This window comes from Nomascus leucogenys, chromosome 4 (genome assembly GCF_006542625.1).
Source record: "Nomascus leucogenys isolate Asia chromosome 4, Asia_NLE_v1, whole genome shotgun sequence".
Lineage (NCBI taxonomy): Eukaryota > Metazoa > Chordata > Mammalia > Primates > Hylobatidae > Nomascus > Nomascus leucogenys.
Genome location: NC_044384.1, coordinates 25087054 through 25159142, shown reverse-complemented (window position 1 = coordinate 25159142; position 72089 = coordinate 25087054). Strand labels below are relative to the sequence as shown.

The 72089-nt window shown below is 37.6% G+C and overlaps 1 protein-coding gene across 1 annotated transcript; it reads left to right on the top strand.

Moving 5' to 3' along the window:
* The first annotated feature begins 47715 nt into the window (after nt 1–47715).
* Nucleotides 47716–56060, top strand: DYNAP (dynactin associated protein). The gene is made up of 3 exons (XM_003264258.1): nt 47716–47896; nt 51520–51684; nt 54382–56060. Exons 1-3 carry the CDS (start codon nt 47762–47764, stop codon nt 54712–54714), a joined length of 633 nt encoding a protein of 210 aa, XP_003264306.1. The 5' UTR covers nt 47716–47761; the 3' UTR covers nt 54715–56060.
* Nucleotides 56061–72089: the final 16029 nt, after the last annotated feature.

Here is a 72089-nt window from a genome sequence, read left to right as displayed (position 1 = left end):
GGCACTTCCATTGAGACAACAGCCACAACAGCCACTACTACCACTTCTCCTGAACCCACAATGACAACCACAGCAAGCACTGCAACTGAACAGTCTGCTACCACAACTGCAGCCACTGCCACTGAGACTACAATCACAACACCCACCACTACCACTTCTACTGAACACACAGTGACAGCCACAGCAAGCACTGCAAATGAACAGTCTGCCACCACAACTGCTGACACTTCCACTGAGGCTGCAACTACAACAGCAACCAATACCACCTCTACTGAACCCACAACCACAACAACAGCCAGCACTACAACTGAACAGTCTACCGCAACAATTGAAGGTACTTCCACTGGAGTTACAACCACAACAGATACCACTGCCACAACAACTGGGGGTATTTCCACTGCAGTTACAACCACAACAGACACCACTGCCATGTCTACTGAACCCAGCACTACAAACTCCAGCACTGCAACTAAATTGTCTCCCACTACAACTGCAGGCACTTCTACTGAGGCTGCAACCACAACAATCACCACTACCACCTCTACTGAACCCACCACCACAACAACCAGCACTGTAACTGAATAGTCTGCTACCAAAACTACAGGCACTTCCACTGAGACAATAGCCACAACAGCCACCACTACCACTTCTACTGACCCCACAATGACAACCACAGCAAGCACTGCAACTGAACAGTCTGCCACCAGAACTGCAGGCACTTTCACTGACACTTCTACCACAATAGCCACCACTGCCACCTCTTCCGAATCCAGTAGTAGAGCAACACCTGGCACTGCAACTGAATGGTCTGCCATAACAACTGCTGGCCTTTCCACTGAGACTACAATGACCACAGCCACCACTACCACCTCTACTGAACCAAGCACTACAACAGCAGCCAGCACTGCAACTGAATAGTCTGCCATAACAACTGCAGGCACTTTCTCTGAGGCTACAACCACAACAGCCACCACTACCACCTTTACTGAACCCACAACCACAACAACAGCCAGCACTGCAACTGAACAGTCTGCCACAACAAGTGCAGGCACTTCCACTGAAGCTATAACCACCACAGCCACCACTGCCATCTCTACTGACCCTAAAACCACAACAACAGCCAGCACTGCAACTGAACAGTCTGCCACAACAACTGCAGGCACTTCCACTGATACTGCTACCACAATTACCACCACTGCCACCTCTACTGAGCCCGGCACTGCAACAGCCAGCATTGAAATGGAACAGTTTGTCACAACAAGTGCAGCAACTTCTGCTGAGTCTTCAACCATATTGGCCACCACCACTGCTTCCTCAGAAGTCACCACTTCAAGCCAACCAGCCACCTAATTACCAGCACTTTTACTGAGGCTACCACCTTGGTGAGCACTACTACCTCCTCTACTTGATCTACAACACCAATAGCAACCCGTACCTCCATTGAAACAGCTGCCATAATAACATGAGGCCCTTCCGCTGTGGCTACAACTACAACAGCCACTACTCTCCCTTCTACTGTACCCATAACCACAATAGCAGCTAGCACTGAAACTAAACAGACTACCACAATGACTGTTGGTACTTCCATAGTGGGTACAACCAAAATTGCCACTGCTATTGCCCTCACTGAGTATACAACCACAATAGCAGCCATGATGCCCGCTGAACAGACTAGTACAACTGCAGGGACTTCCACTGAACCATCAATCACAATGATCCCAACTCTGCTTCTACTGAATCTTCAACCACAACTACAGCCACCAGTTCACCTGAACTGACAACCACAACTACAGCCACCAGTTCACCTGAACTGACCACCACAACAACTGCAGGCACTCCGACTCAGGCTACAACCACAAAAGTCCCCATTACTACTTCTACTGAACCCGCTACTCCAACAGCATCTACCACTTTGAACTAAACCTGGAAAACAGAAATAGCCACCATTTTTACTACGGTCATTACCATAACAATCATAGGCAGCATTTCTACTAGCCTGTAAGTATAAGAGCCAGGACAATTGCTTCAAAAGAACCAATTATCACAACAGCAGCCATTCCTTCAATTTAACCACAAACCACACAACCATATGTAGCACTTCAGCTGAATTTAACAGAACAACAACATGGACCTCATCTAATGAGTGTGTAGATGCTATTGGTATTGCTACCATTTTTTTTTTTTTTTTTTTTTGAGACAGAGTCTCACTCTGTTGCCCAGGCTGGATTGCAGTGGTGCCACCTCTGCCTCCTGAGTTCAAGCAATTCTCCTGCCTCAGCCTCCCAAGTAGCTGGGACTACAGGCATGTGCCACCACGCCTGGCTAATTTTTTGTATTTTTATTAGAGATGGGGTTTCACTGTGTTATCTAGGATGGTCTCAATCTCCTGACCTCGTGATCCACCGGCCTCAGCCTCCCAAAGTTCTGGGATTATAGGCATGAGCCACCACACCTGGCCTGCTACCATTTTAAATAAACTAATAACCACAACAGCAGCTGCTACTTTAACTGAAGTTACTATAAGGCCACCTACTGGTAGCACCTCATCTGAACGTGTCAGCATATTTGTGAGCACCATTTCTTAATCCAAACTTATCACTGTAACTTCAAGCTTTGTTCCTTCAACTGAATACATTACCACAATCACAATTATCTTTTCAATTGAAGCCACAGCCATGACAACCAGGTTCATATTAACTGAGTCTACAACCATTGTAACTTTTTACTGAATCTACTATCATAAGATTACAATAAAAGTTTCACTCATTGGTATCCACAGTGGCCAAAACTCCCACTTCAGTTACAGCTACAACTACCTAAATCATCCAACAACTTTAACTCAACCATGAATTACTCTCATATCAAATGAACCTACAAATGACTATTACTTTAACAAAATCATCAGACACTACTACCAGCACTTTAATTGAATTTACAACCCTCACAACAGCTACCTCCAACTCAGTTACTGAATCTATTCTGTTTTCTGATACAACTAAAACATCATCTTTAACCTCCACTGCCACCAACTCAACTAAATGAAAGCCAACACATACACTACTAACTCAACTGACTCTTTGATCACAACTCCCTAGCAATGTCAGCTCAATTTACAATCTCCATGAGCATCATTACCTGTTAATAGAAAATGCAATTACAGTTTCTACATAATCTGCTATCATAATACTGCCAGCTCTTCCGTGGCCCCTTCAAATGAGTCCATTCATTGCCACAGCAACCATGCCACATCAGCAAAATGTGCTACTCCCATGACATCTACTGAAATTTCACAATAGAGACCACATTTCTACTCTACATACTCCTACAATAGACAAAACTTTACTGAACCTTTTAGTACCCTATCACTGGAATCTACAAGCATTACAATTTCTATTAGCATGTTATTCATAGCCATTCACTACTTATTCATAAATGCAACACTATCGTTTTTTTCTAGTAAATTGACTAAGTCAGATTACTACTCTCAAAATTGACAAAAATGGCAACTTTCTAATGACTTATTCCTAGGGCAACTGTGGTTAGTATACCTAGAAGTTAAATCCTAACACCTACTATCCTCATTCCTATACCAGATTCTGTATCAACCATCAATACCATAGGGAATTCTATAGCCAATATCACTGCCAACATATAACTCCAAAAACGTGGGGTTATAGTGGTTACCAGAAACAACCACTTCTAAAACAAGACTTACTTATTGACCAGTTCAGCTATTACTACCATGACAATGACATCATTTTCATGCCTACACTTAGATTTAAAAATATGACTTAGCAGACCTGAACACTTAACGTGGAGTTTTCCTATTTTCTCTGAAGTTTTAGATAATACAATTTTTATACAAAGTAAGTTCAATCTATTTATTTATGTTGAAAACCTGTTCTGATTAAATAAATAAGTTACCAAATATGAATATAGTCTTTTATTATTCCAAAGATTTAGTGCTTAATACATATACTCCTTAAGTAATAGGGAAAGAACATTCTGTATGGTAAGGGTATATTAAATGTATGAAGTACCACATTTCCTCTTCAGATTGTGTGAAATTATTTCCATTTAATTATTTACTGTTTAAATTGTTTTACTATTTAAGTAAATTTATGAATGTGTTCTCACTATTTTTGGTTTTAAAAATTTATTTTCCGCTGTTTTTTCCGTAATCTTGTACAGTCATTCAATTAAAAACTTTGAGTAACCATTTACTATGTGCCTGCTATTTGCTGAAATACTGAAGAAAATTTAGGAAAAGAAAATAGCAATGCAGGCCAAGCACAGAGGCTCACATCTGTAATTCCAACATTTTGGGACCCTGAGACAGGAGGATTGCTTAAGGTCAGAAGTTCAAGACCAGCCTGGACAACAGGGAGAGACCCTGCCTCTACAAAAAGTAAAAAAAATTAGCTGGACGTGGTGGTGCACACCTGTAGTCCCAGCTACTCGGTAGGCTGAGGTGAGGGGATTGCTTGGCCCAGGAGCTCAAGGCTGCAGTAAGCTATGATCGTGCCACTGCACTCAAGCCTGGGTGACAGAGCAAGTCTCTAAAAAAAAAAAAAAATGCAGAAAACAGTAAAAAACTTACAAATTTGGGTTCTGTTATCTAGAATTCTTGGTAATTGACAGATTTAAATTAATGTTGATGATACTTGCATTCCAGTGCAGTTCTACTGGATCAAAATCATCAAGGATGGGCCAGAATTCCATATTTTTCAAAAAGTGTGTAGCCAGGGCTCATAACTACCCAATGAAGTGTTGAACTCAGGAGGACATTGTGACTTGTTACAGCTTTTGGCTGGTGTTGTTGAGATTGATACAAATTATCTAACAGTTTTTAAGCACTAAGAAAATTCAATCACTTTTTGGTGTTACTGCTATGTATAAACAAAAGATGGTGGTATACAGGCACTTCACTTGAGCACGTGGTTGGGAGTGGGAGTGAAAATGCTTTATTTACCAAAAAAAGTGTTCTCAATAAATTTAAAACAAAGATTTTGATACCCTTTATGCTACTTAGAAATCATATTTAACTGTTTTTTTAATGTCATTCCTATAAAAGTGTTTTCACCCCATTTTGCTAGCATGCTTACTGTCATTATATGCAATTAATTTAACAAAACTGTATTCAAATGCTTTAATTCTATCTTTCCTTTCTTCATTATATTTTCAATTAGTATTACTTTATTATTAAATGTATCACTGATTAAACTTTTCTCTTTCTACAAATTCTTTCACAGTAAATTTTAGTAAATATTATAGTAAAATAACTTTTATTAGTTATAACTTTTACTATTTTCTAGTTCTACATTTCTGCTGCTAATTAGGATAAGAAATGTTCCAGAGTAAATTCATTATGTAAATAAATACAAGTTTGTTTTTTTAAAAGATAGAAGATTTTCCCAGTTTAACACATTGTAGGTGCTTAATAGATATTTATTTAATGCAGTTGACCCTTGATCTCTGCTCAGTCTAAAACCTGCATATAACTTTTAACTCCTCAAAAATTTAACTACTACTAACCTACTGTTGACCAGAAGCATTTCTGATGACATAGTCAACCTACACATCTTTTGTATATGTATTACAGACTGTATTCTTACAATAAAGTAAGCTAGATAAAAGAAATTATTAAGAAAATCAGAAGGAAAAGAAAGCACATTTACTATTTATTAAGTGGAAGTAGATCATCATAGACTTCTTCCTTCTTGTCTTCATGTTGAGTAGGCTAAGGAGGAGGAAGAGGAGGGTTTGGTCTTGCTTTCTCAGTGTGGTGGAGATGTAAGAAATTTGCAGCACAGTTCAATCCCATGACGTTCAAGGGTCAACTGTGAGCACGTAAATGCATCATAGGAAGGCAATATGAGGTAAACTTTCAGAGCCAGGGACCTGGCCTCTATGTTTAACCACTATGTGTACCTGGCAGCTAGTAGATAATAAATATTTGTTCCAGAAAAGAAAATAGTGATCATTGTAAGAATTTATTACCAAACTAAGATGACTAGAATTGGAATGACACTGTTACCTCAATTTTTAATCTACTTTTGTTTATGTTAATCTATTCCTATTAGTATTCGTATTAGTTTTCTAATTTTTTTAGTTGAAGTACAACATATTAGCAGAAAATGCACAAATCATAAGACACAAAGCAATTAATTATCACCAAGTCAACACACCCATATGCAAATCAAGAAATAGAACATTATCAGCACTTCAGAAACTCTCATGTGCCATTCTCCAATCACCACTTCGTTTTTCTTCCCCACAAGGTAAACACTGTTTTGGTTTCTAACACTGTTAATTACTTTGTCTGATTATGAACATAGTAGAAATGAAATGGTATCACAGGAATTCTCTTCATCTGTCTCTTCGTCTGGCTTCTTTGACTCAACCTTTTATTTGTGAGATTCATATATGTTTTTGCTTATACCAATGGTTCCTAGTGTTAGGTACTGATCCATGTGGCTATCCAAAGGATCCTGTCTCATTTATTTAAAAGGCTATCCTTTCCCACTTCTCTGCTGTCTTACCTTGTCATAAATCACGTCTGCCTTTTGACTCCTATTATCGTGAATTTGCTTGATTAATTCTCCCTGTGTGTAACCAAGGTCCCATTCCATGACACTCCTGCCACTCCTTCAGTGACACAGATGCCCCCTTCATGCCACTCAGCAACAAAACCCAGCGTCATCTCTCATAACATCCGCTTTACCCCGTTCAGCCTCTGAGTGTCCTCCTAGAGCCATTCTGGCCCTTTTCACTTTCAAAGCAGATGCCTGCTTTGCTCTGTCCCACCTAGTGGGCTTTAGGGCTGAACAGTTCAGAAAGGGAAGGAAAAAGAAGAGAAAGAGAAAAAGTAAAAGCAAGAGCAGAAGGTTTTTATGTGGTTTGAGGTTATCTTATTTTCTCCATATGAAGTTGGCCTCAAAGTTGTCAACCTAAAGAAAGGAACTGAGGCAAAATTAAAATAAGTAGAGAGTTTATTTGGGCCAAACTTGAGGACTGCAACCTGAGAGACACAGATTTAATTTTCCCTGAATATATGCTCTAATTAGCAGCTATCAAAAATGAGTTTTTAAAGGAAAAAAAGAAAGCAGTTCCTACATTGTTCATTAAAATAACATAAGCTATTGATTGGCTATAACTTTTCTTCATGAGATATCTTTATTTAATCTTGTGAAGATACTGAGTGTAGGTCACTCTCTCATGTGATGACATTTTAGGTAATTTATCAGCTAGTCTGGAAACTATATAAGGAAGAAAAGAAAGAAAAAATGCCTTTAACAATTGTCCCTGGGCATGGATTTGATGGGGTGAGGGGTGGGTGTAGTGGGTGGTGGGGGATGGGAAGTCCTGTCCTGACTGAAGTCTCATATTCATGTTTCTCTGAACCTGATCAATTTTGTATACCTCACATAGTTCACACTGCTCTGAGCTACTCTTCTTTCTCAAACTCTTCCTGTTGATAAGAAAATTATCAATCAATTGTTCCTGCTTTGAAGAAAATCTATCTTTTACTCTGGTTGCTTTTAAGATTTTCTTTTTTGTTTTTGGTTTCTTGAAGTTCAAGTGTGATCTCCCTCTGTCATAGTTTTACTTGTATTTATTTAGTGATGAAGCTTTTATTGATTTATATTTCAATGCTCTTTAGTTTTGGGCTTAATGTTTTTTGTATTAGTTTGAAAAATATGAAATCATAATATTTTCCAACATAACTGCTGCTTATCCTCTCTCTTCCCTCTTCTGTGATGGATATATTTAAATCATGTCCATTTGGACTCATGCTATTCCCCCATTTTTTTTGTCTCTGTGTGCTTCACTCTGTATTTTTTCTGATGCATCTTCTAGTTTGCTAATCTCTCTCCTTAATTGTATCTAATTTGCTAATAAAGCCTGATATGATTTGGCTGTGTCCCCACCCAAATCTCATCTTGAACTGTAGTTCCCATGAACCCCACATGTCATGGGAGGGAGCTGGTGGGAGGTAATTGAATCATGGGGGCAGTTACCCTCATGCTGCTGTTCTCATAATAGTGAGTGAGTTCTCATGAGACCCAATGGTTTTATAAGGGGTTTTTCCCCCTTTTGCTCAGCACTTCTCCTTGCTGCCACCATGTGAAGAAAGATGTGTTTTCTTTCCCTTCCACCATGACTATAAGTTTCCCAAGGCCTCCCCAGCCCTGTGGAAACTGTGAGTCAATTAAACCTCTTTCCTTTATAAATTACCCAGTTTTGGATATTTCTTCATAGCAGCATGAGAATGGACTAACACTGTAAATTTGTACTGGTAGAGTGGGACGCTCCTGTAAAGATACCCAAAAATGTGGAAGTGACTTTGGAACTGGGTAACAGGCAGAGGTTGGAATAGTTTGGAGGGCTCACAAGAAGACAGGAAAACGTGGGAAAGATTGGAACTTCTTAGAGACTTGTTGAATGGCTTTGACTAAAATGCTGATAGTGATATGGACAATGAAGTCCAAGCTGAGGTGGTCTCAGATGGAGATGAGGAACTTGTTGGGAACTGGAGTAAAGGTCACTCTTGCTATGCAAAGAGACTGGTGGCATTTTGCCCCTGCCCTGGTGTCTGTGGAACTTTGAACTTAAGAGAGATGATTTAGGGTATCTGGCAGAAGAAATTTCTGTGTAGCAAAGCATTCAAGAGGAAGCAGAGCTTAAAAGTTTGAAAAATTTGCACCCTGGCAATGTGATAGAAAAGAAAACCGCATTTTCTGGGGAGAAATTCAAGCAAGCTGCAGAAATTAACATAAGTAAGGGGGAGCCAAATGCTAATCACAAAGACAATGGGGGAAAATGTCTTCAGGGCATGACAGAGACCTTCACAGCAGCCCTTGATGTTAAACCATAGGCCTGGAGGCCTAGGAGGAAAATGTGGTTTCCTGGGTGGGCCCCCCTGCTCTATGCAGCTTTGGGACATGGTGCCCTGTATCCCAGTTGCTTCAGCTCCAGCCACAGCTAAAAGGGGCCAATGTACAGCTCAGGCCATTGCTTCAGAGGTGCAAGCCCCAAGCCTTGGTGGCTTACATATGGTCTTGGGCCTGCAGGTGCACAGAAGTCAAGAATTGAAGTTTGGGAATCTCCGCTTAGATTTTAGAGGATGTATGGAAATGCCTGGATGTCTAGGCAGAAGTTTGCTGCAGAGGCTGAGCCCTGATGGAGAACCCCTGCTAGGGCAGTGCAGAAGGGAAATGTGGGGTTGGAGCCCTCATACTGAGTCCCCACTGGGGCACTGCCTAGTGGACCTGTGAGAAGACAGTCACAGTCCTCCAGACCCCAGAATGGTAGATCTGGCAACAGCTTGCCTTGCACGCCTGGAAAAGCCACAGACACTCAATGACAGTCCGTGAAGGAAGCTAGGAGGGGGGCTATACCTTGCAAAGCCACAGGGGTGGAGCTGCCCAAGGCCATGGGGGTGTAACCTGGATGTGAGACATGGAGTCAAAGGAGATCATTCTGGAGCTTTAAGATTTGATGCCCCACTAGATTTTGGACTTGCATGAGGCATGTAGTGCCTTCATTCATGTAGGCAGTAACTAACTTGCTTTTGATTTTACAGGCTCATAGGTGGAAGGGACTTTCCTTGTCTCTGATGAGATTTTGGATTTGGACTTTTGGGTTAATGATGGAATGAGTTAAGAATTTGCGGGACTGTTGGGAAGGCATGATTTTGTTTTTAAGTGTGAGGACTTGAGATTTGGGAGGAGCTGGGGTGGAATAATATGGTTTGGCTGTGTTCCCACCCAAACCTCATCTTGAACTGTAGTTCTCATAATCCCCACATGTTGTGGGAAGGACCCAGTGGGAGGTAATTGAATCATAGTGTGGTTACCTACATGCTGTTCTTCTCATGATAGTGAGTTCTTACAAGATCTGATGGTTTTATAAGGGTTTTTTCCCCATTTTGCTAGGCATTTCTCCTTGCTACCACCATGTTGCTTCCCCTTCCACCATGATTGTAAGTTTCCTGAGGCCTCCCCAGTCCTGCAGAACTGTGAGTCCATTAAACTTCTTTCCTTTATAAATTACCTAGTCTTGGTATTTCTTCAGAGCAGTGTGATAATAGACTAATACAAAGCTGTAAACCAAAAGTATCGGAGGTGAGGCTCATTCAGTTTAGGAAGTTTATTTTTGTCAAGGTTAAGAACATGCTCATGACATAGCCTGTGGAGGTCCTGATGACATGTGCCCAAGGTGGTCGAGGTATAGCATGGTTTCATACATTTTAGGGAGACATGAGACATCCATCAATACATATAAGAAGTACATTGGTTCAGTCTGGAAAGGATAGACAACTCGAAGCAGGGGCTTCCAGGTCACAGGTAGATTTTCTGATTGGGAATTAGTTGAAAGAATTATTAGTAATAGAAAGGAATGTCTGGGTTATGATAAGGGGTTGTGGAGACCAAGTATTTATCAGGCAGATAAAGCCACCAGGTAGTAGGCTTCAGAGAGAATACATTGCAAATGTTTCTTATCACACTTAAAGAGTCTGTTCTATCAGTAATTCCAAAAGGGAAGAGGGTATAATGAGGCATGTCCAGCTCCCTGGTTCCCATCATGGCCTGAACTAGTTTTTCAGATTAACTTTGGAATAACCTTGGCTGAGAAGAGGGTCCATTCAGATGTTGTGGGGCTTAGAATTTTATTTTTGGTTTACATTCTCCCCCTTCTGTCCAGGATTTGCCAGAATCAATGCCACCAAACTTTTACTTTGTCTCACAGTGTTAACAGGGTGGCATGTCTGCCTGCCATAGGCCCATCCTGTTCGTCAGTGGGACTCCCAAAGGCCAAGGGACTTAGAGCCAAAAGACTTATAGCCAATGAAATTTTTTAGGCCAGATAGGAATGGATGTGGACAGGCATTCATTACCCCTTAAAAATTTTAAAGTAGTATAAAATCCAACAAACAAAAGCCAACTGCAAGGTTAGAAAGTTGACTTTATCTATCTTTAACTTCTATGCATTGAGCTACTGTAATCTTGGTTTTGGTTACAGACTTATAGGAATTAGCTATAGAAAACATAATTATTATTGGCCAGGCACGGTAGCTCATGCCTGTAATCCCAGCACTTTGGGAGGCTGAGGGGGGTTGATCATGAGGTCAAGGGATCGAGAATATCCTGGCCAACATGGTAAAACCCTGTTTCTACTAAAAATACAAAAACTAGCTGGGCATGGTGGTATGTGCCTGTAGGCCCAGCTACTTGGGAGGCTGAGGCAGGAGAATCACTTGAACCTGGGAGGCAGAGGTTGCAGTGAGCTGAGATTATGCCACTGCACTCCAGCCTGACAACAGCAAGGCTCTGTCTTGAAAAAAAAAAAAGAAAAAGAAAACATAATCATTATTAAAACCTTTTACCCTAAGAAATTTAGAGGCTTTTGTTGTGCCACAGTGCTTTTTGTGGTCTTTTAGTAATTTTGTTGTAAGATGGCTGATAAAATTTAAAAATATATATATATGCATAAATTTCATACCTAGGAGTATTATACCCAGAAGGCTTTGTCATGAGGTATCATTATATCCTCTTGGTAATAATTTTCTTTCAATTATATGGGAAAGAGAAAAATTCTTTATGGTTGGGGTGGATGAAAAGGTGCCATGCACATAATAACACAGGAGGCAAAGCCCATTATTTTGCCAGCTGTTTAGACATCTGTGTAGCTCATCCTTGATTTGGAGGATCTGAATTAATTCCAGCCCTCAAAACTGGCCCTTACAATCTCATGGACCCACCTCTTCCAGGATAGTCCTGGGCCTGGGTGCTTGTATACTTTTAGCAGCAGTGCATTTGCAGTGAAAAATAGATTGGGCTCAGTGGGATTCTAAATGAGGAAAATTTACAGGCTTTGCCAAATCATCTCTAGTCTTTAGAATATCATAATTCTAGTTTTCTCAGACTAAGTAAAATTATGGGAGATAAACAATATTAATAATTGGACAATTAAAAGATAATACATGTGTCAGAACAGAAAAAGGAATCTATTCCATTAGAGCTCCAACTAAAAATGTGAAGAAAATTATAACCTGATGCTGTGCTCTTTAGATGATTATTGTAGCCAAGAAACAATTCATTTTTCAATCTGCACTCAAAAGTCAGGGCTAGAATCTAGTAATATGTGGTACAGTTTTCCTTTGAAACAATTTCCTTTTTTAGCCCTCATTTTCTACTAAAGAGAAATAATAAGACCAATTTGTGTGCAAAATAAGTTTTAGGCTTATTATACTTGGCTTGATTATTTGCATAAAGTGCAACAAGAATTGATTGGCCATATAGGCTCTTTTCAAGTTGGCTTTGCTGGAACTTTACCTGAAAATGTGTTAGTCCAGTCAAACCCTTGGTAAAATAACCAGCGTCTCCAATTGTGACTTGTTTCAAAAGAAGGGATTCTTACTAAACTTATGCAAATAACTATATTGTCATAAAATCAAAATATTTATGAATAGCTTTTGGATTTTGGAATTTAGAGTATGATCCATCATCTAAATTCCACTGGTTACTTTTGCTTTTAGTAACTGAATACAGCCCTGCTGCAACTCCATACCATGGGTGACCACATGGCCACCCAGTAGTCAAAGGTTTCTTATTTCCTGCACTTTTATTTCTCTTTATTCATTAGTTTTATTTATATTTTTTATTTTATTTTGAAGCAACCCTTAGTCTATAAATGAGAAAAATTACATTTTCTTTAGCAAAAACTACATATTCTTATTTTTATAAACTTACCAAAAACACATTTTTTATTTCCTACTGTTCTATTAGCAATCCTAATTCCCATAGGAAAACCTAGTATTACTTAATTTAACATAGCATGACTTTAAGAAGATTTTAAACTACTGGAGAAAATTGAGATTTAATTTAACAAATTAATCTTACCAAAGATTACTAGTCATATGAACTAAAAAGCATCTGAGCTAGATTCTGTTAGTCTGAGAAGCACTTACTTTTGTTTTTCAAGCCAATTGATCAGAGCTTTTTCATATAATGGGTAGTGAAATATCACTTCCACATGACATATATAAATATATAGATATAACAAACACACAGACAGAAGCAGATCCTATAAGAGTTTTCATTTGCCATTTGCCAGTTTTGAAAAATTTTCCCTTACTTTAGACTATTAATTAAAAAAAATTACACAGCAGCCAACAAAAGTTAGAGAGAGTTACCATCCCAGGCCTAAAACGGAGAAAGAGCTGAAGCAGCAGGGTACAGCAGGAGTTGAACTTCTGGGGTATCAGTCTGAAGAATTTTAAAAAGAAAGAGACAATAGATTTTAAAAATTAAAAGCTTCTTGCAATTTCACTGAGTAAATCAAATTATAAGAAAATATAGTTCTAACCAATTCTTTAGTTTTGTATTAGTGTTCTTTTAATATCAGTCCAATTTTTAGAAAGACTATTTGTTATAATTTCCTTTAACTATGACCAACTTAATCACATAACATTTTTATAAATTCCTTCTTTCAATGAACCTTATTATGACTTACACAGACTATTTGTGATGTGCTTGGACTTTCTGTTTTGTTCTAAACATCTCTCTTAAACAACCAGTCATTTTATTTTAGGTCAAAATTTACTATGTGATTCTTTCTCATAACCTTTCTTACCAAAAATATATCTTTATATCTACAACCTTCTTTATATCTCTTACTTCCTGTTTCCTTTTACCTTGCTTTATAAATAACCTCTGAATTAGACAAAAACACATTTTTTTTAGATAGTTGTTTTCATATGATTTCTTAAACTGGAAATGACCCAGACATTGAATAAATATCTGCTATTTAATTTGATATAAGTTTAGATTCTAAATTATATGACAATTTTACTTATATGCATTTATTACATTACATTTACTTGATTAACTTATTATTTTTTTAATAGTTTACCTACATTATTGATGAAAACTGTGATAGTCATCATTTAAATTTTTTTCCTTGTTAACCATTTTTTATATCCTGTGAATTTTAGATGTTTACCTAAATAAGAACCTTAAGTTAAATATATAAGTATTTTACCAGTAACTCAGGATTTAGATGTTTTTATTAAACCAACTATATTAAATATCATATTTATCAAACATTTCACAATCAAAGATCATTCTGTTTTGTGCTGGGTTGTTTTATAGCCCTTATGGCAAATTTTGATAACTTAGAGTATTTGGCAGGGATAAGTATGAACCACTTGATCAATAAGTAGAAACAAAAATGCTGACAGTTCTTAAGACATTTCTAATATTACTTTACCAATACTTTTAAAACCAGCTTATTTATTAAATATTTTACTTAAGTCACATGAACTTGAAAAGCATTTGGGCTTATTATTTAGTTTTATGAGTATTCTTTAAGACAATTTGGTACCTTGTGGCCAAATCACATAACAAAATACATGTACATGTGTACATGTATGTACACATTAAACACTCACATACATGCTCATACAAACTAAGATCCTATAGCTTTTACTTTAGAGCTCTAGGCATGGGATACTAATACAAACTCACTGGTTTACAAAAACAATAACAAAAATTAAAAGTTGCATTCAAATACTAGGTTTTATCTCAGTAGAAAAGTAACAGCAGATTTAAAGCAGGCAGAAAAAAAATAAAGAAATAGACAACTTAGAAACTCTTTAGCTACAGGTCAGCTTCTGGGCTCTGAATTTTTCCTTGATGTAATTTATCCATCAGTTTAAAATGTGCACAAAATGACCATAATATGCAACCAGCTGGAGTACTAGAGAAACTGGCATGCCCTCAACCTTTTCCATTTTGCACAAATACTTGCAAGTAGAAGCACCATAAAACCAATGAGGTGCCCAACAAGGGGTCCTTCTTGTCTTTCCTCATTCTGAGATGGTTTGTTTCCCACATTTTTTTCTTAAAAGGAGAAACTGAGCTGTAGCCTAGGGTTTAGTGTAGTGGAGAGAAGTGTGCTGATTGAGTAGAACTCCACAGCGTGTCACTATTGAGTCATTCCTTCCCTTTTTCTCTCTCTGAAGGGCTAGCACCTTTAAGAGGTTCAAAGTATAGAGTGACCAGCTCTTATATGTGCTTCCTGGACAAGCCTTTTTAATTTTGCTGGAGTTTCCCTGTAGGGCCACTGCACTTTGCAGGGAGGTCAACTCCCTAGACAATCCCACTCGGGCCCACTTGGTCACCCAGGGGCACCTTTTGGCTGGGAGGAGCAAAAGGCCCTTTCTCTTTAGAGCTGAGGAACTCAGTTTCTCATGTATCTACAAGAATGACAGTTCAGTTCCTCACACAAATGTACAGACATACCAATCGAGATTAATTTTGAGAGACAAGGCAATGGAGAAGACCCTTTAGAATGCACCACCAAACTAGACAGGATTTTCAACAACAACTTCTTAGGAGGGAAAAAACCCAGCTAAGACCACTTTCTGTAAACTGTCCTCAGCCACCCCTAATGTTGTAGTTCTTGTCCTCCTTTACACACACCAAGGTCAAATCTTCTCACAATACAAGGTAGCCTCTGATACCCCCACAAAGCCAAAGAGGTCAGTTAATGCAATACAAGAAAGCAGGGCTGTAGACCTAAGAAGAATCTGCCCATGACTCTTGAAACTCCACAAAGAAAACAGAACATGCCCCAAAGGGGTGAGCAGCACCTTTATTCTGAGTTCTTTTTTTTTTTTTTTTTTTTTTTTTTTGAGATGGAGTCTCACTCATTCGCCCAGGCTAGAGTGCAGTAGTGCAATCTTGGCTCACTGCAAGCTCTGCCTCCTCGGTTCACGCTATTCTCCTGCCTCAGCTTCCTACTTAGCTGGGACTACAGGCACCCACTACCACACCTGGCTAATTTTTTGTATTTTTAGTAGAGACGGGGTTTCACTGTGTTAGCCATGATGGTCTCAATCTCCTGACCTTGTGATCCGCCTGCCTCGGCCTCCCAAAGTGTTGGGATTACATGTGTGAGCCAGCACGCCCAGCCTATTCTGAGTTCTTTAAGGAACCTGAGTCATTAGAAGCCTTCTCTAGATTTTTTTTTTTCACTTGATACTGAAGATGGCCAAGAGTGAAGGAGGAATAGGGTAGAAGAAAAGTAAATGAAAGAACAATTTTTTTAAAGAAAGGAAGTGAACAGAGAAACCAACTGGATGTTTTTGTTTTTTAGTTGCAAGGAATTTGAGCCGATTCAAAGGCCTTGTCTCCATAATTTGGAATTCCTAATCAGATTTGACCAAGTTGGCTAGAGCTGGTCAAATCCAAAGGAAGACCAGAACAACAGCAAACAAAACAAAACAAAACAAAAAAACAAACAATGATTACTGAGTGCTCTAATGGTAAGGAGAAATTAAGACCAGTTGGTTGTCAATTTTAGCTTTTAGTTATTTAGGAGAATTTTCAAGACAAAATCCCAACTCAGTTACTTACCCAGGAATGGGGCCCAGGTTCAAGACTGCTATCTACCATCCTAGCAGCAGGGGGGAAAAACCCTTCAAATTCACCTTCCCTATTGGAAGTGAGCTGAAACTCCAGAAAGCAGTTGCCTCCTCTCTATTGCCATGGAAGCAGGAACAAGCGCCTTCCTTGTTGGAAGTGAGTAAAACTCCAGAAAAGGAGCTGTACAGCTAAATAAACTTTAACTCTCAACCAGATTTTGGGAGATTGGGGATTCTATGGAGAAGGGAGCTCCCAGGCTCCAGAAAATTGTCTTATTGGTTTGAGCAATAAAGATAGCTCAAGCTGGTGCCAGGCATTGACAGGAGATTTGTCAAAGGTCAGAGGCACCTCTACTCAGAATACCTTTAAGGTTGCCAATTTGTAAACAAAAAGTATCTGAGACAGGTCTCAACAGTTTAGAAAGTTTATTTTGCCAAGATTAAGGATGAGCTTGTGACACAGCCTCAGGAGGTCCTGATGACATGTGCCCAAGGTGATGAGGGTAGAGCTTGGTTTTATACATTTTAGAGAGACATGAGACATCCATCAATATACGTAAGATGTATACTGGTTTGGTCCAGAAGGGCTGGACAACTCAAAGCAGGGGCTTCCAGGTCACAGGTAGATTGAAGGATTTTCTAATTGGCAATTGGTTGAAAGAATTATTATGAATAACAAGGTCTGGGGCCTGTAAATCCCAGCTACTCAGGAGGCTGAGGCAGGAGAATCCTTGCACCCAGGAGCAGAGGTTGCAGTGAGCCAAGATCGCACAGCCTGGGCAACAGAGCAAGACACCGTTTCAAAAGAAAAATAAAAAAAGGAATGCCTGGGTTGTGATAAGGGATTGTGGAGACCAAGAATTTATCATGTAGATAAAGCCTCCAGGTAGTAGGCTTCAGAGAGTAAATGTTTCTTATGACTTAAAGAGTCTCTTCTCAGTCATTCCAAAAAGGAGGAGGTTATAGTGAGGCATGTCTAGCTGCTCCCCTTCCCATCATGGCCTGAACTAGTTTTTCAGATTAACTCTGGGATGCCCTTGCCAGGAGGAGAGGTCTATTCAGATGGTTGGGCAGCTTAAAATTTTATTTTTGGTTTGCAAAGCCATCCATTCAATTCTTAATATTATTTTATTTTCAGTTTTATAATTTAAAATTTTTAAATAGTTTTATGTTTCTGCCAAATTCACCTCCTTATCTTTAATTTCCTGAACATGTTAATCATAAAGATTTTTAAGTCATATCTGAAATTCCAGTAACTTTATTCCTGTGTGTCTGTTTTTTTTGTATATTTTCTTTCTCTTGTTTTTCATACAAATGTTATTTTCTTACATGCCTAGTAATTTTTGCCCAATATTTTTTCATGAAAAATTTATAGAAATAATTTGAGAATCTTAGAAGGATTCTCTTTCTCCAGAAATGATCTACATCTGCTTCTGGCAGGCAGCTGGGCTGGAGGTGGATCACCTTAATTCAATGAGGTGTGGAAATGACTCAAACTTGAGGTTTCCTGCCTGTGAGGGTCAGTTTGTTTCCAATTCATCTCTACCCTAGTCAGAGACAGTTCTTTGGATCCCAAATAAATACCTGTAATGTTTATGAAGACCCATCCTTTTGCATGCAGAATTTAGAATAGAAGCTCTGTGAGGACAGGAATCTTTGCTATTTTATTCGTTGCTCAAAATTCTGGTCAGGACCTGGAAGATATAGGCATCCAATAAATATTTCTTGAATTAATAAATTGATAAATGAACAAGATACAAATTACAGTAACTAGGGTATATAAATTCCTATAACAAACTGATGAAATTAAAAATCTGACAATACCTAATTTTTAGCAAGTAGGTATAAAACTGAGACCATCCCTACAAGAATGTACACAGGTAGTTTTAGAGCTCAATTTGGCAAAACATGGCAATTGAAGATACATATACACTTGAATCTAGCAAATCCATTCTTAGATATATAGTTTAGAAACATTTACATTCTGTTCAATGTAAAATTCTTTCTGTCTGTTTGTATATTTGAAATATTTATTTTTTAAGACAGCATGGTTGGGACATAGTAAGTAAGTATATAAATGAGTGAACAATGAAGCTTGACAGGAGAGCAGAGGTTACCCCCCCTTAAGGTCTTACAGGTCATTCTAAGTTTTAGTGATTTCCCCTCTGAAGAGGAAATGCCATTGAGGTGTTCTGAGCAGGATAGTGGCATATTTGCTTTGATTTTAGATCAACAATGTGGATGCTGTGTGGAAAAGGGATTGGGGGATTGTAAAAGTGGAAATAGGGAGGACAGTTGGGGGAGTTTGCAATGGATTTGGTAGGAAGGGAGGGTGGGTTGGGTGAAAAGACTCAACATAGTGCCTAACATGCGGTGAGTGATCAATACCTTGAATATTACTCTTATTGCTCAGACAATCCAGGGATATACAGTCATTTGTCCTTTAATGAGAATGGAACCCCAACCCTCAATATTTTATTCACATGCAATGACCATGCTGTTTTCTTGAAGTTATGTCTTATCTCTGCTAGATTCAAAATCAATGTTCTCATCATCTGCTTTCTCACTTTGTAGATTGATATCATTTCTCTACATTTTCACAGCAGCCTCTCTGTATACCTGGCCCTATCTTTATAATTTCCTTCAATCTTATAGCTCCTCTGCATTGTCTTAGCTGCTCTTGCCTTCTCCAATGCCCTTCTTCCTCCCTTTTTCTAACCTGTGTACATCATAACCTTTAAGATCTGATTATCTTCTCCATGCTGTGACCGGCTTCTTTGCTCAGAGATTATTTTCTTTCCTTTCTTACATGTTGAAAATCATCACTCCAAATATGTTTATTTCCAGCTCCATCCCTTGGGCCCTGCCTGAGCCTCTCTCAGGTCCTCATGGCTAAATCCACCAAACCCCCTCACCTGTAACCTCTATCTTGCCCCAGCGTCTGCCCTAGTCCCAGGCAGATCTGGGTCAAATAAAACAATTATATTAGTGCTACTGCCCCTTATCTTCTGCTGTTGGGCAGGGGTGCTTCATACTCATCTTCTGCTACCTTCAACTCAGATTAGGTGGCAAATCCCATACTCTGACCACTGTGACAGCACAGTCCTACCCTGACATTCTGCTCAAAACTTTCCTTGCTGTTGCGCTGAGTGGGGGCTGAATGTCCCAATGCTGATTCCTGCAGTCCCACTGTGATTGTAGGGTTAGAGCTGTCCCCAGCTCCCACAGGACCTCAGATTGGACAACTCCATCATGGCCCTGCAGCTTTTAATCCCTTTTCTGTGAGCTAGTTTGCAGCCTCTGATAATTAGAGGATCCCTTTTGTGTTGTTGATGAATATCTGGTTGATTCCCACTCATTTCCCAATAGTGCTTACAGCCATACTTTGTTCTTTTCAGGCCTCACCCCTGGAGACTAGGTCTTTTGCATAAACTTTACCTCCAAAGGCTAAAGACCTGCTGACTCCTACAGACCTTGACTAAGACTGCAAGACCTGCAGAGTTCTTGATGGATTGATTCTTATACTCAGTGAGAGGATGGGCTTCTCCAATGGGGATGCCTTAGTGCTGATCATCTGTTTATATCTGGGTTGGAGATTGGAGTGTTTGCATGGTTAGGAAGCCTGGCATCCTCAATTAGATTTGCTAAGCCATTGCTACTACTTACAGCTTGGACTCCTGCAACTCCTGCCCCATGGATATTCTATTTCCAGCCCTCAGCACTAACTCTGTTTTGCTGCCCTGTCTTGTGTTAATAACATCTAGGCATCCCTGATGCATTTGAAGATAAGTCACCAGTATTTTTATTTTTTTCATTGTTTTTGTTTGGTTCCTTTGAATGATTCACTTCTAAATATCTTTCATTTCTAATTCGCTTTTCCCATCTCCCCTCAATATACTTTTCAAATATCAACTTTATTGAGAAATAATTCACATATCATAAAATTTGCCATTTTACAATGTACACTTTTTCTTCTCCTATTATTCTTAACAAAGGTGTACAATAATTATAGAACTACCTTAATTAAATTATTGTTGGGTAAGTGAGGTAACCTCAGATTCACACACTAAACTTAGCTTGTGAGTCACTGAGTGTTTCTTTAAGAGTTGATGTCTCATCAACACATGGGGATAATAATCTTTCCTTCTTAGAGGGGTTATAATAATTAAATTATGAACAGAGAGGTGCACCTACTTGTTAAGCACACATCTTTTTACAGTGAATTTATTCATTCTGAATGAAGGAGTAGAAGACAATATTCTATTGATAAAAACACAACATTTTTAATCTAACGTAATGTGGAATTAGACAAATTACTCATATGGGTCAAAACATATTTTTCAGCTGCTTGTTTCCATTTTGAGTGGTACTAATTATTATTATTACAATTGTAATAGTCCTGGCAAGCGTGGAAAATGCTGCCCAGGTGTTAACACTCATTCAGGAGGCTGCAGTGACATTTTGTAACAACAGATGGTGCTATTCATTTCCTTACCTCTTCCCCATTAAAAATAACTGACTTAGGTAAAAGTCAAATCATAATTTTTTTTGTAAGAAGTTTTTTTTTTTTTTAATTTGAGTAATGAGGGGCATGTTTGTGGTGCTAAAATAAGAACTGCCATTTAGAAGAATTTTAAAAATTTCAACTTTTATTTTAGATACAGTAGATACACGAGCAGGTTTGTTACACAGGAATGTGGCATGATGCTGAGGTTTGGAGTATGGATCCTGTCACCCAGATAGTGGGCATAGTACCTGATAAGTACTTTTGAAACCCACAGCCCCTCCCTCTACCATACAGTAGTCCATTGTTTCCATATTTATGTTCGTGTGTGCTTAATGTTAGCTCCCACTTATAGGTGAGAAAATGCAGCATTTGGTTTTCTGTTCCTGCATTAATTTCGCTTAAGATGATGGTCTCTAGCTCCATCCGTGTTGCAGCAATCGACATGATTTCATTCTTTTTATGGCAGCATAATACTCCATGGTGTATATGTACCACATTTTCTTTATCCAGTCTATCAGTGATGGACACCTGGGTTGATTCCATATCTTTGCTATTGTGAATCATGCAGTGGTGAACATATGAGTGCATGTGTAGAAGAATAATTTGATTTATTTTGTGTATCTCTCTACAAAACAGAACTCGGGGCAATAAGTTAAAGTTACTGAGAAGACTTTGACTCAACATAGAGAAGAATGATCTAGTAGTGTAGGTCAACTCAAGAGAAAATATTGCACCCTAGAAAATGAATGAGCTCCTGGTCATTGTAAGTTGACATAGAGTCTGGAAGATAGAGTTCACTTTTGTTCATTGGAGTTTGATCATATTTCTAGGTCCTTGTATCTAAAATATAATTGCATACATTTTTAAAAAGCAAACTATTATCCATAATAAAATACAACTAATTTGAGAGGCTGAGGCAGGCAGATCGCTTGAGCTCAGGAGTTTGAGACCCGCCTGGGCAACATGGCAAAACCCTGTCTTTACAAAAAGTACAAAAAATTAGTCGAGCATGGTGGTGTGTGCCTGTAGTCCCAGCTACAGGAGGCTGAGGTGGGAGGACTGCTTGAATCCAGGAGGCTGAGGCTGCAGTGAGTGTGATAATGCCAACTGTACTCCAGCCTGGGCGACAGAGTAAGACCCTGCCTTAAAAAAAAATACAACTACTGTTACTTAAAAGAACTTTCACATTTGTAACCAAAAGTCAATTATTATATGTATTACCAACTGCATTAAGACTAGAATGTAAGCTCCAATAACACAAGTACTTAATCTGTTTTATTTATTGCTTTGTAGATCATTATTTCCCAGAAAAACCTGACTTGTATTACGTTTTCAATAAACATTTTCTGAACGAATGAAGAAAAGACACTATCATTAAAAATGCATTTGGCATTTTTAATCAATCATTCAAAACATTTTTCAGCTGCTTGTTTCCATTTTGAGTAGTATTATTACAAGATACCATCTAATTTATTTTTCATTAATTTTAATCTGTTGAAAGGACATTCTGTCACTGGTATTAGAAGTTGAGTAAAATAAAGAACCACTCTTATTCTTTATGATAATTACATAAGGGAATGTGTAAAATTTTCTTTTTTTAACTTCTACATTTAGTGATTTTATGCAAAGCACTCACTGAATTAATACCAATCTGAGAAGATTTTTGAAATTTTTTTGTACCTCTGTGTATTTTTATAATGACTTTTCATACATTAATTGAATAATACTGGAAATATAGTTATCACTGATTGCACTATATTTTAAAACCTCTTGTCTGGCTTCTTAGTTACTATGCCAATCAAACAGTTAAAAAGGGAACTAAGATAATCTCTTTGCCTGAATATTGTCAAAAATCAGAGAACTGGAGCTGTCATATTGGTCTCAGCCAATGAATGAACTAAGTTGCTTTAATTATCATTAGGCCATAGTGATATTTCAGCCAAGGAGTTTGTGTGTGTGTGTGTTAATCAAAATAGAAAACAAATTGACATAGCATTAATAGATGAACCTAAAAGAGACCACCAAGTTTCTTTGGCTAAAGAATGGCCAAATATCAAAGCACTTTCACTACTTTACTAATAAGTGTTTCCAAATTCTTTTGGCAGAAAAAAAAAAGAAAAACCAGAGTGGAAGTATATGACTGTGAAGATGGTGGGATACGCAACTGCAAGTGGCATCATTTTTACAATCTAAGGTGCAAAAAAATCTAAGGTGCACTTTTGCCCCTGGTATTGGGAAAAGTGACAATCCTGGATTTACCCATACATTCTTTGCACATCATATTAATCCGGGTATTCTATTCTGAATAATATACTAATACCTGCATAAGAAATATTCTTTGACAATGTAGAGATCAGATGAATTTCGCAGTAACGTATTTTCTTTGGTACTTCGTAATTGAGTCTTGCGACTGTGTAATCAATTAGGCATTTTGAAAGTGGAACGTGCCAGTTATTGTACAAGCATCAGAAATAATTTATTCATCTGTAGGCTATCAAAATAAGGTATAAATACAAAAGAATGCTTGCAAAATTTTATCTATGCTGTGGTTATTGTGCCCCAGGGCCAAATTAAGATAGTATCTCCTCCCTCCGTAATATGTTAGTGTACTACTAAAGATGTAATTCAGCTGTTATAAAAGTCTACAGTGCTGCAGTAATTCTTCTTTATGAAGGTTTTAGAGGTTCAAGCTTTTTTCACTTTGCTACTCTGTGATTCATAGGATGTTGCCTTGATCTCTTGAGTTGACTTACACTATTAGATTATTCTTCTCTATGTTGAGTCAAAGTCAACCCATGAAGAGTAAGTAAGCTGATTATCATACAATGCATTAACCGTCCTGTTTCAGGAGTGACACATCATAAAGGATGGCGTCCTTCCTTCCCAGCCCTCTCCTGCTCTGATTATAGCCTCTGTCCTCTGTTTGGCCAAACTCAAATTTCTTCATCTCTCCTAATCCTGTCACACTCATAACAGTGCCTTATTATTTTTTATAGATGAACAATCTGATTTATTATACACAGAGACATATCACTTCTTTATTCCCTATAACAGAGCATGAAGGCCTTGAGGCGAGATAGAGACCACACAATGCATGTTGATCAATTGCAAAATACTTGATATTTCTTAGCTTTGCCTTGAGCTTGGACTCTGGTATTCTGTCAGAGCATTGAGTTACTAATACAGAACGCATCTTTGCCTGGGGGGTTTTAAATGGTGGTCTTAGTTGCAGGCATTCCAGGATTAGCAGGAGAAAATTGGATGATAGAACTTTCTAAACAGTTATTATGGAAAGTCTCTGCACCACTTTTGGTCTCAGTAATTTTATTTCTAAAATAACTGTCAGGGTTACTTTTGGTAAGCAATTGGTTTTCTTTTAGCTCTGATCATCTATGACCCCTTGTTTCTATACCTAATAGAAGCTCTGTTGTGGTATATCTTCATAGGATGCACCTATGCTTGAAATATGGGGATATTTAATAAATATGCATCATAATATGATGATAACAGATGATAGGTGATCTTGCCTCATAATATTAATAAAGTATGTGAAATAATAAAAGCTAGTGACCTGACTGGATTTAATTACTTTGAGAGATAATTTTATTTAAAGACTATATTTATTCATTAAATAAAATGAAAATTTTGATTTATTCAGTACAAGTCTTATTCTAAATATTGATCTTCCACTAATAATTTTATTACATGTCACAAGACGGTTTAAAATTTTTAGAATAATTTTGCTTTAAAAATTCAATACAGCAGCTTCGTTTTCTTCCCATTTGTTCCATTGTTTTGTCCCTGTAGACACTCCAGAGTCCAAACAACCATGAAGCTCATAGTTCAGCATGTCAGTTTCTACTGATGTCACCAGTAGGGCTTGCACCAATATCAATGCTGTCTGCATCAGTCCAGGAACCCCTGAACCGTCAGAACTCCCAGAAAGACTATTCCAGCAGGGCCAGATAATGTTTATGATAATATTGCTTGTTTCTCCAGTAATACTTCTGTGGCAGTACTCCTGGCTCAGTATTTATTGAATGGGTTTATGTATATAATAATATAGGTATTATACATTAAGAATTATATATATATAGAGAGAGTGTATATTTCTATAGAATGATGTGTGTGTATGTATATATACATATGTATACACATATATATGTGTGTATGCATATACGTGTGCATGTGTATATTATCTAATATCCAATATATATATACACACATATATATCCCATATATATATGGAATGGGCAGGTAAACTAAGCTCAAGTAGCAAGATAGAGGTGTCAATGTGCTCCAAGACTCTAAAGGCCCTGCTCTGTAGGAACCTGCCTCTTGCTGCAATCCCAATCCAGCCTCTGAGTCAGCCTGACTGTCCTTTCTTTACCCCTCTGGGCTCTGACTTCTTTTTTTAAAAAAACTTTTTATTATGGGAAATTTAAGAAGTGCAGAAAAGTAGAGCAAATAGTATAAAATAACCTCGTATTTATATCGTTCAGCTTCAACAAGTATCAACATTTTCCCAAATGTGTTTCATTTATCCTTTTTCATTCACTTTAGGTCCTTTGACTCGCAGGTAACTCAGCATACTTCTCTATCTGATAAGGACATTTTAAATAACATCACCACTTTTCTGCTACCATACTTATAAAAATTAACAGTAACTCCTTATTATTACCTAACTGCCAATCTATGTTTGAATTGTCCCTATTATCCCCAAAATTATAATTTTTGGTTTTAATGAGGATCTAAATAAAGTCTACACATTTCTTTGATTGTTATATATCTGAATCTCTTTTAGTCTAATATAGTTTTTCCTCCTCCACCCCCTCCGTTTTTTTCAGATGACATTGATTTGTTGAAGAAACTAGGTCATTTCCATGTAGAATGTCCCACATTCAGGATTGGGTTGGTTGTTTCTTCCTGATACTTTTTGACTTGTTACTTTATCCTCTGTATTTCCTGCAAGCCACAGGCAAGAAAAATATATAGGTGATGCATTCTACATTTTACTGCACAGAAAGTCTGTTTTTTCCACTTACTGTGACGCTAAGTCTGTAGATTCATGTGGTTTCAGGCTGATAGCACTATCATAAAGTTCCTTAACTCTTCCACGTAATAGCTTTAGTATCTATTGATAATCTTTACCTAGATTCACTCTTGTTTTCCCATTAGGGGTTGGAAACTGGTGATTTTCTGATTATATATTTCCCTTTACAATTATTAGAGTTCTTTGTCAAAGATGAACCATCTATTTTATTACCTTGAAACGCAATCCTTAAAGAAAGGACTGCAGAAATATTTCAGTATTTCATTTTATTTGTTAATTTTCAAGGAATGAGCTTCTGGTGCCGTAGCAACCTCCAGTGGTGAACCGTAAGGTTTGATTTTTAAGAGTCAATGTTATAATTCCTTTTTTCATGGTTTAATTTTTCCTTCTGGCCAGTTAGGAGCCCCTTCAAGTTGACTCTTGTGTCTTATTGACAAAATCCCATTAATCTTTGACAGATCTCTTGCTGAAGGAAGGAATGTCCTAGGAATATCATCTTGTACTTTGCACACCTCAGACCTATAATTAGCTCCAAGGACCACAAACTTTCTTTTGTCCTCCTGATTCTAATCTTAGTGGTTTTCTTTTTGTTTCTGTTTTGCTTGGTTTTTGGAGACAAAGTCTCGCTCCGTCCCCAGGCTGGAGTGCAGTGGTGTGATCTCAGCTCACTCTGCCTCCTGGGTTCAAGCAATTCTCATGCCTCAGCCTCCCGAGTAGCTGGGACAACATGTGCTTGCCATCATGCCCGGCTAATTTTTGTGTTTTTAGTCGAGATGGGGTTTTCTCTTGTTGGTCAGGCTGGTCTTGTATTCTTGACCTCAAGTGAGCCGCCCATCTTGGCCTCCCAAAGTACTGGAATTACAGGTGTGGTAATCTTAGTGTTTTTAACCTTGACTTAGAAACCTTACTTTGTTTCCCTGTGTTTTTCACTTTGGTTTGTTGCCCAGACTCAGATCTCCCACATTTCTGAACTCCTGCCATGTTGCTATATTTACTTCACCTCATAGCATGACCCTAAGCCCTGAACCCGGCAGAAAATTGCCATTGCTTTGTGGGTGAGATGTTTGGCAGCTCGGTTGGGTTATCCTGGCTTTGAATCCACCCCTCCTCTTTTTCCTGCCATTATAGAGCATCTTCTAGAGGGTCTTGGTCCTGGTCCTTGATACAACTTTAGCAGAGCTGAGGCAATATGGATGTTGGAGTGAGCTTAAAGAGAAGTAAGAGGATGTGTCTCCTTGTCTGCAAAAGTGAAGTAAAACATTTCGATTTTCAAGCTGAAAGTTATCTTAGCTACCATTTAATCCAACCTCTTCATTTAATAACTGGAAATACACCTTCAGGAAAGTTGAATATTTTGCTAGAATTTATACAACTAGTTAGTGGCTGAGATGAACTAGTATCAGGCAAACTTAGAAACTTTTACTAAATATCATGGTTTTGAGACTTAAGAATGCTTGATTTTTAAAAAAGCCTGTTCTTTTCCCATTATCATGCTATCTATCCACTTAATAATAACAAAAAAGATTTGTTGCCATGTCATGATAATCATCAGTACCAACATAATCACAAGCATTTTATAGCATGTGCTAAATCCCGGAGAGTGAGATAAGAACTTTACACATTTATCTCATTTAAGCTGCACAGCAACCCCATGTGCCAGGTTATATTATTATCCTTATTTTACAGATGAAGACTATGAAAAGCAGAATTGAAGTAACTTGCTCAAGGCAACATTGTAAGTGGCAGAGCCAGGTTGGAAGCCAAGATTTTTGTGGCTTCAGACTCTATGCCTTCCAACCACCATGTATTCAACCTCTCACTTGAACAGCTCTTTATAGTTCACAAAGTTATTTCACCCACATGAATCTTTATGCCAGTATTATGTGTCTACTAGCACTCCTGTTACTAATTTTACAGATGAGGACATAGGCTCAAAGAGGATAAGCAATTTTCCAAGGGAAAATAGCTAGTAGCTTGCAGAAGCTAGACTCTCCTAAGATCTGTCTGAAAATTGTCATGCTGACAACTCCTAATACGAGCTGAAGATTAGCAGATGAATATGTTTTGTCTAATAATTTAAAAGTAAGCCACTGGAAGATTCCTAGGGAGTCTACTTAATGGAACAATTTTGAGTTTTAATAGGCTCAGAAAGGAGAAAATTTTTATCAGGAGAATTTAGGCGATTCCTTATTGACAATATAAAGTCAACAACCTACCTGTGTACTGATCTTTGAGGATTTTGGTTTTTTAGCAAGATTTTCTTTACAAGATTTAGACATAAGAATAAGAAAGGATGAGAGTTGTATGCAAGTTTCTTTACTCCAGTGGTAGGAAAAGCTTAAGACCAATCATTGCTCAGGATGAAATGTAGAAATTTAACTTAGTATTTATTATGAAAAAATAAATAATAGTGACATTTACATACTTTTGCTGAGGCAAATTACAAGTAAGTGGCAAATTATAAATAACAAGCACAAATTAAAATTATAAAGAAGCGACAATGACCTTCATTTTTCTTGAAATGTTTGATTTCATTTTTACTATTTTTATTTAAATTGTTTTTAGGTGACACAAAATATGACTAGTCTTTGTGGAAAATCTTTCTTATTTGTCTCTTAGCTTGTGTAATAACAGCAGCAATTGGAGCACTCATTGTGTGCCTGGTCAATAAATATGAGGACAACACTGCCTCCATTATTATCCATGTACCCCTAGATGATGGGGAACCTAGAATAATCATTGGATTATTCTGGAACAACCACATTGCCTATCTCTTAATCTACAGTTACCACCACAACAGAACTAACTACAGCAATTGTATGTACAACTACCACAACAGACAATTCTAAAATTTCAACTGAATTTATGACCATAAGGTCCTCTACCACCATGTCACCTGAACCTGCAGCCAACACAATTTCAACCGAACCTGCAAACATAACCCCAGTAACCTTCACTTCAACGGAAGCTATTACCATAATGGAAACAATCATCAGCATTTCAATGAAATCTTCTACTATAATGGATAGTACCACCACTCCAACAGAATCTATCACTTCAATTGAGCATAATAGCACCACAACAGTTATGGCCATGTCTACAGAAGTTATACCTAATGTTACTCCAGCAGACCTTACAACAATAACCGCTTCAATGGAACATACAACTCCTGAACCTACAACCATCAACACAAACAAACAAACACACAAAACACCTGCAACAACACAAGGACTTCCTCACGGCAAAGAAACTTTTATTACTACTTTTAATTATCCCATTGTTTCATCCCCCACTATCTCTTCTACTCCTGAGTTTATATCTATGCCTAGCTGATTCTTTAACCAACAGGAATATTTCATTGGAAGTTTATCATCTTTTGAAGGGCAAAAGGACAACCATTTGGTCCATCATCAACCTTCCATCACTATAATGAGATAAAACCCACATTGTCTTCTGCATTCATTAGACCATTTCACTAGAACTGAAATTTTAATTTAAAATGTTTGTCAGTTTTCTTAAAGTTTCTGATTATGTAATTTGCCTAGAAAATGAGCCTAGTTTGCTATCTAAAAAGCCTTATCTAAGAAAAGTATGATGAAATCTCATAATAAAATCACTTTGATATCTGTTGGTAATATTAATACATTTATAGGGTGAACTTTCAATATAGGAACGTGTTAAATAAACATAAATAGAATATTTCCAATTATTGTATTTTTTCCTATGTATGCAACACAAAAAGGTAGTTATTTTCTCCTAAGATTGTCTTTTTGCATGTTATATTGAATTGATGGCTACTGCTAATGCTACTAACATTATTGTGTAAAGAGCTTTTTCTATTTTTAAATGGAAGCATTAAATACTGAAGAAGTAAAGAAAGAAAATAACAGTGCAGGATAAGTAATATGATTATTAATATGGACTTTTATTGTTTAGAATTTCTGCCAACCGATGAGGTTAAAATGAATACTTACAATGGCCAGGCTTCTCTAGAAGCCTGTGGAACCAATGAGGTGGGCCAGGAATATATTTTATAAATCCGTAGATATTAAAGAGTTGTTAAGAAAAATTAGTTGTTGAGACATACTGTAAAAAATTTTAGCCTACAAAGAATGGATTCCTATTAAACATGATTTCATTCCGGCAGGGGTTAAGGAGGAATATTTTGCTTACCATGTAGTAAAAAAGTATGTATGATTAAGGAAAAATTTTTAAATAAATATTGTAAGATCAACCACGCTAGTTTAAAATATTTTTAAAAATTCTTCCATGCCACTTCAACAGGATATTGTTTTCAATATTTTAGTCTATTTTCCATAGTTATACATACTTAAAGGTGACATAATCCATTTGGATACGTTAATCTAGATTGTAATCATGCAAATTACAATTCTCTTCGAGTCATTTAATTAAACAACACAAACATACACAAGTTTACTTTAAAAAATGATAGTAAGATTTTTCTCAGCTTGACATGTAATAGGTGCTTAATAAATATCCATTACATGAATATCTACCTGCCCACATATATAAATAGATAAATGTTAATTGACTTGTATATTAGTTTTCTATTACTGCTGAAACAAATTACGAAAAACATAGGGGCTTAACTCAACACAAATTTATTATTTTTAAAATAAAACAGAGATAATGAAAGTTATTATCTCTGGAGGACAGTCCATTTCCTTGCCTTATCCTGCTTCTAGGGCATGTCAAATGCCCCCCGGGGTGGGAACTTCCCACATATAGTTTGAAACTGCATGTATGCATCTTCTATTTATTTAATACCTGGGTGGTATTCCATTGTGAGTATGCCATTTTGAGAACCATTCACTCTTTTAGAGGCTTTAGACTATGTCATTTTACTTCCGCTTCTTCCAGTAGAATTCCCTAAACGAAAGGCAGGGAAAAAAATTGAGTAGTTTTTGAAAGATCCTGTGTTTTTCAACATACAGGGTATAATATAACGTCCTAGCAATGCAGGGATGTCACTTGTTTGTTTATTATTGAAAATTTACAGATTAGCATGATGCATGGAAAGTCAATAATTTTTAATGAATCAATTATTTTTAAAAGTTATTTCTTTATATATATATATTTATTATTATACTTTAAGTTGTAGGGTACATGTGCACAACGTGCAGGTTTGTTACATATGTATACATGTGCCATGGTGGTGTGCTGCACCCATTAACTCATCATTTAACATTAGGTATATCTCCTAATGCTATCCCTCCCCCCACGCCACAACAGGCCCCCATGTGTGATGTTCCCCTTCCTGTGTCCAAGTGTTCTCATTGTTCAATTCCCACCTATGAGTGAGAACACGCGGTGTTTGGTTTTTTGTCCTTGCGATAGTTTGCTGAGAAGGGTGGTTTCCAGCTTCATCCATGTCCCTACAAAGGACATGAACTCATCATGTTTTATGGCTGCATAGTATTCCATGGTGTATATGTGCCACATTTTCTTAATCCAGTCTATCATTGTTGGACTTTTGGGTTAGTTCCAAGTCTTTGCTCTTGTGAGTAGTGCCGCAATAAACATATGTGTGCATGTGTCTTTATAGCAGCATGATTTATATTCCTTTGGGTATATACCCAGTAATGGGATGGCTGGGTCAAATGGTATTTCTAGTTCTAGATCCCTGAGGAATCGCCACACTGTCTTCCACAATGGTTGAACTAGTTTACAGTCCCACCAACAGTGCAAAAGTGTTCCTATTTCTCCACATCCTCTCCAGCACCTGTTGTTCCCTGACTTTTTAATGATCGCCATTCTAACTGGTTTGAGATAATATCTCATTGTGGTTTTGATTTGCATTTCTCTGATGGCCAGCGATGATGAGCATTTTTTCATGTGTCTGTTGGCTGCATAAATGTCTTCTTTTGAGAAGAGTCTGTTCATATCCTTCGCCCACTTCTTGATGGGGTTGTTTTTTTCTTGTAAATTTGTTTGAGCTCTTTGTAGATTCTGGATATTAGCCCTTTGTCAGATGAGTAGATTGCAAAAATTTTCTCCCATTCTGTAGGTTGCATGTTCACTCTGATGGTAGTTTCTTTTGCTGTGCAGAAGCTCTTTAGTTTAATTAGATCCCATTTGTCAATTTTGGCTTTTGTTGCCATTGCTTTTGATGTGTTAGATGTGAAGTTCTTGCCCATGCCTATGTCCTGAATGGTATTGCCTAGGTTTTTTTCTAGGGTTTTTATGGTTTTAGGTCTAACATTTAAGTCTTTAATCCATCTTGAATTAATTTTTGTATAAGGTGTAAGGAAGGGATCTAGTTTCAGCTGTCTACATATGGATAGCCAGTTTTCCCAGCACCATTTATTAAACAGGGAATCGTTTCCCCATTTCTTGTTTTTGTCAAGTTTGTCAAAGATCAGATAGTTGTAGATGTGTGGTATTATTTCTGAGAGCTCCGTTCTGTTCCATTGATCTATATCTCTGTTTTGGTACCAGTACCATGCTGTTTTGGTTACTGTAGCCTTGTAGTATAGTTTGAAGTCAGGTAGCGTGATGCCTCCAGCTTTGTTCTTTCGGCTTAGGATTGACTTGGCGATGTGGGCTCTTTTTTGGTTCCATATGAACTTTAGTTTTTTTCCAATTCTGTGAAGAAAGTCATTGGTAGCTTGATGGGGATGGCATTGAATCTATAAATTACCTTGGGCACTATGACCATTTTCATGATATTGATTTTTCCTACCCATGAGCATGGAATGTTCTTCCATTTGTTTGTGTCCTCTTTTATTTCATTGAGCAGTGGTTTGTAGTTCTCCTTGAAGAGGTCCTTCACATCTCTTGTAAGTTGGATTCCTAGGTATTTTATTCTCTTTGAAGCAATTGTGAATGGGTGTTCACTCATGATTTGGCTCTCTGTTTGTCTGTTATTGATGTATAAGAATGCTTGTGATTTTTGCACATTGATTTTGTATCCTGAGACTTTGCTAAAGTTGCTTATCAGCTTAAGGAGATTTTGGGCTGAGACAATGGGGTTTTCTAGATATACAATCATGTCATCTGCAAACAGGGACAATTTGACTTCCTCTTTTCCTAATTGAATACCTTTTATTTCTTTCTCCTGCCTGATTGCCCTGGCCAGAACTTCCAACACTATGTTGAATAGGAGTGGTGAGAGAGGGCATCCCTGTCTTGTGCCAGTTTTCAAAGGGAATGCTTCCAGTTTTTGCCCATTCAGTATGATATTGGCTGTGTGTTTGTCATAAATAGCTCTTATTATTTTTAGATACATCCCATCAATACCTAATTTATCGAGAGTTTTTAGCATTGAAGAGTTTTAGCATGCTGAATTTTGTCGAAGGCCTGTTCTGTATCTATTGAGATAATCATGTGGTTTTTGTCTTTGGTTCTGTTTATATGTTGGATTACGTTTATTGATTTGTATATGTTGAACCAGCCTTGCATCCCAGGGATGAAGCCCACTTGATCATGGTGGATAAGCTTTTTGATGTGCTGCTGGATTCGGTTAGCCAGTATTTTATTGATGATTTTTTTATCGATGTTCATCAGGGATATTGGTCTAAAATTCTCTTTTTTTGTTGTGTGTCTACCAGGCTTTGGTATCAGGAAGATGCTGGCCTCATAAAATGAGTTAGGGAGGATTCCCTCTTTTTCTATTGATTGGAATAGTTTCAGAAGGAATGGTATCAGCTCCTCCTTGTACCTCTGGTAGAAATCGGCTGTGAATCCATATGATCCTGGACTTTTTTTGGTTGGTAAGCTATTAATTATTGCCTCAATTTCAGAGCCTGTTATTGGTCTATTCAGAGATTCAACTTCTTTCTGGTTTAGTCTTGGGAGGGTGTATGTGTCAAGGAATTTATCCATTTCTTCTAGATTTTCAAGTTTGTTTGCGTAGAGGTGTTTATAGTATTCTCTGATGGTAGTTTGTATTTCTGTGGGATCGGTGATGATATCCCCTTTATCATTTTTTATTGCGTCTATTTGATTCTTCTCTCTTTTCTTCCTTATTAGTCTTGCTAGCGGTCTATCAGTTTTGTTGATCTTTTCAAAAAACCAGCTCCTGGATTCACTGACTTTTTGAAGGGATTTTTGTGTCTATATCTCCTTCAGTTCTGCTCTGATCTTAGTTATTTCTTGCCTTCTGCTAGCTTTTGAATGTGTTTGCTCTTGTTTCTCTAGTTCTTTTAATTGTGATGTTTGGGTGTCTATTTTAGATCTTTCCTGCTTTCTCTTGTGGGCATTTAGTGCTATAAATTTCCCTCTACACGCTGCTTTAAATGTGTCCCAAAGATTCTGGTATGTTGTGCCTTTGTTCTCGTTGGTTTCAAAGAACATCTTTATTTCTGCCTTCATTTTGTTATGTACCCAGTAGTCATTCAGGAGCAGGTTGTTCAGTTTCCATGTAGTTGAGCAGTTTTGAGTGAGTTTCTTAATCCTGAGTTCTAGTTTGATTGCACTGTGGTCTGAGAGACAGTTTGTTGTAATTTCTGTTGTTTTACACTTGCTGAGGAGAGCTTTACTTCCAACTATGTGGTCAATTTTGGAATAGGTGTGGTGTGGTGCTGAAAAGAATGTATACTCTGTGAAACCCCATCTCTACTAAAAATAGAAAAATTAGCCGTGTGCAGTAGCAGGTGCCTGTAGTCCCAGCTACTTGGGAGGCTGAGGCAGAAGAATCGCTTGAACCCAGGAGGTTGTAGTGAGCTGAGATCAGGCCACTGCATTCCAGCCTGGGCAACAGAGCCAGACTCCGTCTCAAAAAAAGGAAAGAAAGTGTTACCCAAGGGAATTTCATCTTGCTAAATACTAGGGCTGTGGCACTGAAAATTTCAGAGTATTGGGGACAGACTGAGTCAAGGCAAGCTGCTCAGGAGCCCTGGATACCTCCCTCAGAGGAGGTATCAGTCCTGGAGAGGGAGAATGGTCATCCTAGGCTTGAAAGAAGGCAACTGGAAACCTCACCTACTTCAGAATCCTCTCATGGACTGGCCCTGAACTTTAGAGGAATGATGTCTGTGGGATGATAGCAAGAGCAGGAAAGGAAATATTACATATTACCACAGTTTCCTTCTGCTAGACAGGATGCTGAGAAAGAAGCAATAATACCTCTTAGAGGCAGGATTGGTTTTCGTGTTACTTATTGCAGTTAATGAATATTTTACTTCTGACTGTTAAGGTGGGTCTTCTGTTACTTCTGATATTTAATGTTTCATTTAATCAACACATGCACAGATGCATCATAGTGAATTTGCCATCAGCCAGCTAAAATATTAGTCAAGGTTTCAAATATAAAGAGCAATCACTGATCAAAAGGCAAATTAGTTTTGAAGTTAAACTTGTGATACTGGCAGCTCAAGAATGGAGAGGAAACATGGGGAATACATGGTAAATATTGGCCCCTCCAGAAACCAGTCCATGAGTAACTGTTGTTCCATTTGGATATTGTGTTTATGTGAATCTTTTGCCTGGTTTTAAGAGAAAACTCTATGGCTTTTAATAGAAGTAATGCTTACACATTCTTCACAAAAAAGAATGCATAATTTTAATGGTTCAGGAAAAGGCAATTTTATTTATTTATTTATTTATTTTTATTATTATTATTTTTTTGAGACAAGAGTCTTGCTTTGTCATCCAGGCTGGAGTGCAGTGGCATGATCTTGGCTCACTGCAACCTCTGCCTCCTGGGTTCATGCCATTCTCCTGCCTCAGCCTCCTGAGCAGCTGGGACTACAGGCATGCACCACCATGCCCGGCTAATTTTTTGTATTTTTAGTAGAGACGGGGTTTCACTGTGCTAGCCAGGATGGTCTTGATCTCCTGACCTCGTGATCTGCCCACCTTGGCCTCGCAAAGTGCTAGGATTACAGGTGTGAGCCATTGCGCCGGGCCAGAAAAGGCAGTTTATTAACTTCTCAACTATTCTCTAAAAATCAGACATTTTGTATTACTCTATGGTACTAAAGGAATAGTTTAAAATGTATTCTATGTATTTATTAAACTAAAATGTTAGTATTGTCTGGAATATAATTTAATGAGTTAAAATAATAATATGCAGTTAAAACCATGCAATGCTGGCTTCAGCTACTTTAGAAAGTATTTTTTAAGTTTGATGTCTAGGTTTTGGTATGGAATTCTCGGATTTTTGAGATTAATTCTAGAACTTCCAAAACTCAAATAATTCTGATATCTTTGAAAACCAAAAATTAATCTTATATATGCTTTACAAGTCCAATACATAGGTCAAGAAAATCTGGTTTATATATAGAGAGCATCATGTTTTCCATACCCAGGAGCCAAACTCTTGCCTTGATAACGGAAACAAATGTGGATATGTAGTTTGAAATGGACAGTTTAAAGAACAATTTTAAAGTGAGTGGAGAAGCATTTTTCTTCATCCAGGAGATATACCAAAGCAGAAAGTCATGTTGCTCAATAAGTATATTTGTTGAATGGTTGAACATCAAGAAAAATACTTCTGTCTCAAAAGTAGGAGATTTCCCCCTTATTTGTTTTAGTTTATGTGACCCTCAAAGATAGTCTCCAGATCTTTCTGAATCCTCACTTCTCTGATGGAATTTTCATTATTTGAAAGTACTCCAGTTAAATAAAAAAGTAGTTGCCTTTGCTAAGGCATTAATTGATCATGTTGACCTTTTCTTGGGTTAGTAGTAAATTTAGATATGTTTGAGATCCTATAAAAACAGTACTATACAGTACTCTAGAAATTTTACTTCCATCTGGATATTTTGATGTAATGAGGTCAATTTTGACCAATGAAATAAAATATCACTTGAAAGTTAGATTCAAAAAGTCAAGTTAGGTATTTCTTTCTTCTTGGAGAAATAGTACATCTTACCTCATAACTTTTCAGTAAATATACCAAATGCATGTCAGCTGCACTGAATGATATTATTGACTATTTTTGACCAGCTGATTAAACATTAGCCTCAGCTCTCTACCTATTCAAATTTTAAAATTTAGAGTCAGAACAGAGCCAGAGTAAAATGGCAGTAAAAGTTATGACTTCGGCTGCAATATTTGTGACAAATAACAAAATACTCCTTCAGCAGCACTGTTTTTTCACCACTGATAGACACCACCTGTCATGGTCTACAATGAATACTTCAAGTGAACCTTCTGCTTACCAGCACTTTAGCTAAAATGTAGCTATCACGATGTCTACTGAATCTGCCACTATTATCGTGTCAAATTAAGCTGCAACTACCACTTCAACTGAACCTTCAATTTTTACAGCTACCACTATTTCAATTGAATGTACACCAACAACAGAAACCAGCACATCGCCTGAGACAGCACAACCTCTATCCTCCCTTCCAGTGAATCTACTAATGAAAGTGCTAACATCACCATTCTCACAGAAACTACAATGTGGTGGCCTCCTATAAGGCAATCAAACTATTAAGTACTTTGATTAAATTATCTTTGACGATTTCCATAGCTACTCATAAGATAAATTTGAATCTGCAAATGCTATCACAGGTGATTTGTTTAGCTAACAGAAATACTTCAGCAGAGCCTGAAGCAATGGCCAAAAATAACAATTTAGCCCATTTCCAAGCACCAGCGCCATGACATCAAATCCACTTCATTTGTCTTTTATACTTAACAGATCTCCATTTTATTAGAATTATTTTATTTTGTAATAATTTAACAATTTTTCTAAAATTTCAGATCATGTAATTTCCCTAGAAAAAAAAATCTAGGGACCACCCTCCAAGTAATTTGATAAAACCTCACAAGGAAATCTTTATTAACATGGTTGGTATTCATTACCAACGTTGTTTTTGTTTTTATAAAATTAAATAGTTCATCAGTGGAAATGCAGTTTCTTACTGTTCAGAATATTTCATTTAGTATGACAATTTTCTATGTATTGAATCAGTATATTATGTATGTTTTAAGTACCACATTTTGTTTCCTTATGTGTAAAATTATTTTATTTATATAAGTTTTCTTCAGATTATTTTACTGTTTAGCACCACAGTTGTTAGAACCATTTGCTATTCTTTATGTAACCTTATAGTCACTGTCAGACATTTACTATATGTCTATCTCTCAAAATACTGAAGGAGATGCAGAAGAAATAACGATGCAAGATAATCACTAAAATAATTAACGTGAACACGCTTTGTTTACATTTCCTGGATATCAAGGTTTTAATTGATTTTGATATTGCTTGGGTCTTCCCCAAGCCTATAACCAGCAGGAGTGCGGCAGGAACGTATGTTTATAAACACCTTCACAGCTGATTCTAATGCATAGGCAGGTTTAACAGTCATGGTCCAATCAGTAAACCAACGAAAGCATTCTGACATGCTCTATCTTACTGGTGGGTTTTGTGAAGCTGATACAAACTATACGATCTTATTTTAAATCATAAAAAGAAAAAATCAATTTTTAAGATAAGAGAAATATGAAAAAATTAATACTAATCTTAATCCAATCTATGAAGAATTATATATAAATACTGTCAGGTATACAATCACATGGGAAGAAATGTTTCACTTAGATAAAGGAAAAACTTATTTTCAAGCAAAAATTGAAAAAATATATTTCAATGTCTATTAAGCTAGTAAGAATTAATTTTTAACAGTTCTTCCACTTAGCCCCACAAGAATATTTTTAAAAAGTTCTGCCAGCAATTTTAATAAAAGATTAAAGTTGTACTGAAATCTTTTAACTTATATTTTATTAGCATAAATTGCTGTTTCTTTCTTACTAATACAAATGCAGTTGAAATGATCCAGCCAGGTGCGATGGCTCACACCTGTAATCCCAGCACTTTGGGAGGCTGAGGTGGGAGGATCACGAGGTCAGGAGATTGAGACCATCCTGGATAACACAGTGAAACCCCATCTCTACTAAAAATACAAAAAGTTAGCCAAGCGTGGTGGCGGGCACCTGTAGTCCCAGCGACTCAGGAGGCTGAGGCAGGAGAATGGCGTGAACTCGGGAGGTGGAGGTTGTAGTGAGTGGAGATCGTGTCACTGCACTCCAGCCTGGATGACAGAGCAAGACTCCATCTCAAAAAAAAAGGAAAAAGAAATGATCCAAGTCATTTCTATCTGTAGTGTTATTGTATACAGATATTTGTGACTGTATTTTTCTATTTAAAAAGAAATATGTTTTCTAATTTGTAATTTCTAAGTCAGAAATAAAAATATTCTAGAAACAAATTCAATTTTAGATTTTATAACAATAGTAACTTTCCCCCAGACTTACACTTAGTCAGTGGTCAATATGTATTTGTTTAATAAATGGCTGAGTGAATATTTCAGACCCTGGCACATCCAATCAATAAAATAATTAGCCAATTAGTCAATTAATCATCAACTCTTTATTCAAAAAAAGGCTTTGAGCCTCTACCGTGTACTAACCCGTCTACTTGGCACATGTCCTGTTCTTCAAAAATGCTGTTGTCCCTCTCCTTCCTCTCTTAGAATTCCATCTGTGCTCCAGGACTTGGATCAATCCTGCCTCCTCCACCAAGCGCTGCTTATCTCTCTTTTGAGCTATTTCTTCTTTGACCTCGTATATCTTTTATTTTCCACCACATTCATTTTACTCTTAAGCTACCCTAGCTTTCATTATTCATGCTTTCCAGAGTCTTATCTTCCTACTGACATAATCATTGTTTTGGCAGTGACCTATATATTTTTTAACGTTTTTACGAAAATTTCCAGTTCACAAACAAGTACTTATTATCCAGCTTCAACAACCATCAACGCTTTTTAATACACGTTTCACTGATCATCCTATACCAAGTCAGATAACAGATATGCAATCTAAGATTCTCATCTTTGAGGGTCAATTTTTTGGAATCACTCTTTTTTTCTGGGCACACCTTAGGAAAACAGAAACTGGTTTAGGTAATGTAAGCAGAAAGGAATATAGTTATCAGATGCTGAATATAGTATCAGGAGTAAAATAAGGAAGACTATCTGTAGGTTTTCTCTGACCTGCTGGGTGGTCAGAGGGCTGCAGAAAACTCCTTCCAGGCCACATTTTCCTGCAGCTCCCAAACCACAGACTGAAAGGTAGAGTGCAGCCTGTCACCATAAAAGCTACCTATTTATTATCTGTTGAAGCTTGTGTATGTCAGGCGCCCCCACTGCTGGGGTAAGAAGGGTTGGCATTTCCCTTTGACTTTATAAATCTCATGGGAATACATCTCATTGGCAGAGCCTAGGTGTTCTGGGAATGTAGTTCCAGAATTTCAGCTCTTGGTGTAACAAGAGTACAGAGAAGGAACTAAGAATGAATGTTAACTGCCAATCAAAATGTCTACCACATCTTCTAGAGGAAGAAAATCACTTACATATTCATAGTTAACTGAGCAAAAGCCCATACATTACAATTATTGACAGAGTTATGGTAACATGCTTAAACTCAATAATAACAAGTAAAATAACAATAAAGTTACACACTCTTTACCTACTTAATTAGTACTATATTTAAATATTATTTTACTCAGCACTGCTAATCATGTGTTTGAACATGTGCTGTCAATATTTTTAGCAAATCAAAAATTTTTCAGCAGCTTGGAAATCAGTTTGTATTAAGGGTGATAAAATATCCTTTGACTGTAATCCCACCTTCTGGGAACTGATCGCTTGAAAATAGCTTGGAATACAGATAATAATACCTTCCAGTATTTACATACAAGGCAGAAAAAAGAGTAAACAAAAATCACCACAACAAACTTTTGTTGTGCAACTCAAAAACAAAAGAAAGACTAAAAACTCCAACTTACATATAAGTAGGGTGAAAGAAAAAGTGAAAAAAACAGAATATTTTATACCATACACATGAGCAAGTTTAAAAATTTGACAATACTAAGTATTAGTATTTATGAAAAATGGGAATATTTTTATGGGAGTGAATATTCATATGACTTTGGAAACTATTGGAAATATATGGTAAAAATAAAATACACACCTGATGATACAGAAATTTCACTTTTAATTATATATTTAGAAATATTTAATATTAATAATTAATATAAATATTTAATAAATATGCCCAAGAAGGAATATTCAAGGCATATTTTAGAGTATTCATAGCCTCATTGTTCATTATGCTAATAAAAGGGAACCCAACTCAACTTCCATTATTAGGACAATAGGTTAATAATTGAATGAAATACTATAAAACATGAAAATGAATAAAATAGAGTTAGAAGTGTCCATGTAATTGAGTTGTATAAATATAATCTGGGCAACTCCACACCTGCAGTGTGAAAAAATACAGTATAATAGGATTCATACAAATTTTAAAACATGTAAACTATACTATATATTTTTGGAATATATTAAAACATTAAAACATCCATGGGAAATATAAACACCAATTAAGGAGAGTTGTGATACCTGGTAGGAAGACAGAGAAGGGCAGGAGGGGACTGTGCTCAGGCCCAGGGACAGAGTAGCTCTCACTGCATGTAAAACAGTGTTATCACTTAAGCTGGGCAATGGGAATATGGCTATTTAGCAATGGGAATGTGGCTATTTATACCTTTTTGTGTAGTTGCAATATTTCTTAATGCATTTTTTAAAAATGGTGTGGCTGGGGCGTGGTATGTGATGTGTAAAATAGTGCAGGATGGGGATTCAGAGGCAGGCAGAGGCCAGAAAGTTCACAGACACGTGGGCCATGAGAAGACTTTGACCTGGCGCAATGGATGCCATTTAGGGGTTTTGAGCAGGATGGTGATATAAACAGGCTAACATTTTGGAAACAGTATTCTGGCTACCTTGAGAGGAATGAATCAAAGAGGGGCAAACATGGAAGTGGGAGGACCATCATATGTGGCCCTCCTCAGGTGTGAGGGTGCAATCCTTATTTCTATTTCAACATCCAGTGCCCAACAAGGGACATAAAAGGCAGTTAACAGTGTGACTAGATTGTATTAAAATCTAAATTAATTTAGGGATATTTATAAGATTTTCTTTTTTTTAACTAACACTAGGGCCATAAAACTAGTTATTCTACATCTAATTTTCATGCTCCAAAGACTATTGTATTGTTCATTTTTCAATTCATATTTTAAAATTCACATCCTGACATTTCTTTCCTCTTTGCCTATGCAATCTAGTTAATACCGATTTTCGTTCTAGCTTTTACTCTACCTGCAGACCACTCTTCCTACTTTCCCCCAGTGCCTTGCCTCTTTCTACCACTTCATGGTGGTCTTTGCTTCTCTCTTCTACAATTTCTCCTTCCTTCTCTCTGTCCATCCAGGTGCACTGAGGACCTTTAAGATTTGGATGTGAACTTGCCTCTTCCAAACTCTCACCAGCTTCATCCCTCAAAGATCACTTCCTTTGCTTTCCTAATATTTTGAACACTGTCCCAGTGGTTAATTCTCACTTCCTCTCACTATCCTGCCTACCTGCCGCTCCTCACCAGCTCCTCAGAGCTGAATTCATCACAGCCTTCTTCAGTCCTGCTTAGTTCCCATCATTGTTCCATATCCAAACCTGACTCAGGTATGAGTTCTAGGAGCTGCTCCAGCTTCATGAGCTCTCGTCTTTTACCACCCCATTCTCCATCCACACTGAGGTGGATGAAAGGAGACAAGTCCTAACTTTGCTCTCTGAGACTGCTGGGTTTGCACTGCCCACTGTACACCGAGCCTGGCTACTGCAGCCCTGAACAGGGCTATGATGTTCCATCGCTGAGCCCTTGCACCCCACTCTGATCCTAGGTTGAGTTGACCCCAATCTCGGGTCCAGATCTGATAACCCAGTTATGGTTCCGGACCTTATAAATCCCAGTTTCTCTATTTGCCCCATCTTTTAAACCTGACATTTCCTGAGATTTTCATTCTGAGCTCTGATTCTAATGAGCAGTCTATCTGCCGCAATTTTTTCATGAGGCCTGGATCCCTGCCTTAATCTTTTTGTGTTCATCCCTGAAAACTGTAGTCCCACTGATGAATAAACCTCAGCTCCAAATCTGGGGCCTTGATGTTCTCAAAAATAAGGCCCATACAGCTGATTGCCGATCCTCATACTCTGTGAACGTCCTAACATTTGTCTCATGCTTGGACAGAACTTGGAGAGTCAGCAAGGGTGATGAGACATGTCTCCATCCTGGGAGTTGCTAAATTCTGTGTTATTTAAAAACCGGAATTTCAGCCATCTCTGTTTTCATGGGCTAGTCTAATTCCAGGTGGCAGCACCACCCTGGCCATGCTTCCAGTAAATATCCATACCTCCCTGATGAATCTTGATACATGTCATCAGAATCTCTAAAGGTGCCACAGTTGTATGATCTTGACAATGAATTCAAGCTCTAAGTTGTCTTTCACCTTTTCTCCCTATCCTTCTTAGGGCTCAGTGTGGTACACACTAGACACTAATAAATGGCCACAGACCAGAAACGAATGGGTATCTTGAGAGCCACACACTCTAATCTTAACTTGAGTTTGTAAAAGGTCACTGAAAGCATACATGTCTCATCAGAAAAGTGGGGATACTACTAATTAATTCTTGTAGATATTACAAGGATTAGCTTTGAGCAATGTGGTACACCAATTGGAAGGGACATAAACGTTTCTATAATGTCAGTAATACTATGGTAAAATCAAATCTATGTCAGAGATTGCCTAAGGGTAGCACCATTTCCTGCGATCTGGCAATTAAAGCTATTCTTTTCTTCTTTTTTCAAATAGACTTTATTTTTTAGAGTAGTTTTAGATTCACATCAAAATTGAGTAAAAGGTACAGAGGGGAAAAATATGTTTTGATGGTCCCTGCCACATGCATAGCCTACCCCATCATCAACATTTCCCATCAGAATGGTATATTTTTTCACAATTGATGAAGCTATATTTTCTTCTCATTCACAGTTTTAAAATGGCAGTCAAGAGAGTCAGTTTACTAATTCAAGTCTTTTATGAAATAGTTTTTCAGAATGATGAGAATAAGGAGGGACGTAACTGTCTTTAAAAAATTGTAAAATTTTACACAAATGAGTATGATAGCGCACAACTGGAGTTCCTGCTACTTAGGATGCTGAGGTGGGAGGGTTGCTTGATTCCAGGAGTTCATGTCCAGCATGGGCAACACAGTGAGGTCCTGGCTATAAAAAAAATGTAAAGTTTCTACAAACCCATCATACCTCATGTGAAAAGCTTGAGTTAGATATGTTTCATAATTCAAAATTTTTAAAATTTTATGAAATATGATACGTATATTGCATATTACACAACACGTATTAGTAGCCTGCAACACACATTAATATTTTTGTAATTGAACATATAAATAACCATGCTAAGTTTATTAAAGACCCAAAGTATTCTTGTTTATATTAATTTTTACTGCCAAATAAATTTATGCCAAACATACAAATTAATTTTCAGTTTGCAAAGCCTTTTGGATTTCTGAAATTGTGTATCAGGGATTGTAGATCCATCTTCTGAAGAAAAAATTGTTTTATTTTAGGTCTCTCCAGATAGGAGGACCAGGGTGTAAGTCAGCTAGAGAGACAAGGAAAATTTTGGATCTATAGGAGAAAGAACTTTCAAAGAGCAAAGGTCACTCAAAAATTGGATACCAACTTCTAGGTAAGTCATGAATTCGTAGTCACTGTGCTCAAACACAGGTGAATTATACAGCTGCCTTTTATTCTGTAGAAGTTGTTACATATTTATGATTATGGTCCTTTATCTAATTCCAACATACAAAAAGCTAAAAGAGAGCATTGTCTTTGATTGAACAAAAATAGTAACACTTTAAACAAATTTGAAAGTTAAAAGTCAAGCTTTCGATAAATAAAGAATAGACTGTAAGCAGATGTCTTGTCTGCCTTGGTTCCTGCTAATTTGATATCTAGTTTTCAGACATGCCCGTGATACATTAGGCACTCAATAAACAGTTGGGAATAATTTTTTTTTCTTGAGACGGAGTCTTGCTCTGTCACCCAAGCTGGAGCGTGATGGTAGATCTCGGCTCACTGCAACCTCTGACTCCTGGATTCAAGCGATTCTTCCACCCCAGCCTCCTGAGTAGCTGAGATTACAGGCATCTGTCATCATGCTCGGCTAATTTTTGTATTTTTGTAGAGACAGGGTTTCATTATGTTGGCCAGGCTGATCTTGAACTCCTGACCTCAGGTGATTCGCCCACCTCAGCCTCCCAAAATGCTGGGATTACAGGCGTGAGCCACCGCGCCCAGCCTTCAGTTGGGAATAAATTAATGGAAGACTGTGCTTTGTCGATATAACCATATTTAAAAGTTATAAGTAAACTTTATATTTGGAATTGGAAAATTCAATGATATAAATCAAAACATGTTTTCCTCCTGAAGTTTCTATTTTGAATAGGACTAATTTTTCTAATCCAATTGTATTGCTTAAATACTTTGTCATTACTTTTGATTCAGTAAAGGAATACTTGGTATAAGTATTGGCTCAGCTTTGTAAAACATACAATAAAGAACATGCTAATTGTGTTGTGAAAAAAATATATGAATTTACAGAATGTTTCGGTTTTTATTCTTCCTTTTAATGATTGGTTCAAATTTCTTTGGTAATTTTGACAGGTCAGTTTGGAAATGTATTGTTCAGTTTCTCTCTTTTTCACAAGGATCTTTCATGCTTTTTGGGTTGCATGTCAGCATTTTACTTAGGCTTTGAAATTCTGTGTCTGACAAAAAGATGAAATATGATAATCCCTTTCCCTAAAATGTCTAAGATCACATGGCCGAAGCTGTCATGTTGCCTCTCAGTTTATCAATAGACCAAAGAAATAATAATCAGAGCATATCAAAATTTCAGGTAAGAAAATTTTTGAGTAAGATGATTTTAAAAAATCAACTTTGACCTAGGCGTTGAGACAACAGCCAATTCACTTCTTTATTGGATGACTGAAAAACAGCTGCCTCCTCTTGCCGCCTTAGAGTGGAAAAAATGGCCAGTTATCAGAGTTCTCTCAACCACATGTCAGCCAGCAAGACTTTCAGATTTCTTTTTGGTTATAAATCCTGCTCAGAACAAAGATCCTTTATTGGCGACTCTGACAAGGTAATGAGAGGTATCCATGCTGTCTGTCATTCTAACAATCCAGGTGTGCTCTGCTTTTTCTGTTAAGGTTTAGATTGAGGCATTCAAAGAATTGTTCATAATACATGGTGAAGAAATATTCTTTGCAAAATAAAAATCTGACTTTCACGTGGTATATTTAGCTATAGAACAATGTGTTGTCTCATTTTTATGTTACTATTTCTTTTGATTTTAAATTTTAAAATTTTCTCCCAAATTTTGTGACTGAGTCATGTAACTGCTTGGCTGGTTAGAGATTGGGAGGGTGAGACTCCAGTGACAAGAATAATCTTCCACTCTTTATGCCATTGATGTAATGTGTAAATGCCATCAATAGTAATGGAGTTTCACTTCCATTGTGGCTATGTGGCTTTACTGCAAAATGAAATGTTTTTGCAGAATAAAGTTATAGTAATATTTTAAATAATATACAATTAAATATATATTATTGGTTTAATTATATTCTTCTGATTTTCAAATGAATCAAAAAGTCATTCAAAAGTCATTTTTAATATTATTGACACCTTCAACCCATGTTGGTCCCTTGTACCCCATGGCTGTTTGCTTTGCTTCAAGAAGAGTAAATCTTTGTTTTTGTTTTTGTTTCACTTTTTAAATTGTGGTGTGGTAAAATACACATAACACGAAGTTCATTATCTTAATCATTTTAAGTATACAGTTAAGAGTATTAAATACATTCACAATATTCTGCAACCATCACTGCTACCCACTTCCAGATCTCTTTTTATCATCCCAAACTGAAATTGTGTATTCATTAAACAATAACTCCCCATGTCCCCCTCCTCCCAGCCCCTGGCAACCAACATTCTACTTTCTGTCTCTATGATTTTGACTATTCTAGGTATGTTATATAAGTGAAATTTACAGTATTTCTCTTTTTTGTGATGACTTATTTCACTTAGCACAATGTCCTCAAGGTTCATCCATGTGTAGCAAATCATCATATTTTAAACTCCTCTTTAGAACAACTTTTTTTCCCAGCTCTTCAATTCCTTGACAGCTTTCCGTGTTCTTTATATTCTACAGCACAAGGGTAAAACTTACAAGCTGAAGGTATTGAATACATTTATAAGAGAAATTTCAAAGATTAAACTTTAAAAATATTCAGAATCCAAAAGTGTCATATACAAAGAGAATAGGAATGTTTTTTTTTTTTATTATGGAACTTTCTGCACTACAAACATAACTGGCACACTTTTGAAACTCAATATTCTCACTTGTTGACATTATTTTCTAGGAAATTGATTCTAATAGTTTTTAATGAGTGTGAATTGCTTGAGCAACTGACCAAAGAGACTTCCAGACACCAACGCAGGGACTGAAAAGGTGAAGTGTCCCTAAGGTCATGGGTACCTAAGAGATGGTGCCAACAAGGGGAGAGAGGCTTTTGTGCTTGAGTAGAAAGCAAGCAATGGTAAATTTCTATCTCAGAACGTTTTTCTGGGGTTGGTCCTAAAATAAAAGGTGAGTTCCTGAATGATGGGACTAAAGAGGAGAGACAGAAGAATAATGTAAGGTTTTCAGAGGGAGTAGTCACAATACCTTTCAGAGGAAGTATTGGTTTTCTTGCGTCTTTCTGCAGTTAACATTTCATTTCCTCCTCTAAGGTGGATCCTGTTTTAGTGAATAATTAGTATTTAGTTTAATCCATGCTTGTACTGATGCATCATAGTTGATTTCCACCAGTGTTTTAATTGTTTCATGGTTGCAGATATAAAGAGCAATGAACAAATTGAAAAATATTCTTGGAGAGAAGCTTGTGATATTGGCAGCTCAAGAATGGACAGAAAGCATGGAAAATACGTATTGAATGTTGAGCACTCTGAAAACCAGCCGGTGAGTGTCCTTGCTCCATCTTGATAGTTTGCCTATATTACAGTTTCATTTTCAGCATTTAAAAGCAGTTTAATCTCTTTATTACTATCTAGCCAAGATCATAATTTTGCATTCTTCTCCAAAATAAAGAGCAACCCTGTATCAATTTTTGTGCTGTAACTTTCATGTTTTATTTTGCTATGTTATATATTTAGATATTAATTTAAATATGTATAGCTATAAAGTATGAGAAATGTTTCTATGGCCATAGGATATACAAATAGATCCACTTAACTTTCTATATTCACCTTCATGTAAACATAAACTCCAATGATGTCAGTGTTTATTTATTAAGTTCTATTTTTACAATTGGATGCTTAGAATTTTTAGACCTGTCAGAACTCAGATTTCTTAATATGCTGAAAAACCAGATATTAATTCTAGATATTAATATTCCTAAGAAAGAAAACCTCCAAAAATACCTGCTCTGTGTCAAAATATGACTATTTTGTCTGCTTTTTTTTAAAAAAAATATTTTTATACCAAAAACCAAGCCTTCAGTGTATAGTTATCATAATCATATATCTGTATCATATACAGATTTTATGTATCTATTTATATCCAACCAAATAATCTTTGACTTCAGAAAAGAGGAAGGACATGTAATGAAAATTAAAATAGTGAGTTAAAATTCACTGCCTGAAGAATGAATGAAACACGTATGAAGAAATAGCTTGCTTTTGTCATATGGAACTGTGGTAATCAGCCTGTGTAACTCATGAGATAAACCAAAGAAGAAAGTCCCGTTTCTCAGTAAGTGTTAATACAAGAATCCTATAGAGGATTTCTGGTTCACCAAAAGAACCAAGATCTTCAGTCCCTGGGTTGGTGTCTGGAAGTCTGCTTGGTCAGTTGCTCGGGCAACACTGTAATCGGATCTTCAAGATGTCCAAATACTCAGATGGAAAAAAAAAAAATTATACTTGGCCAGGTACGTATCATCTTGATAGTTTTTCTAGATAATAACAAATGTAAACATGTTTACAAATATTAGCTTACATTTTTTTTTTTTTACAGCATATATCTGGATAGCTGACTAAATATTTTACTTTATTATATTATTCAGGCATAGATATAACAATATTTTTCTCTTCAAATTCAATAATGGAATTTAAAAAGTATTTGAAGATTATAAACACACAGGAAATAAATTTTGGTGTCCTTGTTTTTCTGTTAGGGATCTAAGAAATCTCAAGTTAATCCTTATAAAGTTAGGGTAAAAAACTTATAGAATGTACTTTAGTAAGTACAACTAATGCATTTCAGTTGCCTGCGGCCATTATTAGCTAATGCTGATTATGCTAATGCTGGTTAAACATTATTTACAGCTCTTCAACTCTTCCAGTTTTGAATAGAGACTCCACCTATACTATGAGTCAGAGCAACCTGACACAGTAAAATTATTACTTAGGCTGCAAACTGGGCCTAGATCACAGGTTCCCCATTCTTAGTGTAGACCCATCCATCACCTTCCTCTCTGAAAGGGCCGGGATTCTAACAGGGCCAGAAAATTGTGGGAAACTGCCCCGCTGAGTAAGTTTCACTTTGTTTGCAAAGTACATTAAAATGTTCAGGTTCACCAGCCACAAGCAAATTGGATGTAATGAAAACAACAGGATCAGCACCTAGTTAAATAAGCAAGGGTATTAACAAAGATAAATTCAACTTCTTCAAATTTGTATAATGTATAGTAGGTAGAATTTTGTTTATTCATATTTGATAAGCATGGGACTGATATCTATTTCGTTTATATTATACTTACAGAAAAAATTAACTTAGCTAATTGTCTACTGCCAGGAGTATCCCATCTTAACTATATTTAATGACAATTTTATATTTTTGTATTTTTAATAATAATTCCTAATGGGTCAAAGATTATGTATCATTCTGGTTTGACAGTTTTCATGGAACTCACTGGTTGGTTGGCCAGTAATTTCTATAACTATTAGTAATGGGTTATTAAATCAACACAAAGACAACTAGTGGCAGTAGCGGTGGTAATTAAAATACTATTACTAATAACAAGAATGATAGTTAACACCTATTCAGTGGGGGGTATTATGTGCCAGACATTGCTCCAAGCATTTGGCGGTTATTTACTCAGTGATCATATGACCAAATCTGTAAGTGGGTAATTTTAGTATTCTCCTTTTGAAGCTGATAGGAGTGGCCAAAGATAACCTTGATTCACAGCTAGAAAGTAAACATTATCATCCTGTGAGATGAAGAGCCTTAGATCATTCTACAGTATGTTTGATATGTAACAAAACTTTTGGCTGGGTACAGCAGCTCATGCTTACAATGCCAGCACCTTGGGAGGGCAGAGCCAGAGGATTGCTTGAGCCCAGGGGATCTAGACCAGCCTGGGCAACATATGGAGACCCCATCGCTACAAAAAATAACATCAAAAATAATTAGATGAGCACGAAGGCATACGCCTGTAGTCATGGCTACTCGGAAGGCTGAGATGAGAGGACTGCTTGAGCCTTGGGAGGCTGAGGTTTCAGTGAACCATGATTGTGTCTCTTCACTACAGCCTGGGTTACAGAGACAGAGCCCATCTCAATAAAACAAAACAAAACAAAACAAAACAAAACAAAACAAAAAACTTTTCCACAAGATCCATAAATTCCTGAATCTACTCCTCTCTCATGTTCACTTTATCTTATCCTTCCCCTCTTTTAACACACCCCTTCCCTAAAGTCTTTCCCTGCCAACTCAGTCGTTTTCTATCCTTATTTACCTCTTCTTCTGAATAATTTACAATTATTGCATTTATTTGTTAATTATACACTAACCTGTTTTGCCTCCCTGTTAGCAAATAGACTCCTTGAGAGTAGAGACCTATATTGTTGTGGACTGTTTTTACATTGCTCTATGCCCAAGAGGGACCCAGCAAAAACATACTGCAAATTCGACAAATGATTTGTCTTCTGTGTCACTGTCATAGGCTTGCAAGTTCCATTGGATAGAGAATGGTATGAATTATGTAAAGCAGTCACTTTGTGTAAGAATTTTTCACTAGTATCATGTAGTATAGTATATACTACATTACTATATTAGCATAGCATGGCATAGCATAACAATATACTATTCCTAGTATAGTGTAGTGGGGTACCTGGGCCTTAACACCGGAAGGTCCGAGCTCCCATGCTAGCTGTTGTGTCATGATGACAAATCATTGCAACTCTTTTCACTTCAATATTTTCATTTCCAAAATGACCTGAACAGGTCGTAGCCAGTAAGATGCAAGGACTTCAGCTCACCATCCTCTTCCTTATAGAGGCTTCTTAATATATGCTGCACATACAGCAGCTTGCAACAAAAGGATATTCAATCCATTTATGTAATATCATGAGGAAGAGGATACACATTCCTGAACTAGAACTTCAGTAACTTACCAAAATTAGTTAAAGTATGATATATAATAATCTGTCTAGATTTTTTTATCTTCAGAGGTTAAGAAAACATTTATTCCTTTTAAAAGTCATACTCTTAGGTATGTTTGATAGAAAAATTTTATTTTAGCAACTCAACATCATAGTTTCCTAGGCTTCCTCCTCACTTCCACTCTGCCTTTGTAGCCAATCACACGTCCAAATGACCAAGAGGCTCACAGTTCCATATGCTGGTGTCGACCTTCAAATGATATAACCAGTGATGTCTCTCCCAATTTAACTGGGGTCTGCGTGAACCCAGGAGTCCTTGCACATTCGAGATGTCTACAGTCAGAATCCTGTAACACACAGGTAATGTTTAGCACAGGAGCTTTTATTCAGGTTGGGATGTGCTCTATATGGGCATGTACTTTGCCTATTCTTTCCTAAGAAATGTACTTAATTACTTAATTCATTTATATTTGTGTTAAGCATTTGCTGTATTCTCAGTATAGGTACAAGTCACTGTGAGGCAATTCACAAGAAAATAAATATTTGCTAGTCTCTGTTTTCCAAGAGCTAATATTCTAATCGGGGACTCAAACATCCATAATAGATAGAGAACATACATGAAAATCAAAGGAATAAGTGTAAGGTGCAAATGCAAGGTTAGGGAAGGGCAGATGAATAAGAATGTTGGCAATATTAGGGTTTAATTCACCATTAGACTCTGATGGGAGACTGTCGTATTTAAAGTTTCACGTGTCCTATTCTTTGGCGATTACCTTATTTTCTTACTCTGTGCAGCCTCCGAACCTGTGTGTGGCACTTTCTTTAGCTCCCTGGGTTCTGGCCTCTGGTGTATATGACCTTAACACAGAAACCTTACTGTTCTCTGGAGCATCTCCACCAGCTTTGGAGACCAGACTCAGCAGTCCTTGGTTCCTGACCTCATGTCCTGTAGGCAGAATGAACTTTACCTCATGACTGTATCTTTAAGTCTTCAGCCCTTGTATAGAAATTTAACATTGACTATATATTACCAATATGGCTTGGCAGTTTGGTTTGGTTCCCCAGACTCTGGAATTCCTTCCTTTTGCTGCTTAGTCTTGCTATAGAGACTCAGTAGAGAGCCTCTGAGCCTTGTTTCTTGATCCTGGACAAAACAATATGAACTTTATACTGTTTCTGGGACAATCTGAAAGAATAAGTAAGCTCAGTAGGATGGAGTTAGAAAATGTTTCTTCTTGTTTGCAGAGGTAAAGTAATCCATATCAATCATGGAATTGAAGGAGGTCTTCAATAACATTGAGTCTGCTTGCTCTTTTTTTATTTTTATTTTTTGTTTTTTGAGGCAGGGTCTCACTCTGTCACCTAGGCTGGAGCGCAGTGGCACAATCACGTCTCACTGCAGCCTCAATCTTCTGGGCTTAAACAATCCTCCCATCTCAGCCTGCTTAAGTAGCTAGGACCACATGCATATGCCATCATGCCTGGCTAATTTTTGTATTTTTTGTAGAGTTGAGGTCTTGCCATGTACCTCAGGCTGGTCTCAACCTCTTGGGCTCAAGGGATCCACCCGCTTCAGCCTCCCCAAATGCTAGGATTACAAGCATGAACCTCCATGCCCAGCCTCTGCTGGTTCTTAAACTTGACTGCATATTAGAATCACCTGGGGACTGTTTAAGAAAAAATCAAGTGCCTGAGCCCCACCCCAGACTAATTAAATCAGAAACTCTGGGGGGTGGGGCCCATACAACAATAGTTTTTAAAAGCTACCCAGATGAATCTAATGTACAACTAGTGATGAGAATGACTGATCTAGTCCCATTAAATCATTTAATAATTAAGGAAAATATGGCTCAGGAAAGTTTAGAGAGTTGCTAGAACTCACACGGTTTTTGCCAGAAGGGGCCAAAGCAGGAGGAGAACTTAGTTTCCCTTTGTCTGATCATGTGCATTTTATTTCACTAAAGGGCTCTTTTTAAGTTTGTGTGATGCAGTATTATAGACTCCTCTCCCAGATGTACATAAGTCTTTTTGCCACTTTCTTTTCTTGAACCTCCTTTTCAGTGCCTCCCATCAAGGAAAGAGGACATTATTTGTCCTAGGGCTAACTTGGTCTTAGTGGCCCTCATTTCCCTGGCCTTGGTGACCACTGCCCTCATTCTTTCGCTGCTGTCTTGTGTCATCAGGCTTTTCATGAAACTGTAGTCTTCCAACAAATACCATGGCACATATTTTGTAATATTTCAGACTACTGTATTCTGTCTGAAAGGTATGAGTTTTGTATTCTATTCCTTGAAGATCTTGCTTTCATCCAGGTAATACTGAAATAATCTGTTGGACTCCAAAGCCCTTGTTTCTAAATTCTATATTATACTGCATCCAAAACAAAAATATTATTTTTGAAAACTAATGACTTTATGTATGTTATTTTTAATCTTCTCAACAACAATATGAGATGTTGTTCCTGCATTTAAAAAAAGGTAGGGGTGAGAGAGGAAAGAATAAGAGGAATACAGAGGATTTTTTAGGGCAGTGAGACTGCTCTGCATGATACTATAATGGTAAATACATGTCATCATATAGTTGTCCAAACCCATAGAGTATACACCACCAAGAGTGAACCCTAAAGTAATCTGATAATGGTATATCATTGTAGGTTCATTAATTGTAACAAATCTTCTACTCTGATGGGAGAAGTTGACAATTGGTGAGGCTGAACATCTGTGAGGACAGGAGGGATGTGGGAAATCCCTGTATTTCCTGCTTAGTTTTGCTGTCAACCTAAAACTGCTCTAAAAATAAAGTCTGTTAAAAAGAAAAAAGACAAATGGAAAATAGAATAAGAGAAGATGAGATTTTGCAGATTTGTCTTTCTTCTAATGTCAGGGACAGCAGACAATTATTTCCACCTGCATGAAAACATGGACTTCAAGCCTAACTTTCAGAGACACATAGTGACTCAAACGATGTTAACTTAATAAGTTATAAGTAATATAAAAGAGATGATAAATTACGAGCATTTTTGTTTTTCATTGCTGATATTTTTATATACATGCTTAGGTAAAAGAATATTGCCGCAATGACTGGTCTATGTGGAAAGTCTTCCTGGCTTGTCTCTTAGCCTGTGTGATAATGACAGCAATTGGAGTACTTACAATATGCTTGGTGAATAACAAAGGATCTGCCAATTCCTCCATTGTTATCCAGCTATCCACAAACAATGGAGAGTGTGTGACTGTCAAACCTGGAACACCCTCTCCTGCTTGTCCCCCTACAGTGACCACCACTTCAACTGTACCTGAAAGTACAACCACTGAAAGTACAACTTCAACATCTACAACTGCCACCACTTCCACAGAACCTATAACTGTTGCAACTACCAATCAATTATAATTTGAACAGCCATGGCCATCACTTCAACTGAAACTTCAACCTCTACCACTTCAACTCAGTTTGCAACTATAACAGCTACTCCTATCACTTCAAGTGGAATCATGGCTGCAGTCACTTTAACAGACTCTATAACCGTTACAACTTCAACAATATCAAGTCCTACTTCAACTTCAACTTACTTGACAACTCAAATAATCACCACTTCGACCATCTCTTTGACTGAATCAACAACTACATTCCCTTCAACTGAATCTGCAACCACTTCCACTTAACCTATAACTACTGTAACTTCTACTTAGCCTACAGTAACAATGCTCATCACTCTTTTCCAACAATGTATAATCTCCACCTATTCATCTGAGGACTAACCTCTGATTTTTTATCTTGTCCAAATTCCTTTCTAAGGGATGTGTGGAGTCATGCCCTACAAACCATAAATTCTCATCAGATGGGTTTTATTTAACCCTGTATATTGTGACTTACTTTCTAATCTGACTCTGGCATAACAAGGGAAAAAAATCAAAATGTTTTACCCCAAAATATATTTCCTTGCCATACCTTGAAATTGTCCTGCAAAGTCTCTTGTGGAGAAACTCCACATTCTATAGAGAATATCCTTCCCCTTTTGTTTTCCTTCCTTTCTTTCCAGATCCAGGAGATAATCAACTAAGAGCCAGGCACCCTTTTAGGTCTGATAAGAAACACTTTACAACCTGCTCTCTCTGAAGTCTGCTTTCTGAGAGATTCCTCTGCACAATAAAACTTGGTCTCCACAATCCTTTATCTTAACCTGAGCATTCCTTTCCATTGATCTCAGGTCTTCAGATAAACTAAACCAATTGTCAACCAGAACATGTTTAAATTTACCTATAGCCTGGAAGCCCCCACTTAGAGTTGTCCTGCCTTTCTGAACCAAGCCAATGTATTTCTTAAATGTATTTGATTGATGTCTCATGCCTCCCTAAAAATATATAAAATCAAACTGTACCCCAGCCACCTTGGACACATGTTCTCAGGACCTCCTGAGGGCTGTGTCATGAGCCATGGTCACTCATATTTGGCTCAGAATAAATCTCTTAAAATATTTTACAGAGTTTGACTCTTTTTGTCAACACATCCAAACTTGCAACCACAAATGCCACCATTACCACTTAAAACTTGATAGAACTAGCATCAGTCATCAAAATGACCTGTTCTACATTAAATTAACTTTTAGTTATCACCAGTAATATTAGCCTACAACTACTCCCCACACTGGCTCTTCCCCAAAGTTGAAATTGTACAATATGTGAGTCTAGTTCTAGCTAACATAACATTATTGCCTACATTAAAAGCTTCTTCAAAGCAAAGGGAATGAAATGAAAAGGCAGCCTGCAGAATAGGAGAAAGTATTTGTAAATTGTATATCTAGTAAGTGGTTAATATCTAAAATATATCAGGCATTCACATAACTCAATAGCAAAAAGACAAATAACCTGATTTAAAAATGGGCTAAAGATTGGAATATACATTTTCCCAAAGAGGACATACAAATGGCCAACAAGTATATGAAAAGGTGGTCAACAGCACTAACCATGAGGGAATTTAGAGTTAAAACTACAGTGAGATATCACCTCACAGCTGTTAGTTTGACTATTATCAAAAAGTAAAGAGATAACAAATGTTATTGCAGATGTGGAGAATAAGGGACCCTTGTACACTGTTGATGAGAATGTGAATTAATAAAGCCATCATGGACAATAGTATGGAGGTTCCTCAAAAAATTAAAAACAGAACTACCATATGATCCAACAATCCCACTGCTGGGCATAAAATCAGTGGCTTGAAGAGATATCTGCACTTCCATGTTCACTTCAGTATTATTCACAATAGTCAAGATATGGGACCAATCTAAGCTTCCATCAGTGAATGAATGGATAAAGAACATGTGACATATATATATATATATAAAATATTTGTCTATATTCAGACTTTTGAAGGCTGAATAGTATTCCATTGTGTGTGTGTGTGTGTGTGTGTGTGTACACACACCATAAATTACAGCAATCAAGAATGTTATATTGGTAAATGGAAAGAAGCATAGATCAATGGACTAGAATAGAGAATCTAGAAAGAGATCTACAAACTTATGGTCAATTCAACTTTGACAAATATCCAAAGGCAATTCAGTGGGAAAAGAATAGTTTCTTCAATAGTTGGTGCTGAAATATTGGGCAATCTTATATACATACATATATATGTACATATGTGTGTATATATATATACACACACAATTTATATATATATCTATATATACACAATTTATCATATGTATGACACATGTATACTATATATGTATGCACAATAGAATACTATTCAGCTTTTAAAAAGAAGGAAAGCCTGACATTTGCAACAACATGAATTAACTTGGAGTCTATTACACTAAGTAACATAGACCAGACACAGAAAGACAAATATTGCTTGATATCACTTACATGTGGAATCTAAAATAGTCAAACTTAGAGAAAGAGAGAGTAGGAAGGTGGTTGCCAGTGGATGGGGGATAGAGAAAACAGGCAGATACAGGTCAAAGGGTACAAACCATCAGTTATAAGATGAATAAGTTCTGGAGGTCTAATGTACAGTATGGTATCTATAGTTAATAATAATGTATTGCATACTTGAAAATTGCTAAGGTAATAGATCTCAAGTGTTCCCAATGCAAACACAAGAAAAACGATAATTGTGTCAGGTGAAAAAATATGTTAATTAGCTCAATTGTGGGAATCATTACAAAGGTATACTTATATGAAAACACCATGTTGTATTCCTGGGAATTGCTGTGTTTATGAAAAAAAAAAAAACACGTTTTCCACCTTAAGTATATAAAATATACAAATTTTTCATCGATCATACCTCAATCTTTAAAAAATAAATTAATATCAAAAAAGAAATATATTAATATATCAGTAAGTATAATAAATAAAAAGAGATTATATTCTCCATCAATAAAAATAAAAAATAAGAGAATCCATAGACTCTTCAAAATAGCTTCTACAATTAACAAGTTGAGAAAAGGTGTAGGATATAAAGTCAATAGACAAAAATCAATTATATTTCTATATACTATTAGAGTTGCTAGTACCATTTACAATAGCACAAAACATGATATGCATAGATATAAATCTAACTGAATATGTGCAAGAGCTATCTGCTGAAAACTACAAAGTACTTTTGAAAGAAATCAGAGAAGACCTAAATAGAGAAATATACTGTGTTAATGGATTGGAAGAGTCAATGTTAAGATGTTCAGATTTCTCCATATTGGTCTAGAGTTTCAATGTAATCCCAATCAAAATATCAGGAATATTTTCTGTGAAATCAAGAAACTGGTTTTAAACTTTATGTGGAAAGGGGAAGGAACTAGAATAGCTAAAACAATTCTGAAAAAGAAAAGCTGAAAGAATCACAGTAATGATTTTAAGACTTACCATAAATTACAGCAATCAAGAGTGTTATATTGGTAAATGGAAAGAAGCACAGATCAATGGACCAGAGTAGAGAATCTAGAAAGAGATCTACAAACATATGGTCAATTCAACTTTGACAAATGTCCAAAGGCAATTCAGTGGGAAAAGAATAGTCTTCAATAGTTGGTGCTGAACAATTGGGCAATTTTATACACATACACATATATGTACAACTGTCTAATTTTTCAGTGTATGTAAATATGCATATGTCTTTTAAAAAGATCCTTGACTCATACTTCCCACACTTTCAAAAAGTAACTCAAGATAGATAAAGACCTAAATGTAAAACCTAGGACTAAGAAATTTCTATAAGAACACATAAGATAAAATCTTTTTGGTCTTTGGTTTGGCAAACATTTCTTGTATTTGATAACAAAAGCACAATTCATAAAAGAAAATATTATAAATTGACTCCACCAAAATTAGTAACTTTTCCTCCTCAAAAAACACTCTCAGCAAAATGAAAATCTGACCTGCAAATTGGGAAAAATATTTACAAAATATCTGACACTGGACTTACAGCTAGAATATATGCAGAATTCATACCAATCAACAAAAAGACAACCTATTAAAATAAGCAAATGATTTGAACAGACAATTCATCAAAGAAAATATATGCATGGCAAGTAACTACACAAAATGATGCTCATCATTATTAGTCATTAAAACCACAGTGAGACATACTGCACTATTATAATAGTTAAAAAAAAAAAAAAACCAAAATAAGAAACCTTGACAGCAAAAAGTGCTGAACAGCAAGTGCTAGCAAGGAGCAGAGCAGAGTAGCTGGAACTGATGAACATTGCTGGTGGGAAGGAAGGAAAGCATGAAAACAGGGAGGAAGGAAAGAAGGAAGAAGGTTGGTTCATTGGTTGGAGTAACCTTACTAGCAGGGTTTAAAGGGACCTTACTGGAATCTACTTAAGAAAGCCATGGTAACGTCCCCTGATGGCAGCATCTGTGAGGCTCTTGAAGGTAGGAAGAGAATCTGAGTAACCTTAGCTGCAGATAAAGGGTTAATGAAGGGGCAGAAGCATTTGACCTTGTCAGCCTCTGGGGTAAGGAAAAGACTCCTGGATATGTTGAGATTGCTGGTAGTGCTAAGGACATTAGTAGAGTTTAATAGGGTCTTCAGCTACAGAGGGGCTGGAGTGAAGTTGAATACAGCACCCACCCCAAAATTGTACATGTCCCTCATACAGTGGAGACCATATGGGTATAGGCCACCAGCAAAGGGTGGAGCTGTGTGGAATCACAGGTAAACCTCTTTTGCCTTTGTTATCCTTCTTCCCTGCTCCCAACTGGAGGGAGCTAGAGTTTATAAGAGAGAAGGGGAAGAGGTGACTCAGATAAAAGATTCCCACACCCACTATGATCTGTGTGCTACCCTTGGTACATCCTCAGTATCTTAGAGATACTGGAGAAAATAATATGGACCCAGATGGAGAAAGGAGGGAGATGAGTAGTGAATTGAATTTGAGATTAAAGGATTTTTTTGTTTTTATTTTTATTTTAGTTGGTCAAGATTGGGGCCTAAATGCCAAAATAAGACTGTTAATAACAAAAGAAAGAAAAATTATAGACTGGCTAAAGTGTCATTAAGCACTATGTCACCCATTGGCAAGGAGGGACTCAACATTGTATAGTTTTGATAAAATATATACCTAATTCATGCGTAAATTATATAAGCTTAGATTCCCCAATACATGGTTAGCTACACTAGTGGATATTTTTAGCTATTAGAATAATCTATGTTAATCACAAAAGCTACGTACATTGAAAATCCCATTAGCTGAAACTTTAATTTCAGAAATTGGGTTAACCCATAATTAAATTTATAAAATATATTGATTTTACCTCTTTTTAAAAACTCATTTGAGACAGGGTCTCATTCTGTCACCCAGGCTGGAATGCAGTGGCACCTTTGTGGCTCACTGCAGTCTTGACTTCCTGTGCTCAAGTGGTCCTCTCACCTCAGCCTCCTGAGTAGCTGGGATCAGAGGCATGTGCCAACATGCCCAGCTAATTTTTTTGTATTTTTTGTAGAGATGGGGTCTCACCATGTTGCTCAGGCTGGTCTTAAACTCCTGGGCTCAAGCAGTCTACCTCCTTCAGCCTCCCAAAGTGCTGGGATTACAGACGTGAGCCCCTGCACCCGCTCTTCCTTTTTATTTATTTTTTAATAATCTTCTTTTTTTAAATTTTATTTTTTTGTTTCAAAAGGTTTTTGGGGAACAGGTGGTGTTTGGTTACACTAAAAGTTTTCTTTTTCTTTTCTTAAATATTTATGGAATTCCTGCTGTGTGCCAGATACTGTTCTTTATTTAAATTTTTTTTTTTCCATAGGTTATTGGGGAACAGGTGGTATCAAAAAGATAATCCACCATAATCAAGTGGGTTTCGTACAGGGATGCAGGGATGGTTTAACATACGCAAGTCAATAAACGTGATACACCACATAAACAGAATTAAAAACCACATGATCATCTCAATAGATGCAGAAAAAGCATTTGAGAAAATCCAGCATGCATTTATGATTAAAACTCTCAGCAAAATCGGCATACAAGGGACATACCTCAATATAATAAAAGCCATCTATGACAAACTCACAGTCAATGTAATACTGAATGGGAAAAAGTTGAAAGCATTCCCTCTGAGAACTGGAACAAGACAAGGATGCCCACTCTCACCACTCCTCTTCAACATAGGACCGGAAGTCCTAGGCAGAGCAATCAGACAAGAGAAAGAAATAAAGAGCATCCAAATCAGTAAAGAGGAAGTCAAACTGTCGCTGTTTGCTGATGATATGATCATTTACCTAGAAAACCCTAAAGACTCTTCCAGAAAGCTCCTAGAACTGATAAAAGAATTCAGCAAAGTGTCCAGATACAAAATTAATGTCACAAATCAGTAGCTCTTCTATACACCAGCAGCAACCAAGCTGAGAATTAAATCAAGAACTCAACCCCTTTTACAATAGATGCAAAAAAATAAAATAAAATTCTTGGGAATGTACCTAACCACAAAGGTGAAAGACTTCTACAAGGAAAACTAGCAAACACTGCTTTTTTATTTCTTAAAATAATTTCTTTCTCTCAGTCTTAAGCATGAGCTCCTTCTCTTTCCTCTTGCCCTTTCAACCATTCTCCCTACACCAGCTAGAGGGAGCTTTCAAAATTACAAATTCTATTTTGCTACTTGCATGCTTAAATGAATCCCGTGGTTTCAAATAGCCTTCAGAATGAGACCCAGTGTGCTCCAGGTGATCTGCCTCCTTCTTTCCTTTCCATCTGTCCTTGCTGCTAACGAGCTCTCGAGCTCTCGAGCTCTTGAAAGATCCATCAGTCTCTTCACAGGCTGCCAGCTCTTCCTGGAGCAATCACTCCTTTTCTTTCACCTGGCTTGCTCCTTATGAAGGCTTTAAGACTCAGTTTAGCTGCTGAATCCTACAGAAAGCCTTTCCTGTTATCGCCAATTGGGTTAGGTGGTTTGGCACCCCCTTTGCCAGGTCTCTCCCACAGATCCTGGCCGAGCGATGGATGAAAGGAGTACTCAGACACAGGTATGCAGTGTTAAGAGCCACTAAGGGACTGCGGGTACTAGGGTCCAAAGGGAGAGCAGCAGACTTGATAAGCTAGCGCTACTTGGTTTTATTTAGTACAGACATAATGCTGAAAGCCTGGAGCAAACACAAACTGTGAGTAATTAAGTATTTTCTCCCTTACAGGGAGCAGTCATGCGTGGATGGCCAAAGGTGGGTTTCTGGACGACATGTGTAAACAACCCTGTTTAGATAAATTCCCCTATACTTCCTTATACCCATTTCTCACCCTCTGCCCCAGGGTAAGAGAATAGCTGCCTTCAGCTTATTCTCCCCTGAAGCTTTGCAGAGCCTTCTGACCTTTCAAAAAGCGTGCTTCTTTCCCTATAGCTTCTTCCACCACTCTGACAGATCCCTCACATCTCCCCTTTTTCTGTTTTTTGCATCAGTTCTTGTTGATTGAAGAGTACATATATGTGCAGCAACAGGTTTGTCAGGTGTAGCGGCTACAGCTCGTTTTCCAGCTTTGCATCCTAGAATTAGTAAATAACATGAGACAAAAATGAGTATAATCAGTAATATTCTTTTCCAATCAAAGAGTAGCCCCCAGGAGTGGAGGTCTATCCAGAAGAGGTGTTTTTGCACATTGTTTTATAGGACTGTAACTGAGGAACCCTACTGGGGGTATGTTAATCCCTCCTAGCTAAACAGTCACGTTGTTAGAGGCTGGAAAGGGGGTGTTTACCCAAGTAACAGGGCGGAAGAAAGGTGGATCTAGAAGATGGGCCTAATAGAGAGTAGCAGGTACAGGTAGCAGGCAAAATGATAGAATTGAAAAAGGTTAATAAAGCATAGCAAGGAACAAATTATCTGGAGTGAATGGTGTCTATGTGCAGAGCAGGATTCGCTCAGCCTCCTGAGTTGTCTTCTTCAGCATAACGTCCGGGGCCTGTGTCGTCCGAGGAAGCTGCCTCATCCGGGGCTGCAGGTCCTGCAGGGTCATTTCCTTTATTTTTGGTACCGGGTTAGGTCCTAGCCACGCCATGGTGTGGTTTGATGCATTGTGCTGGAATCTAAAGAGGACCTGAGTGGGTGTGAATACAAGCATATCCTCTTCCCCACGTTAACAAATCATTTGGACTGCACCATACATTACTATTTACATATTTCCAGAAAACTTCAGGTTTTATGTTTTGAGGGGCTTTTACAAAATGCTTTTCTATGGCTGATTGAAATTTGTCATTTAAATTTAAGAAATTAAGGGTAAATAAGTCTTGTGCCAGTAGTGTTGCAGGGTCCTCGCTCATATTCCCCTTTTTTTGTTTTCTGAGGGTATTCTTAAGGGTGGAGTGGGCATGTTCTACTATGGCCTGTCCTTGGGGGTTGTACAGGATACCCGTGGAATGTTGGACATTCCATGTGTGATAAAATTGTTGAAATTGTGAGGTGATATAAACCGGGCCATTATCAGTTTTAATTTTTGTGGGCTGCCCCATAAACGCAAAAGTTAAGATATTTAATGATATATCAGGCGGACTCTCCAGGAAGAGCATGAGTGCTAATTAGGTGGGAACAGGTATCAATGGATACATGTACATATCTTAGTTTTCCAGATTCAGGGACGTGTGTAACATCTGTTTGCCATAACTAATTAGGTTCTAGTCCTCTAGGGTTAACACCTGTTGAAGGAGGGGGATGTGCGGGTGAGCTGGCAATCTGGGCATTGTAAAATAATTTGTTTAGCTAGTCTTTGGGTAGTTGAAATTGTTTAGATAAATTACTCCAATTTTGGTGGAAAAATTGATGTGATTGGGTGGCTTGGTCAAGCAGTGATATCATAACCTGCAGGTCTGCTTGATCATTGCCATAAGCCAGTGGGCTGGGCAGTGAGCTGCAGGCCCGAATGTGTGTAATAAAAATAGGATGTGTACGTTGATCTAGCAATTGCTGAATTTGAAGAAAAAGTGCACACAGGGTGGGCTCAAGAGTGGACTTAATGAGGGCCATCTCAACGTTATGTAATAAACAGAGTAAGCAGAGTCACTAACAATATTGATAGGCTGAGTGGAAAAGGTTTCTAGGGCCAATATTAGGGCTCCAACCTCAGCTCTCTGAGTGCTAGTAAATCCAGATAGAGTGAGGGTGTTATGTGGTTCCCACCAGGTAGCTGCTTTTCCATTTTTACCAGAACCATCGGTAAAAAGCTTTAAAGCGTTAGGTATGGGGGGTGTGAACTACCTTTGTAGGCATAGCTACAGGAATATGAGATAAGAACTGAAGTAGTTTGTCAGCGGGAAGGCCATGTTCTATACTGCCCGCATAATCAGAGAGTGCTATCCTGAGGATCTAGAGATAGGAGCAGGACTGCTTTGAATTGTTTTTTACTTAAGGGAATTCTTATGACATCAGGGTCATAACCTAGCAATTGTTTGCATCATCTGCGGCCTGTATAGATGACTTTACTAACTAGCTGGACATAGCGAGATAGTGTTTTGGTCCCGGTATATGAGCAAAAAACACATTCTAGGAAGCGTAGCCCGGGGGCCATCTGTCCTATTAATTCTGTTAGGGAATGATTAGTAGGAAAAACAAACAATTGGACTGAATATCGTGGGTCTATGCAATCTAGTTGCATCTGAGAAATAGCTTGCTCTGTTTCCTCAATTTCCCTTTTTGTAGTGGCAGTTAAATATCGAGGGGAGTTCAGGGCTGCATTGCCTTTTTGGATAGAAAACAGGTTTTGTAACTTGTCAGTAGTTATGCCCAAGGTGGGGTGAAGCCAGTTAATATTGCCGAGTAATTTTTGATAATCATTTAAGGTGTGTAAGTTGTTAGTATTTAACCTTCTGAGGTCTTACTGACTGAGAAGTTAGCATGTATCCAAGATATTTCCAAGGAGAGGGCATCTGTACTTTTTCAGGTGCTATGATTAAACCTCTTAACTGTGAATTCTTTTTGACAGAGGCATATAAATGCAAAAGTATTGGCTCTGTTGGGGCTGCCAGTAAGATATCGTCCATAAAATGGATGATCTTGCAATTAGGATATTCTTTTCTACTGGGGATCAAAGCCTGATTTCTATGATACTGACACATGGTAGGACTGTTCAGCATTCCTTGAGGAAGTACTTTCTAATGAAATCGGCGAGCTGGCCTTTCATTATTCATAGCTGGTATTGTAAATGCAAATTTTTCTCTGTCCTGTTTTGCAAGGGGAATAGTATAAAAACAGTCTTTTAAGTCAATAATGACTATAGACCAATCTCGAGGAACCGCCGTGGGGAAGGGAGCCCCTGTTGAGGGGGCCCCATGCGTTGCAAATTAGCATTGATAGCATGTAGGCCATGCAAAAGTCTCCATTTACTAGACCTTTTGGGAATGATGAAAATGGGCGAATTCCAAGGGCTGTTTGATGGTTCTATATGGCTGGCTTTTAATTGTTCCTCAACTAATTCATGGGCTCTTTGTAATTTCTCTCCCTTTAAAGGCTGCTGTTCTACCCAAATAGGATTTTGAGAGAGCCACATTAGGGGTAGGGGAGGAATAACAACAGTGGCCATTATTAGAAGGGGGTCTGCAGAGTGACTCCCCATTTGGCTAATAGGTCCTATCTCCAAAGATTAACAGGGATGGGCGTGATTAGAGGTTGTATAATAACATAAGGACCCCTTCCCTGGAGCATTGCAGCTGTTATGTTTTGCCCGGCCAATTGATTTTGGTTGGCCTGTTGTCCACACAATTTATCAAATTCTGCTTTCCAGAGGAGGTACTGACTGGCTTCTAAAGTTGTTTTAGCTAATACTGACCAGTCCCATGGGGTTATATGGAAACTGTCTGCCATGGCCTCAATTAATCGTTTCATAAATGGGCTAGCGGCTCCGTTTTCTCTAATGCTTTTCCTTATCTCTTTATAAGTTTCAAAAGTAATGGGTTCATATACCCAATTGCCTTGTTGATCTTGCATCACCTGGCAGGCCAAGAGCCCCCCTTCTAATGCCACTCGCCTAAGACAGGGTCCCATAACTGTAGTGTATCCCTTGTCTTTTTTCCAATTTACTGGGGGAGAGGGGCTCCAGAGAAACCTGTTTCCTCTTTTATATCTTTACCCAGTAATGTCAGGGCTGAGGGAGGAGGAGGAGGAGGCAGTAAGGTAGGTGATGGTTCCTCTTCCCTTCCCTTTTTAGGCTCTTCTGTGTAGAGTGGGGCCAAAGCAGCCCTAACTAAGGCCCATAACATTAAAGATGTTACTGGGACCTGTTGCCCTTGTGCATGATGTTGTTTAAGATTTCTCCACACTTGTTCCAAGAGCTCTAGGTCTAGTGTGCCTTCTGGGAACCATGGGTTATGGAAAACAACAGTTTGCATTAGGTCTCTTAATTGAACCTGTGAAACTGAGGCTCCACTAGCTTTAAGCAGCTATTTCAATACTTTTATATGCTGTTTCTGTCGAGTAGGTAACTGTTGTCCCATGACGAAACCCTAGCTTGAAAATTTCTCCGAACATGGAAAGCCCGACTGGGCATCAGTGACTTATGGACTGTGCAGTCTCTTCAACCTCGTTTTTGAGGGTTCCGTTGCGATCCGTTGTAGTGTTTCTCACAGGGGGCACCAGCTGCCATGTCTGTCCCACACACCCTGGCCGAGCGATGGATGAAAGGAGTACTCAGATACAGGTATGAAGTGTAAGAGCTGCTAAGGGACTTGCCGGCACTAGGGGCTGAAGAGAGAGCAGACTTGATAAGCTAGCACTGCATGGTTTTATTTAGTACAGACATAATGCCGAAAGCCTGGAGCAAACACAATCTGCGGGTAATTAACATTATTGTTCCCCCTTACAGGGAGCAGTCGCACGTGGATGGTCAAAGGTGGGTTTTCTGGACAACATGGGTAAACAAGCCTATTGAGATAAATTCACCTGTATTTCCTTGTACCTATGTCTCACCCTCTGCCTCCGGGTAAGAGAACAGCTGCCTTCAGCTTATTCTCCCCTAAAACTTTGCAGAGCCTCTGACCTTTCAAAAGGCCTGCTTCTTTCCCTATAGCTTCTTCCACCACTCTGACAGATCCGCCACACCTCTTTTGAGTTCCCACAGAGGTAATACATGCCACACCGCAGTGGAATCACCTGCTTGAGTATCAGTCTCCTCTCCAGGCTGAGCTCACTGGCTTTTAGCTCTGAATCCACAGCACTCGGCATATGACTTCAGCTGGCACAAAGCTGATGTCCGTAGGTATTTGTTAAATGAATGAAGAAATGAATGACTGATTAATGAATCAACTCTTGTCAACTAACTCACCTCTGGTGAAAGGCATTATGCGACAAAGTGTTAAACAAACTAAATGCTAAATGCCAAAGTGTCACATTACAACAGATCTCTTCATTTGTTCGACTAGTAGTAGAAACTAGAAGGTGAAGTCACCAGGAAATGTTGGCATGATTATAGAGCCTTTGTCAAGTTCCAGTCATGGTTGAGCGGAGAATGCAGATTGTGAGCAGGATTTCCAGTTCAAAGAAAAACCTGGATTTTCTGGAGTAAAAACATAACTATAAATGGAACTCACCTAGTAGAACTTATTTATGCAATATACACAATTAAACTTGCCAAGTCAGCCTACTTCCAATTAGGAAGGGGATCTTCTTACCCCATCTTTCTACTTCATTTTAGATGAACTGGCTTCTCAACTCATGCTGATTTTTTTTTCAATTTGTTTACTTACCTGTAACTTCTCAAAGAAATGACAACTTCTGACTTAGTAAATGTTTAAAGTAAAACCAAAAGGACAAAAAATCATGAAAGGTGACCATGGTTGTCAGTGAACCTCCATTTTGCCACAATTCTGCAAATATATTAAATGAGAAAATGGGGCTAGATAATTTCTCTGGTATCATACATATTATGCTTCAATTAAACAAGAAAAAATTGAGTCATTCCACGAATTGATAGGCTGGAGGCATGCTTTTAAGTAGGAAGCTGACAAGTAAGCTAGAAGTTTGCTTTCTTGTTTCCTTTTCAGTAGGAGGTAGGGCACCTTTACTCAAACAATGTTTTGGGGCTAAGAAAAGCTGTACCTAAAAGATGTTGGGGGGAACAACACAGCACTGAAAGTGGTTTTGGCGGTTGCCACTAGAGTTTCCTAATAATTTTACCAAGTGGTTTGGACTTTTGCCAAAACAAATGATTCATCTTTTTCTCTTTGGGAATTGTAATATATGTCAAGAGTAACACACTAGTATGTTAATGGAATAAATTTTATACAGATTACAGAGTCATTTTCTTGTGAGGAGGGCTCATAAGAAAGAAATTAGGTATTTTTTCAGTCAAATGGCGGCATGGTTAATATTATTGTTTTACATAAATATATACTCTGAAAGGCGTAGCGTACAATGGGAAATCATAATTACTGAATTGAATTCACTCCTGGATAGATGTATCATAGTTAACTTAGTGTTAAGTCCAATATTTCTTGAAATCTGCAAGTATAAAAGGCATCAAACAAAGTAACAAATATTTCTAGAGCTGGGATGGGATGGAAGGAAAATACAGGACATAATCCTACATGTGCTAAACAACTTCACATCTAAACAATGAGTAGTACAAATATTTTTAACTCTCCGTTAACCTGAGCTTTCCACTTATCATCACCTATCTAGCTTTCTGATGGTAAATCAAAATATTTTACAATGATTTACTTGTATTAAGGTTAAAATAGCCATAATTTCATAGGGAAATTCACTTCCAATATATGAACTTGCTGCGTGACTAAATAGCTTAGGTACTTTATTAAATTGCTTTTCTATTTCAACCATTTGAGAGACGCTATTTTTTTCAGAATACAGATTCAATGCTGCATTTCCACAGTATTTGCTATGCAAAACTAACCAGGTAGAAGATAGAATACATGATTTCTGAGAACAATTTCCTGATAGTTCTTCAGGATTTAGCTAAGTTCTTACATGATAGTTTCAAATCGAACATAGTTTTCACAGCCTAAACAGAAAACTTCTTAAGAAACAGCTGGTTTATTACCAGTTTATTATGAATGGTGCCACATGCAAGGCATACAGTAGAACACTACTGCTTTTCCTAGATTTTCTTCTAGAGGAGCAGCAGAGTGGATCTGTTCCTATAATCCCCCATGTAAACCACATAGAATGATCCTAGAGTTGAGAGGAAGGAGTCTTTTCTCTAACAGTTGAAATAAGATCACAATGCAATACCATCTTACCTTTACAAGAATGGCCACAATTTAAAAAATAAAAAAAAATAGATGTTTGCATGGATATGGTGAAAAGGGAACACTTACATTGCTGGTAGGAAGGAAAACAGTATAGAGATTCCTTAAAGAACCAAAAGTAGAACTACCATTCAATCCAGCAATCCAACTACCGGTACCCACTGGGCCAAGTGGGAGTGTCTAGGGGGTTGAACTCCCTGCAAAGTGCAGTTTGCATTTTGGAATGGGGAACTACAGGAACTATAGGGAACCTCCAGCAAAATGAGTTTAAAAAGGCTCATCCAGGAAATGCATGTAAGAGCTGGTCACTCTGTATTTTGAGCCCTCTTAAAGGTGCTAGCCCTTCAGAGAGAGAAAGAGGGCATAAATTACTCGGTGTTGGCACACTGTGGAGTCCCACCTACAATCAGCACATTTCTCTCCACTACACTAAACCCTAGGCCACAGCTCAGTTTCTCCTTTTGTGAAAAAAATGTGGGAAACGAATCATCTAAGAATGAGGAAGGACAAGGAGAAGGACCCCCTTTTGGGCACCTCATTGGTTTTATGGTGCCTCTACTTGCAAGTGTTTGTGTAAAGTGGAAAAGGTCGAGGGCATGCCAGGTTCTCTAGTACTCCAGCTGGTTGCATATTACGGTCATTTTGTGCACATTTTAAACTGATGGGCAAATTACATCAAGGAAAAATTCAGAGCCCAGAGGTTGACCTGCAACTGTAGAGTTCCTAAGTTGTCTATTTCTCTATTTTCTTTGCTGCCTACTTTAAATCTGCTGTTATTTTTCTACTGAGATAAAACCCACTATTTGGGTGCAACTTTTAATTTTTGTTATTGTTTTTATAAACCAGTGAGTTTGTATTACTATCCCATGCCTAGCCCTCTAAAGTAAAAGCTATAGGATCTTTGTTTGTATGGGCATGTATATGTGTATTTATGTTTACATACATGTATTTTATTGTGTGCTTTGGCCACAAGGTACCAAATTGACTTAAAGAGTACTCATAAAACTAAATAATAAGCCCAAATGCTTTTCAAGTTCATGTGACTTAAGTAAAATCTTTAATAAATAAGCTGGCTTTAAAATTATTGGTAAAGTCATATTAGAAATGTCTTAAGAACTGTCAGCATTTTTGTTTCCATTTATTGATCAAGTGGTTTCATACTTATCCCTGCCAAATACTCTAAATTATCAAAATTTGCCATAAGGTCTATAGAAATATAAACCCGTCTAGCAATTCTACTACTAGGTATCTACCCAAAGGAAAAAAATTCATTATACAAAAAGGATACTTGCACATGCATGTTTATAGCAGCACAATTCACAATTACAAAAATATGAAACCAGCCCAAATGCCCATCAATCAATGAGTAGATAAAGAAATTGTTATATATAGATATATAACTATATAGATATAACTATATGTAGTTATATACACACACTCACACGCACATATATATACACACACATATATATAGAAGAAATGTATATACATACATTTCTTGGTTCCCGACCGGGAAGCAAGGTGATTAACGGACGGTCGAGGCAGCCCCTTAGGCAGCTTATGCCTGCCCTGTAGAGCATACCTGCGGGGCACTCTGGCCAGGTTGAGTGATGAGGATCCTAAGAGCACTTCCTAAGAGCGCTCCCGGATAGGTATTTGCCCCGGTGGAACACCTCGTCAGAGCAGTGCACAGCAGGCCCCTGTTATAGTTATATATATAAAACTATATATATATATACACACACACACACACTCACACACACACACACCATGTAATACTACTCAGCCATAAAAAGGAATGAAATAATGGCATTCGCAGCAACTTGGATGGAGTTGGAGATCATTATTCTAAGTGAAGTCACTCAGGAATGGAAAACCAAATATTGTATGTTCTCACTTATAAGTGGGAGCTATATATATATATATATATATATATATATATATATATATAAAACTATACACACACACACACACACACACACACACCATGTAATACTACTCAGCCATAAAAAGAATGAAATAATGGCATTTGCAGCAACTGGAATGGAGTTGGAGATAATTATTCTAAGTGAAGTCACTCAGGAACGGAAAACCAAATATTGTATGTTCTCACTTATAAGTGGGAGCTAAGCTATGAGGACGCAAACGCATAAGAATGATATAATGCACTTGGGGTTCTTGGGAGGAAGGGAGGGAGGGGGATGAGGAATAAAAGACTACACATTGGGTACAGTGTACACTGCTCAGGTGACGGATGCACCAAAATCTCAGAAATCATCACTAAAGAACTTATCCATATAACAAAAAACCACCTATCCCCCCGAAACTATTGAAATTTTAAAAAAGGGAAAATGATGACATGACAAAACCAGTTCACTCAGTCTTATCACTGGAAGTTCTATACCCTTCTTATTCTATATTCTCTTCTATAGCTAGGTTATATGAACTGGACTTCCAACAGAGCAAGAAAAATCTGCAAAATAGCTGGCCAAGAGATTCTGAGTTTTGTTTTTTTTTTAATGAATATGTCTCCTTTGTTTTTCAGTTTTCACCCCTGGGCATGTTGAATAATCTGTAAAGACTGGCAATAAAACCAAAGTTTAGAGAGGTTAGCAATTATGCATATTGACCATGTTGGAACTGTAAGCTAATTATGCTTATTGTTCTAAAGTTGAGACATACAAATGTTTAAACCCCAGTGCCAAGCTCATAATACATGGTTAGGAAATGTTTGCTGAACATGCTGAATTAGACCTTGACTCATTCTGTCAACATCTTGTTATTAATATTTGGAGCCCTGAGACGTCAGGCCTCGGCTTGTAAGTCACTAAAATTGCTTTGACCAGATGCTCCTCAGAACCTTGAGCTGGAAACTCCACTTGCCCTATGAGCCAAGTGAAGCCTTCTCATCACCAATCCTTGACCCAACTCCCATCCTCGTCTTGTTCTCTACTTCCTCTTTCTTAGTTCACCCTTCAATTCTTCCCTTCCTAATCTTTCCCTCTGTGCCCTATGGGATCCCTATTATCAAGTAAACAAACTCTCCCTTGTCTTCAGTCTCTTTAGACTATGAGTCCCCCATCTTTTTGC

Coding starts and splice junctions, on each gene's coding strand:
- DYNAP (XM_003264258.1), top strand. CDS start 47,762: ATGGTTGCAGATATAAAGAGCAATGAACAAATTGAAAAATATTCTTGG. Junction 47,897..51,519: donor AGCACTCTGAAAACCAGCCG/GTGAGTGTCCTT, acceptor CTGCCTTTGTAG/CCAATCACACGTCCAAATGA. Junction 51,685..54,381: donor CAGAATCCTGTAACACACAG/GTAATGTTTAGC, acceptor ATACATGCTTAG/GTAAAAGAATATTGCCGCAA.